This window comes from Antennarius striatus, chromosome 18 (genome assembly GCF_040054535.1).
Source record: "Antennarius striatus isolate MH-2024 chromosome 18, ASM4005453v1, whole genome shotgun sequence".
Taxonomy (NCBI): Eukaryota; Metazoa; Chordata; class Actinopteri; order Lophiiformes; family Antennariidae; genus Antennarius; species Antennarius striatus.
The window spans coordinates 8,681,637-8,753,725 of NC_090793.1; the positions used below are offsets into that span (position 1 = coordinate 8,681,637).

At 42.1% G+C, this 72,089-nt stretch overlaps 3 protein-coding genes across 4 annotated transcripts in view; 2 read left to right on the forward strand and 1 right to left on the reverse strand.

The window, feature by feature from the left end:
* The first annotated feature begins 2,922 nt into the window (after positions 1–2,922).
* LOC137612500 (leucine-rich repeat and immunoglobulin-like domain-containing nogo receptor-interacting protein 3) lies at positions 2,923–36,052 on the forward strand. Its single transcript, XM_068341042.1, has 4 exons — positions 2,923–3,112; positions 31,695–32,304; positions 32,444–33,187; positions 33,604–36,052. Exons 2-4 carry the CDS (start codon positions 31,750–31,752, stop codon positions 34,171–34,173), a joined length of 1,869 nt encoding a protein of 622 aa, XP_068197143.1. The 5' UTR covers positions 2,923–3,112; positions 31,695–31,749; the 3' UTR covers positions 34,174–36,052.
* Positions 36,053–48,967: 12,915 nt separating this feature from the next.
* On the reverse strand, positions 48,968–58,890 carry onecut3b (one cut homeobox 3b). Its single transcript, XM_068341288.1, has 2 exons — positions 57,810–58,890; positions 48,968–49,338 (listed from the first exon to the last, which is right to left on the reverse strand). The coding sequence occupies exons 1-2, from the start codon at positions 58,888–58,890 to the stop codon at positions 48,968–48,970; spliced, it is 1,452 nt and encodes a 483-aa protein (XP_068197389.1).
* Positions 58,891–70,903: 12,013 nt separating this feature from the next.
* Positions 70,904–72,089, forward strand: part of LOC137612187 (solute carrier family 22 member 21-like) — a 13,424-nt gene continuing 12,238 nt past the window's right edge. For both annotated transcript variants that reach the window (XR_011038827.1, XM_068340586.1), the window contains exons 1-2: positions 70,904–71,444; positions 71,598–71,701. Coding sequence is in view for 1 of the 2 variants with exons in the window: in XM_068340586.1 (XP_068196687.1) it covers positions 71,106–71,444; positions 71,598–71,701 (443 nt within the window). In the remaining variant the exon portion in view is untranslated. The remainder of the gene's footprint in view (positions 71,445–71,597; positions 71,702–72,089) is intronic.

Below are 72,089 nucleotides of genomic sequence, written 5' to 3' on the forward strand. Positions count from 1 at the left end.
CTTGCCTATCTATTTTTTTTAGCTGAAATATGAATATTAACTGCAAATATGAATACAGTAGTAAATCTGTGATCTGCTAAAATTTTGGAACGAACATGATATGTATGAATAAAAATTATAAATTATATGTGTCGTCACATTCATAAGAGCAAACGGGAGAGGAGATCGTACATTTTTGTAGCTGTAGTAGATTTCACAGAGGAAAGGTGTATAAGAGATTGACATGATAATATTTAGTGTGTGTGTGTGGGTCAGATTTCCATAGCGGGTGGGGTGGTAAGCACGTGCTGGACTTGGCCTTCACCAAGCTTCATCAGATGCCTGACCCCTAACCTCAGGGTCGCAGGCCAGACTTTTCCTTTCCTGTGATGAGCTGCTAACTGACCTCAGAGGCACTCAGTCAGGCTGGAGGAGCTGTGTGTTTCTGTGTGTGTATGTGTGTGTGTGTGTGTGTGTGTGTGTGTGTGTGTGTGTGTGTGTGTGTGTGTGTGTGTGTGTGTGTGTGTGTGTGTGTGTTTCAACCTCAGCACACTGTGATCTGATTCACCCTGACAAGGCAACAGTACCGAAAAAATAAAATAAAGTCTATTTTTTCTCTCTCTCATTCACTCCCTCTAAGTCAAAAAGGGGGAGGTGATGAAACGAGAATAAACCCACTGGACAATTGACATCCAGGAAGTCATTGGATTGTGATGCCATGGAGTCATTTTTGGAACCTGAGTCCTATTTTTGCATGATTTACAGTGCATACAAGCCTAACTGCAGGTTAAAAGCCTTGACTGAAAACAAACTGCTTGAAAAGTTCTGACAAGATGCAGCAGTTCTTTCTCCTGAGGAGTAATTGTTAGAATCCCACGATTTTATTTGGCTGTTTCATGTGACTAATAATACAACTGTTCTGAGGATATTTCAGTACATCTCAAAAAATGTATCCAATATATAATAGAATACTCCAGCCACTGCAGAAAACATTTTTCCATTTTCCCCAAATTACAAAATCAATAAAAGTGGACACTTTTTTCTAATGAAAACACGCAAGAAACACAGAACTGACTATGAAAAAAATTATGTAAATCATGCCACAGTTTTCAGATATTTTTGACATAAAAGGACAGCAAATTGAAGTGAGATACAGGAACAACCATCAAAGCTGCTCTTGTTAAAATACCTGCCTTTTTTTTTTTTTTTTTTACTACAGGATGATCAAGTCATTCTGTTGCTCCACTGGTCATTTTATTGCTCAAGTCTGAATTAACACATTGCACATGAAGATAATTCCATTTTTAATGAAAATGAAGCAAAACAAATATAAATCCATTTTTGTTTTTCTTTAATTAGCCAAGTCTTTTAAGTTATCCAATACGGGTTCACAATTAAATATCTACAAAGTTCATAACATTTCCATCAGCCTCAGTGTATTGCTATGCACACGTTAATATGAAAACCCAGCTTCCTACCATGCAGCACATGAATGAACTCCAGCTGTGAAATCCTATCCAGATATAGAGTGATGCCGAAGCCCGGGAAGGGAAAAGGATTTTTCAATCATGGTGCCAGTTGTGATTTCTTCCCCGGTAAATGAGTGAGTCAAGATATGCAAATTTAAATTGCCTTTAGTAAACAATGTTTCTACATCATTGGATGGCAGTTTATTTAGTTCTAACTTAATATCTCCCCTAATTTACAGTACTTCTGAGCCCTTTCCTTTTTGAGGATATTCTCTTCACAAAGGTGCTACAGATTATACAAAATGCACCGCTTGTCAACCTTTGTTGTCCTTGCTGCCTGCTGACTCCAGGAGAAATAGAAATGTCAAGGAGAATAGGGTCGATTCTGACCGATTTTTCAGCAGGTTGGGTGTTGGACCCAGGTCAACAAAAACAAACAAGGCAAAATGTTTCAAACAAACTACACAAACTGCTAAAGCAAACTATTAGTGTGTTGCTGATGCATACAGGAGGTTAGGACATTCTCACTGGGAGTATTGCCTCTTTTGCAGATAGTAAACATTCTACTTGCTGAACAACAACATGCTAGCATGCCAATGTGAGTAAAACAAATGCCACAACATAATTAAAAAAACAACAACAACTTTATAGAACTACTCAAATGGAAGTAGATGCCTTTGGTCAAAAATGGCCAGAGAATCATCTTCCCTGGGAAAGTCAGCGGTTTATTTTCACTAAATTTTATTTATTCAAATGCAATCTCAAAATATACACCTTTCCGTCTCTCTTTCTTCCTTTCTTGTTTTTGAATTCCAATAATTCATTGTCCTTTCTTTTAGGCTCAGAATAAAAATATCTCCATCTTCCTCCTGAATCTCTGCTCTCTTGTTTTCCATTCTGCCTGGCTGTTTAGAGAGACTCCCTAAGCCGTATGCCCTGCAGCCCACTGAATTGCAAATTCAAACAGCTGGAGCAGTAGCAGATAGACAGTGACTGAGAGAGGAAAGGGAGGGGAGAGATAAAGGGTGAGGGAGCAGAGAGAGAGAGGGAGAGAGAGAGAGGGAGAGAGAGAGAGAGAGAGGGAGAGAGAGAGAGAGAGAGGGAGAGAGAGAGAGAGAGAGAGAGAGAGAGAGAGAGAGAGAGAGAGAGAGAGAGAGAGAGAAGGGTGAAAAGCATGCCATGCGAGAGAGAGCCACTCATCCTGAAGGACGCAGAGACAGCAGCAACAGCCACAGCGCGCTCCTTCCCCATCCTCCCTCTCCTTTCTCACAATCCCACAGCCTCGTCAGAGGAGATGAAGGGCATCCTGACTCGCTGAGGACCACAGCTCTGAAGGAGAGGGGAATCTCACGAGCCCCTCTCTGGTTAATGCCTGGATAATTTCTTTGGGGGGGTGGGGGGGAGGGCAACAACCAACAAGGAGTGCAAGGAGGTTTGTGCACACAAGCTTTTTTTTGGCGGAGGGAAGGGAAGGAGGGTGAAGAAGAGACACCAGAGGGATGAGAAGCAGATTCGGTACAGCAGGGTGAGACAGAGAGGGACTGTGCCGGCACGTGTGGAGCACTGTCTGCAACTTGTGGACCAAGACAGGACAAAGAAATAGCTTTTCATACGCTCACCATCGGACAGATGAGGAGGCATCAGGGACCACACTTCAGTCCTGGGTATGTCCCCCCATGCATGTACATTTTGTCCTCTGTGATTGTTGTGTTGAAACAAACCCACCACAGAAACACTTGAAAAGCAACAGTGTGTGTTAGCAGATCTGTAGGATTGATGACAACCCTTCCTGACAAGTCTCCCTACTTGCCCTCTTGTACTCGCAGCAGAGAAAAGAGGTCGAGGAGGAAAGATAATGTGTGTCTGAGTCTGTTCATGCTCTCCTACCATCTACATCTGATAACATTACTGTCTACCACCAGCATCATTTCGTAATGGGCTTCGTAAGCTGTCAGAGCAATGCACGTTAATTAACCTTCACTGCTGGAATGTTGTATATCTCATATCCTCAGACAAAATAAACTTCACTTCTGGCTGTCTTCTTACTAATTACATGAAGTTTACATGTGAGTTTTTTGTCTTTCATGCTGTGTGCAGCCATTAGTTGTGCAAATGCGAAAGAATAACTTGCCTGATTGCAAGAGGAAAGACTTTTTTGGGCACTCTACTCTGAGACATCTATAGCTCTGTTTTCCCACTGCCATGAGTTGTAACATGACATCTGTGACCATGTGTTATGTCATGTTGTGGCAGCGCATATGGCCAATGACAGCAGGATTTCAGGAGGTGTATCAGCTGGACATTCATCTTTCTTTCCACCCAGCTACCCTTCTCTCTCTCTCTCTGTCTATCTTCCTCATTTCCCCCTCGTCTTCCTTCTTTCTCTGTTTCCAATTATAAGCTGTCACCTCCCTTTCCACCTGATCCTATCTCTTGTTTCATTCTGTTGCCAAGCAATTACCTTTACCTGACTCTGCGCCCCTCCGGACACCATGGTTGGCTAGTTTCCTGTCTGCCTTTTCAACAATCAAAGTGAGGAATGGATAGAAATTTCATGGACATTTCACTCTGGCTCTCTAAACCAAAGGAAAGAGCAAACCTCAGTGAAGTATGCACACAGCAGTCTCTTCATATTGTTACTGTTGTCATCATAATGTGTTCAAATATATATACATAACAAAAAAAACAATGAAGAAAAAACTTTACCTTGGTAAATTAATTCAATGAATGATTTCTTCATCTTGATAATGATGACAGAGTTGTCGAAAAGTTGGACTGGCCCTCAATACAACTTTTCTTCCTCAGAGCTATCCAGACCCCTGTAGTCCAGGCTTTCCTCTTCCGTTTTAAAAATTTCTTTTAAAGATTCCCAGATTCAACCTACTCTACCTACTCCACTCAACCTACACAGCTTTAATGTTCTTTCTCCTGACAAACAAAATACGAAATACTCCAAGTCTTGCTTCAAAGACCAGCTCAGTCCTTAGGACTCCATCTAATTTGTTTTGCACATACTGTAGTTTGATAACCGCAATAGTACCAAGAGTTAATCTGTCTCCTAAGCAGACCCATTTAGTTCACAAAACATTTAATACAACAATTACAGTTGGAGTCAGCTTTTTTCATCCTTGCTATTTTACATGTGTTTTAATTGTCAGCGTTACCGTTGCGCCCCTTGACCCTGATAAAACTAGCTGTGTCTAAACCAGTAACGTTTGGGTTCCACTCTGGAACCAGCTCCTAATTGGACAGTTTTCAAAGCAGACCCAGGATTACCATGGTGGAAAATGTACATTAGTGGTGGATGTCACGAAAACCTTGACCTTGAAGTCCATCTGTAAACAAAATCTCAGTCTGCTTTGGTTTTGTCCTCCAAAGAACATTTTCTAAACAATGAGTCTGACCAACCTCCATTAAGACCCGCATCCTCAAGAGAACATCCATTTCCACATTGTTAATTTTTTCCTCGTCCTCTCTGACTTAAAATCATGACTGAAAACTATGAAAATAAGAAGACTGTGCAAAAATGTAATTTGTCTTTAAACCACTCGCTGGTGCGCAGAGTTGGTTAAAACAGGAGGTTAAGTCAAGGGGAAAAAGAAGAAGACATGCGAGGGAAGAGAGAGAGCTGGGATGGGCTGTGTGGTGAGGGGATTTGATAAGGAAGGTGACCGGGGGTATGTGGGCGTGTCGAGTTTTTGATCTCAGTGTGTGCATACTTATGTGTGTGTGTGTATGTGAAGATAATGGTTGACCTTGACAAACGCAACAAGGGTTTCAATGGTGTCCTGCGTTGAGGATTGACGAAATTATGTGGCCGACGGGTTATTGTGGAGCTTGTCTTAGCAGGAGCGCAACACCCATAGCTATCTGAAACAGTAACTACAAAGTCTGTACAAATACACCCAGGTTAAATGTGTTTATTTTAAAGTTAAAATATTTCTTGTTTCATCAGAGACTGCTCGAAAACTGATTTTAACAATCTTTCTTCAACTATCATTCAGCTCAAGAACATGAAGCACCAACACCAATAACACCAGCAGAGACACGTACACATGTATGTGCTTCTGCTGGTGTTGTTGTACTTATAGAATAGACCATGATCCCAGTCAATAAAGAACAAGCAGGGCTCCATCTCAAGGTAAATAACCACCAGATGAGAACTCCGACTTCTCTCCGGTCTCAGCCTCACTGCTCCATCATGACCCCTTGACCTTCTATCCAACCTCATCTTTCTCTTGCTGATTCTCTCCCTCTCTCCCTCAGAGCAAATTGTTTTCTTGCACACTTTCTCTGTTTTCTCATTCCATGCTTTCACTTTCCATTTTGCTTATTTTAATTCACTTTCCTGTGGGCATGTTTTCAGATGTGCCACTTTTCCTTGAACTTCTGTTGTTCATTCAGTCTGTCTCCTTCAATTACCCTCTGTCTCTCTATGGTTCTTGACGTGATAATACCCACAGCCATAATGAATTAGAATTTAGCTTTGCTTCATTATTTAGACCAGCATCACTAGAACAATCCCTCAACAACTTGGAGTCAACGTCAATTACCTTTAAATTCAATGAGTCACAGGTCTGTCAAGAGCCTGTGAGGATTTGAGACCTTCAAATCAACATTATTATCAATTTTCTATTCAGAACTTTCGACAAGATTTAGGGGTCATTGACACGACGACCCTTTCACTATAAAAAGGTGAAATTTAAAATTTTTGCCATTCGTTGACACAACAGCAGCATTTTGATGGCCTGAAAACAAACTTTGGAAGAGGACCTCTAGATAGTAAAATTTTGAAAAAACTCTTGTTGCAGCGTAACCAATGTTGTTTTTAGTCATTTCACAATTCATAACCAGAACATTATTTGATTTGAGATCTGCATGATCTGCATTGTTAACAAGATCTAACAGATTGTCCCTCAGGTCATACCCAAAGTCGTTTTGAGCAGTCGTGTTATCCGACAGTCAAGCAGACTGTTGTTATCTGTTTCTGTTTCTACTGTAAATAATTGTGGTTTATAGAGGCTGCAGTCATTCATACCCTGTAGTAATGAAATGATGACCTTCTAATTATAATACCTGACAAAATCAGCATCCAGTTTGAGGACAGCAGCTTGGCTGTTGGATTGGCCTTTGAAGGAACCAATCCCAGAGGTTTAGAGTCAACTGGAGACTGTCATCTTTCACTTAAAAACATCCCCTCTGGACTGGATCAGGTCTTCATTTTAACAAGGTTCTGTTTACCCAAAGTACACTGAAGCATCATGCTGGTGTTTTAGGACTAGCAATCTCTGCAGACTGTTATTTCAGTCTGAATGGAGGTAAACAGACAGCGAAATGTGTTTGCAAATTAACTGGCTTCCTGTGGTTTCAGTTAGCAGGAGCTCCAAGATGTTAAGGGAATTTATAGAGTCACATTAACCATGTTTGTTTGATCAAAGTGAAAAGCACCAACTACGCTCTCTGCAGCTTCTGTGTCAAATCAAAATCACATCTTCTGAACACATTCATCACTTGTTACTGACTGTTTGGGACAAAGCAGTACAAAATAATGACCCTGCTTAGCAGGGAATCAGCTAACATGAACACAAGGTTGACTGTGCGAAGTGAAAACAACTTCAGACATCATGAAAGAAAAATGTCAATCCTTGACCTTGAGTGGGGATTGGGAGACATAGGGGGTGGCGGGTGAGGGGGTCAGGAATCAAATTCTCTAAAATTAAACATGAATGTCTGCCTTGATTACTCATATGTTTCAATTTCTTCCACAGTCATTTTAAATTTTTTAAGAAAACCTAAAAAAAATCTGACTTCCAACCTAACAATGGGCCCTAATTATGAAACTAATCAGAGCTTGAGAGAGAAACCTTTTCATAATGACATTATGTGTGATAATAGACCAGGAAGGTGAATGGTGAGAAAGGTGAGGTAAGTCGAGTCGCTTGTACCTGTAGCACAAGAGGAACTGTGTAGGCAAGTCTGTGTGTGTGTGTGTGTGTGTGTGTGTGTGTGTGTGTGTGTGTGTGTGTGTGTGTGTGTGTGTGTGTGTGTGTGTGTGTGTGTGTGTGTGTGTGTGTGTGTGTGTGTGTGGCAAGCCTCTCATTATGTGCTTGAATTAAAGCTCATGTTTCGCAGTCTTCATTAAATGTTGATGTGGGTCATGAAGTTGGTGCCTTTGCTCCCCTGTGCTTCCCAGACCTCCACTGATGTTAATGCAGAGCAGTCATCAGATTACCCTTCGTGTGTGTGTGTGTTTGTGTGTGTGTGTGTGTGTGTGTGTGTGTGTGTGTGTGTGTGTGTGTGTGTGTGTGTGTGTGTGTGTGTGTGTGTGTGTGTGTGTGTGTGTGTGTGTGTGTGTGTGTGTCCACATGTACTGTTGTTAATTGAATGTTAATGCAGGTTAAACAGTGTCACCTTACGTTTTAATAATGGAACTCTGTTAATGACCACACACAGGATTTTCTACTTTCCCCTCATCTTTTGTCTCCTTATTGCCTTCCTCCTCCACTGAGTGCGTGCTCAGGTGTGCATCATACTGTATGTCTGTGTTGTGTGATGTCATTTGCTGTGTGTGTAAATTTGCTGTTAGTTGTGTCATTAAATGTCTGTCATGATGGACTCTGGTGGGTATGTAATTTCTTGTGTGTGTGTGTGTGTGTGTGTGTGTGTGTGTGTGTGTGTGTGTGTGTGTGTGTGTGTGTGTGTGTGTGTGTGTGTGTGTGTGTGTGTGTGTGTGTGTGTGTGTGTGTGTGTGTGTCTGTGTGTCTGTGTGTCTGTGTGTGTCTGTGGTGGGGGAATGAGTTGGCATGGGGGAGTTATTACCATCTAATGCCATCTGTAAAACAGACCTTTGGGGCAGATGGGGTGCATTTACTCATTAACTTTATCCGCATGACCTCTAGGCAAGAGCAATATCAAAATGTGTGTGTGTGTGTGTGTGTGTGTGCGTGCGTGCGTGTGTGCGTGTGTATGTGTGTGTGTGTGTGTGTGACTCTTTACACACTTCAGGTCAATCAGTCTCACTTGTGTGCTTTGCTTTGCTCCCCTCTTCATCTCTGTTGTCCTTCTCCCTTGTTTCTCATAGATGAATGACTGATCCATAAGGACTCTGTTAATGAATGCTGTATCACTATCGATTTCACCTCTGATCCTTCAGTTTGCTCACACACAATACAAACCAGTTTCTGCAATAAGCGCAGAGGGGCTAACCTGATAGCTATGATAGATTGTGGAGCTGTGGTCCTGCAAATTGGAGTTTAATGATTAAGGTAGCAGCTATTGAACAGTCTGTAACCCCTCCAGAAAATGTGTAACGTTAAAAAGTCATGTTTTTATCAATTTCATTATATAGATATGAGAGATGAGGAAAGTATATTCAGGCGGACAGACTGTCAGCAGTATGTTCCTAAAATAGAGACTTTAAATTTTGAATTAGATCAAAAGGTGGATCTATGATTACTTACTTGCTACTGAACCCTGAGGGAGAGCCATTGTGAAGGAATAAATGTCTTGTTGGAATTTGGTTTAGTGTTTCAATTAATTAAAAGTGACATTAGGCCAAGGTGGGGGTAAGCACCAAGGGTTTTTTTGGAATATATTTAATTTCTACCAATCAAGCACCATAAATTCTTCATAACAGACCTATAATGTGTGACTGAAATCTTGTTTCTTGACCTTATGTTGTGATTTAGATGACAGAGTCGGGATACTGGACTTTTTTGGCTGTCTGGTCATCTTCCATCTCCATAGTCGGGCCGATTAAAGAGGGGCCGCTAACAGGAGATGGACTTTGTTCTATTTAGATTAAAAAGGAGAGCACAAACCATGCAGTCTTCTTCCTCTTCTTTTCCTTTCGGCTTTTCCCTTCAGGGGTCGCCACAGCGAATCAATTGCCTCCGTCTAACCCTGTCTTCTGCATCCTCTTCCCTCACACGAACTAACTTCATGTCCTCTTTCACTACAGCACAAACCATGCAGTACATTAATATAAAGATCAAACAATGTATAGTGGGAATCAGACATAATCCAGCTCAACTACTTTCTTACCAAATGCTGGCTATTGTAAAGGGGCAGATGTCCACAAACAGTACATTTCAAGCGCTGTTAAAATAAAGCATATTTAACCAACCTGCTATAAGCACTAAAATATGTGCTGGCACACCATATTTAAAAGCCCTTTGATGGAAATGCTGTATCAGTCAGTCAGCTTGCTGCTGTTGTGCAACCAAACCAGTGGAATGATTTTGGCCCCAGTTGTGCTATACAAGGCGACGTCATGGTCCTTGAATTATTTCTCTTCATAGCGGTGCTTGAACTACTCTTAGTCTGTACCATCATCTAGGACCAGTTTGTCATGGGGGACCTTGCGAGGAGCATAAAGCCCCCAAAAACGTAGCTCCTACGATCAGTCAGGCACTGAATCTTCCTCATCATGATAAGGTGGCAGTTCAAGGGGGAGGAAATATGAAAAAATATGAACAATCTCTGCAGGATAAATTTGGATTTTCTTACATAAAAAAATGTGAAAATTCAGTTCAATTCAACTTGATCAGATGCTCAGATAAATGATTGTCAGGGTAAATTTTTCATCCGTTTGTGAACTCTAGATCCTCTGCTCACTGGTAAAACATGTTTTGGGTGAAAATAGATGAACAGATTTTCTGTGATGTCCTTCAGCACTGACCCCTTATTCTGCACACACACACACACACACACACACACACACACACACACACACACACACACACACACACACACACACACACACACACACACACACACACACACACACACGCGCACATTCATTTGGCTCTGAGGGAGCACAGTTTCAGACGTTATTTCTGCCTCACTGCTACACAAACAGGCTTGCAAAAGCCTGGGGCTTGTTCACTATTGGTCTGCATGCACACATACCCACACACACGTACGCACACACGCACATACGCACACTTGCGTGTGTCAACCTCCCTTGCAGGACTTCAAGCATGTGGAAGTCACTTGGGGATTCCAGCACATGTGTCACTTTGTCCTTTATATGTGTTATATATAACAAAAGGGCCAATATTTGACTCACGCCGTAAATGTACACAACATCTTGCAGTGCTAAAGGCAAGCAACTCCACAAAATCAAATCAGTCTTCGCTTGATTTCTCCGGTTTGCACAGCGAAAACCACTTAAATCATTTGCCTTCATGTTGGCCGTGTTTCTGAGCAGTTTGAAACTGTTTCGGGGCTTGTTGCCCTTTAGCCAGGCAAGCTTGGGATTTTCTAACATTTAAAAACAGATTCAAAAGCAGAGAGGCTGCATTCATGAAGACCTAAACTGTCTTCTTCTAAAAGGGAAAACAAAAGATGTAGAGGAAGGCTGCTTTCGCAAAGTGCATTAATGCACAAATTAGCTAAGTGTGAATGAACAGACAAGTTTTTCATTAACTCTTATTCTTGCGTGACTGACTTTCTGGAGTTGTGTCCCCTACTCCCATTTGTTTCAGCAGGGCTTTTAAGCGACTCTTAGTTTAGGAAGGACAAAAGCCAGAAGCAAGATGCGTTTTCTTCTTTGTCTTCTTATCTTTCAGAGTGTTTAGTACCTCATTTATGCAAACGAGCACATATTCTCCATTAAAAAAGATGACTCACTTTTAATCTTTTTCTAACGTCTGTTTTTAGAGACTTGTTGAAGATTAGAAGCAGTTTATCAGATAGGTCTTGATTAAAGCTAAGCTCACAAAACAGGGGAATCAGGAAGATTTCACCCGGAGTCATCCCTCAGACAATCAGAGGAGAAATCTGTTCTGGAACTCTGGCCCAGATTATCCGGTATAGTGAGGCATTCACAGATCCAGTCTTACATCTTCTGCAGCTTATGGATGCATCAGATACACCCCGTCAATATTTAAACATGTCTTTGAGGAGTTCAAGTCTTGTTGATTATGTCAGTATACTTCACAGTCGATAACAAAAGACATCCTGTCAACGGTAAACACTTGGCTAGCATGTTAATGTTCACAGATGTTGAACCAACATATACAATCCATTTTGTCGTCTGAACTCTTTTTTTCTAATGTTTTCTTGTTTATCAATTGCAATATGTTCCTATCGCTACAGCAACATCATCAGTCATCAGCGACGAGGCGCTTTCTATCGCTCCCTCTGGCAGGAGAATCTTAATGAATTCCTGTTGCGTGTGATTGAATGTGATACATTATTTCTGAATCTTTGTTCTTTGCATTTTTTTTGTAAATATAAGGGAGAATAATCTGTAGATTCTTGTCATGTGGGTAAAGAAACCTGATTGAGTTGTTTTCACTTCAGAAATTTATTTTGTTATTGCTAAAATGATTTATACAGGCCTAAACAAACTGAAGGAAATGGACTAATTTATAGCTCTATGTAACTGTACTTGCTGGCTGCAAATGCAACAGTGTGTGTAGGGTGCTGTATTCAAAGAATACGTACATACATTAATATGAAGATGACAAATATAAGGCAGCCCTCCAGTTCATAATTTCCTTAAACTTCTTCTACATAAGCATTTGATTTACTCTCCCTGTTGTGTTACTTTAGCCTTCATGCTGTATGTGTGAATTTCTATCAAGTATTTTTTTCTTCTACCACTCACTTCCATATTTATTCCGCAATCTTCTCTTTCCCTTTTTTCCCCGTTTCATTGTTGTTTCACACTTTCTCGTACTCACAACTTGACCTCAGCCCTGTCACTGTCTCTTCATCTCCCCTTCCTCCATTTATTTCTCACTCCTTTTAAACATTTAGTCATGAATTTATTATGTGAGTCAAAATAGAGCAACCACTCTTTGTCCTCTTCCCAGCATGTCATTGGTCTAGAATGAATAATTCACCCGTCATAGTTGGAGTTAAGATCAGGGAAATAAAGTAAATTATTGTGGAGCCATACCATTCAGACTATTTTCAAGCGGTCAGCTGTCAGCACCTTTCCTGCAGCACTCACTCTTCTTCCTCTCTTTTTGTTCCTCTCATTCCTCTCACCAGTTCACTCACTACCCTGCACAACTACGGCACATTTTTCTGTTTTCTTCATCCATGGGAATGGATGCATGCTGCAACGCAGATTAAAGTGAGGTTCACATTTTTTGCATTCATTTGCACCCACAGGGTTTTGGCGTGTTTGCATTTCTTGCATCTCTAATCACCTGTATGTGTAACATGATGAAGCCGTAGGTTGATGTCTCGTCAAATCCCAAAGGCTTGCCAGTAGGTGATTAAGGCTGCTGTTCTGCAGGTTTCTGCTGAATAGCTCTGATGCAGCAGACAGTTTATGTTACAGGCATTGATCTCATTAAGGAGTGCAGGGCAACTTCACTCTCTTTGACCCACATTTGATTCTGGCTAGTTTACATACCAGAATGACCCATAACAAGTTCCACCAGCTCTTTTTTTCCCCCATGTATTTGACACTTTGTTAAATGGAAGTCAAGACGAAGAGGGTAAGCTGATCATACTTTCATATCATATGTCCTGTTTGGGATGCAAAAGGGTGGAGCATCCGACCAGCGGCAGATCTGATAATCTACCAAGGGTGAGACGGATGACACGGAGTGGTGAGCCACCTGCACGTCTGTATATGATCCTCATTTGAGCGAAACACAGACACACATGTTCTGTGTGCACCTCGGGTCAATCATGCGCTTGGAAGTACACACATAGCTTCAGATTCACACTTGAATGATTGTTCTTGGCCACCTGGGGAATCACTGAGACCTTCAGCCGTGACACTCAATGGAAGGGAGAGAGAGAGAAATATGGGTTGGAGGGTGGATGGAGTAAAAATGAGAGGCAGAGTCCTTGAGTTTTAACCTCATGTTCCCTGGAGTTAAACCCCCATCTTCTTTGTGTTTTCACCACTGACTGCTCCAGTATTCTGTCTATGAAGCTCTCTGCCATCACTCGCTTTACAGATAGTTTGGGGAAAAATTTTTTTTTTTGCATTGACAGTAAAACGGTGTCGCTTATCCAGCTTTAGCTCTTCATAATTCCCTCGCGCCAATTCTTCCATTGCAGAGGCTGCACCACTAGATCATCATCACCCTTATTTCCCAGTAATGTGATGTAGAATTCCAACCACATCTTCCCTGTGGTGGCATCTTATTTTATGTTTTTTAAATGGTATGTATGTAGATATAGCACTCACCTCAGTAATACAGATCAGAGAACGACACAGCTATGAGAAGGACAATGCTGATGGAACATTGGAGAGGAATTGTTTTTAAGTCACTCAAACTTTGTGTATAAAGACTGACAACATTACGATGGAAAGGTAAGACTTTAATATAAGATTAGCATAATTTCATTTTTTTGGTGCCAACAGATCATGTTTTCAGTCGGAGGTCAACAGATCCTTGTGTTACCAAGCCATTTTATCCCATTTATGACAAGCTAGTATGGTATGGAAGCTATTGGGGGCCTCCGGCTTAGGTTCCTGCTAGCTGAAAGAGTGAGCATGACCCGACCCCGCCTACCCCAGGCGCCCTTGAGACCGTATGCCTCATTTTCTTTGAGCTGCCTGTTTGAGGCCGGGCTTATGGCCTCCAGCATGATGCCAACCATACACCTAGACAGACACGAAACACAAAGCTACTGCAGGGATGAGGGCAAACATTGTCTGTCCTTTGTAGCACAAAGAGAGGTTTAGTCATTTTAGTCAGCTATTAAATTTCTAGTGGCAGTGGTATGATACTTGACAAGTTTATCTATTTATTTATTTTACCAGTTATTTAAAAAACAACAACTGGTAAATCATTAAAAAAAATATATGAATCATTAAAACAGATGTTTTCAGTCTTGGCAAAGAACTTCACCTCATTCCTCTGAGTTGGTTTCAAGTCTGTTTGGGATCACAAATTTTTCATGTTGTCCTCCATCTCATTCCCTTCCTTTCCTGCTTTCTCACTAATATTGACTCGCCGGTTAAGGAGCAAAATAATGGATAAATTAAAAATTTAGAAAAGGACTGTCTTCAGGTGTCTGTTTTAGACACTCCCTGATCTAAGCAATCCATTTGTTGAGTAAGTTGTTATTATATAGAAATGAGTAGATAAAATAAGTTGCAGACATTCACATGCTAACAGAAGCTGCTGCATTTCTGTGTCTCTTTTCTCACTCCTCCAACATCCCTTATTTGTTCAACCACTTCTATGACCTTGTCAGAAACTTCCTCCCCTGTGATAGCTCGCCTCCTCCTTCTCCTCCTCCATCTCACAATGAGCTGTTTTGTTTTTTGCACCTCTTCGCTCTTAGTGTTTGCAAAGCCTTCACAGTTCTATGTGTGCATACATACATACATCTGTTTGTGTCCGTGTGTGTGTTTTAGGCAGTTTGTATATTCTCCTCTGGGATCTCTGGTGAGAAGACGATCCAGTTAGTTTGATGATCACCTAATGTCCTGTGAAGCATGATTTTTCTTTTTTAGACACACAATGCTGCATGGATCAAACACACACATATGCTTTGGTCTGTTATACAAAACTAAGCTGGATGGTTTAATCGCTGCTTAGAGATCATCACCATTGTTTCCACAGTACAAAGGATTCGACTCTCTCCTCCACATCCGCTCCATCTTTTTTTTCCACATCTTCATGCATGTCACTCTCCATTTCGCTCCTCTCCCCACATCATCCGTTCCCATTTTCCTTCCTTTACCTATTTTCCAGTGCCACTCCCTCCCACCCTTTCTGCCCCTTCATCCCCACATCTGAAAGAGTAGTGAATGCCGCTATTGGTTGTACCAGCAGAATCAGAAAAATGGGCAGCCAATAAGCTTTTGGGCAAACAAGGTCACTATTATCCATGAAGCAGCGCAATTACTCTGCTGTGTACATGCATGCCATTTATGCATCTATAAGGTTCCACTGCTGCGTGGGTGTTCAAACACTTTGATTGAGATGCGTTGGTGATGCATTTCTATTCATTTTATGCTTTTTGACATATTTATGCACTGAATAAGACACCGTCCTAGAACCTGTAATTTAACATTCTATTGCAGGCAGTTTCATTCAAGTCAAAGCTGATGTTCAAAGAAAGACTAGAGAAGGAAAGCTGTCATTTTCTTCCCCTCCCCCTTCTTTCTCCCCCTATCCATCCCCTTTCTCGCTGCTTCTTTGCCACACATGCATTCATATACTTTCCCACCAGTCAGTAATTCAGGCTGCGTTCAGCCATGCGAAGGACACCCGTTGTCTTTTTCTGTGGACAAAGGTAGCCATTACATTCATTAAAATGCCACTTCATATAAACTGAGTATGTTTAAATGATTACATTGCAGCCTTCAGATAGTCTTGCTGTGTGTTACCGTGTCTCCTCTTTGGCATCAGAGCAGAATTCAGACCTAATTCATTTCGTTGGATTTAGTTGTGGGGATGGAGTTGTCCTGTCTCCACCATTACACACACAAAGAGACAGTAACCCTCTTTCTTTTCTCCTTCCCGATCTTGTGTTTCTCATTGATCCTCAATTCTCTGCTGCTCTCCGAGTCCATCATCTTCTCTCCTGGTTTCCAAATCAATCCATTGTTCACACTGCGGTCATATTATTCAGCTCTGCCTACATTTATTTCAACGTCTTTGCTCCAATTTATTTTCACACCACTTCTTCCTTCATTCATTTGTTCTAGCTATGGCACATTGAGAAGGCGTCAGTCGTCTTGGTTCTGAATTCCCTCTTTGCCTTTCCCTTATTTAACATGCTGAAGAAGGGAATTAATTTCTCCTCATCTTGATACCTAAGGGACATAAAAACACCTCCTTACTAACTAACAAACATGCACACACGCACATACACACGCACGCACACACACACACGCATGCACACACGCACGCACGCACACACACACACACACACAGTCTACTAACATTAATACACTTGTTCTAAGCTGCACAGGGTGAAAAAAGCTATGTTACCTTTCAGGTGAGATGTCTCCTGGGAAATGCTTCCTTCACAGATATCACCCAGCCATCATCACAATCTGCGGCTTGTCCATTGGCAAAGACGTGATTTTGCTTCCCAATGACCAACCCTTGAGATTACCTTATATTTTTTTTCCTTAGCTGGAAACTCATTAGCCATGAGAAGGGAAATGACACCAGAATTCAACTCCCTTCAAATTCTGTCTGTAAGCCGTAAACACAACCGTGTTGGATGAGTGTCTCTGACATGTAAAGATAAATCATATAAATATTATCAAATATTGGATACAGCTCGTGGTGGTAAACACATGTGTGAGTCATGAGTCATTTCAATCTTAGCTGGTAATAGGGTCACAGATCCCTGAAGGGCAGGACTAATTCAGGGCTGCTCAGTCACTTGTCATACTGTGTGTCTTTCAAAATGATTGGTGTGTTCGTATCTAAAGGTTTTTGTTTTTTTCATAGAGAGGTCAAATTTGATTAAACGATTTCCTGCTCTTATCGCTCTCTCTCACGCAAACACACACTCTTTCATTTATAATGCAATTTGTGCACTTGATTCTTAATTACATCCCATGATAAACAATTGCCATACTAAATGCTTTTCCTCAATTCACCAATGAAAAGCCATGTAAACACAAGCTTATTTACATGCATGCGCAGGCACAATTTGTGCAGCTTTGTGTAGCTTCAGAAACACACACAGGCTTAATGACTTATAAGTCTGTCTACCAGCTGGCCTGAGCCCAAACCTCTGATCTGGAGAAAACATTCTTTATTGTCCCTGAAAAGACATTATGGTGCGTGTATGCTATGACATTACACATGCCATTGCCAACTCCAATACATCAGTGAAACTTTGACCTGTGTAGTACATCTTACAGCATTAGGAAATGGGCTCTGTAGCTGTGCCAAATATCTCGCTAATGAGGCAAAGTTCCATCCTGAATAAGAGGAGCAGACCTGTAGTGATTCTCCTGTAACTGCTGAATGCAGATGAATAAAAAATGAAGACACTGCACTTTACTTGTAAGCCGTGACAGGGACACATTCCCTTTATCTCACAATATGCAATAAGGTTTTTCTGATTCATGCTTCAGGACGTGCCCTGTAGCTTGTTTAAATCTGTATACATGCTGTGCACGTGCGTCTGTGTGTGTATGCTTCTGTCTTTTCATGTCTTTGTGCTCTGTGTATGTAGCCATGTGTTCAGTTTTAAGCCACAGAAAAGCGGGTCAGAACACTGCAGGGTGTGAGAATCATCAGAATGGCTACCACTAATTAGATATCCCAGGCCTTGCAGTAGAACAACGGGACCCTATTCACCAAATGCTCTTTGCTTTCATTTCGTTCAATTTCTTACTAGATAGATGACCAGAGAAACCATTAACCTCTTCACGATTACTTTCTACTGTCTACTGTCACAGGATGGCAAATATTTATTGAATGAAAATACAGAGTTGCAACTGTAAACAGACATCATCAACAAACCAGCGGGTGTCCACCACGTTCACAGAAATAACAATCTATCATGATTCCCATGAAACTACGTGAAGCCTAGGAACTGTGTTTGTCATATTGCAATCTCATATTGAATATTATGATGATTATTCATTATTTGGTAGTATCACAAACTTGAAACCTAAATTAAATAAATTTAAGAATCTATAATTGATATGACATCATATCCCCATTAAATACAAGCCTAAATAAATACAATCCTAAATAAAACCCTTCCCTGTATTTTCTTACACCGAACAAGCCAACAGTGATGTAACACCACTCGAGCAAGTGATCTCAGAAAGCATGCTGGCATTCACTAAACAAAGCAATCTCAATGCAGTGTTGACATTTTGTTGTATAGTATGTTTTATGTCTGAGCAGTACTGAAAAGCATTTTGTGATCATTTTACTTTCCCATTTCATAACAAACAAACTCGTCTGCTCCAAGACTAGGGAGATCTTTAAAATCTCATCAGCGACAGGGTCCTGGAGAAGAGGTCGGCCCGACGTGGTCAACTCCTGTCTATATTAGTGAACAAAAACATTTCTTATCTAAGGTTGATACTTTTCTAATTTTTACACTTAAATCTTGGACTTTTGTCATTGATAAAATGGGAAAGTTTATAAATGCTACATTCAAACGACGATGGAATTTCATAGGATTCGATCTGATCATACTGATTTATTATGCAAGTGCGTTCCATTTCATGACCTGCTGCCATATTTGGATAGAGTGAGTTATATAGAAACAGAACACAACTTATTCTTTAAAACTGGGCACAAGTCACCTCCTGGAATAATTTCAATTTCAGTTATTTCATTAATAACTATACACTATATTAATTAATTTTGTACACCATTAATAACTATACACAAGAAGGATAAGAACAAACTGTTGTATACAAAAAAAGGATGCTAAAGACTAAAATGTTTCTATATTAAGCTCTAGTTATTCCATCAGGTCCGGTAATAGCAGACTGACAGATGGGAAACATATGGGACACACAACAGGGTTACAGACAAAGTCATAGCTGTTTGTTCTACTTTTGAAAAGAACAAAGAATGTTTGAAGTGATTCATTTGATGCTGCTGCTGTTTTGTTTTTCACTTTAATCCCACTATCCCTCTGTGCATTATTAGTATGACTGCGAAAGTCTTTTCAGTTGTCACGATGCACATCACACAAAGTTTGAAACACCATCACTGTGTCACAGAAGCATCTAGTGCTTCTACCCACTTACGTCTAACAGTCATTGCTATTAAACTATTAGTCTACTGTTCCTACAGGTGGACAGTTTAACAGAGTTTCTGTGTCTCTTGTAGTTTGAGCAGAGCAGAGAAAATAATTACAGCAAATGAAAAACTGATATCGTCCCTGCAGAGGATTGAAATGTGCCCACCCACACACACACACACACACACACACACACACACACACACACACACACACACACACACACACACACACACACACACACACACACGCACACACAGACACAGACGTCCTTGATGTTTGTCATAGGCTGTGGACTACACAGCAATGTTGCTCATCATTAGAGAGAAAAATAACATCAGTACTGAGTGGGCACAAAAATAAGCAAAGTTCAAACTAACAGAAGGCATCAAAGAAACACGGCTACAAAATTTTGCATGTTTATCTTCAGGGACGCATTTGATGCAAAATCTTCCCTGCTGATCGGTACCAGGAACAAGAGAGCACCTTGATTCCAATGGCAGCTTTGGGGTCAAATGAGGACCAACCCACGACACACCGACATTTCTATGTTAATTCAAGCTAATCTTTTCGAGTTTGGAATCCATGACTCATTTCTTTTTTCATGCTAATGAGGTTGTTCACCTGAAACCAGCGTCAAATTGCAGCAAGATAAAAGGTGAATGAATGCACATCTTCCTCAAGCCTGCTTATACAGTGTTAACATTGAAACTCATGGCATGGCCATTTATGGATAAACTTAATATTATATAAGATTAACTGCAGTCAAAATACAAAACGGAAAAAACGGAAAAGAATACCAAGTAATAAAGCCACGGCATATAGCTGCTTCTCCTCCATTCAAGTCTGTTGAAAACGTAAATCTTCTGAAGATTAGACAAAGAAAACTGATAACATGCCCCAACATTGATAAATTCCATGAATATGGACAATTGTTGTCAGGTATCACTAAATGTTATATCTATGGTGACTTGAGGCTAATGTATCGTGGTCTTTGAAAGTTTATAAAAATTAATGTTTAAATAATGACTTTAGGTCAGATATTTAGTGTGTAATAAATGCAATGAAGGATAAAGTTATACATAAAACCTGAAGAATTATTTTGTCTTGTCCCGGTCAAGGTTACATCAAATCACTCCCAACATTGGAGCTATCATCTCCCCACCTATATATTTGAATGAGCTCACTTGAAAGCCTCACGGTGTCACGCTTTAACTTCACCCATTACCGCCCAACCAATCACAACGCATCTGCCAGAAGGGATCACGTGAACAATATGGCGTAAGGCATCGGCCAGCGAGACTTTTTGTTGTGGTTACACCTTTCGTTCACACGACAATGCAGATATCTGGGACGAAAACGCCAGCCAAAATGAAGTTTTGTGAAAACGCCAGGTCTGCGTTGTCATGTGGACTGTGTAACCAAAGCTTCTTCTATCCAAGGGGCGTCTCCCTGCGACGAAAACCGCTGTGACGTTAGTGTGTGTGACCCATGTCTACATGTACATACAGAATGGACGGAGTTAAACTGGCTATTTTCTGATGTATAACAGCTCCATGTTGAAGACGCATTAATAAACATGCTTGACAGTTGGATATTTGTTCATCTGTTTCTTTCTTTATGGGTCATAAAGTTTATATATTTATTTATTTATTTATTGATTCATTCATTCATTCATTCACATTCCGACACTAGTTCTTGGTCAGACCGGGATGCGCTGCCTGCTGGTGGGAGAACTCTGTGATGGGTGCGCTTGGTTTATAATACAAATACATTTGTTTTCATACGTTTGGTATGAAGTCTGATATTATTGTTTTATCGTGGAATTTCCACGGGTTCCCGCTAGTGATATGATATAACATATATTTATATATATATATATACTGTATATGTCCATCCATCCATCCATCTTCCACCGCTTATCCGGAATCGGGTCGCGGGGGCAGCAGCTTCAACAGGGAGCCCCAAACTTCCCTTTCCCGGGCCACATCCACCAGCTCTGACTGGGGGATCCCAAGGCGTTCCCAGGCCAGTGTTGAGATATAATCCCTCCACCTGGTCCTGGGTCTGCCCCGAGGTCTCCTCCCAGCTGGACGTGCCAGAAACACCTCCCTAGGGAGGCGTCCCAGAGGCATCCGCACCAGATGCCCAAACCACCTCAACTGACTCCTTTCCACGCGAAGGAGCAGCGGCTCTACTCTGAGCTCCTCGCGAACAGCAGTGTTTCTCACCTTATCTCTAAGGGAGACACCAGCTATCCGTCTGAGAAAGCCCATTTCAGCCGCTTGTATCCGCGATCTCGCTCTTTCGGTCATGACCCATTGCTCATGACCATAGGTGAGGGTAGGAACGAAGATTGAACGGTAGATGGAGAGCTTTGCCTCTCGGCTTAGCTCCCTCTTTGTGACAACAGTGCGGTAAAGCGACTGCAATACCGCTCCTGCTGCCCCAATTCTCCGTCCAATCTCACGCTCCATTGTTCCCTCACTCGTGAACAGGACCCCAAGATACTTAAACTCCTTCACTTGTGGAAGGACCTCATTCCCCACTTGGAGAAGGCATTCCACCGGTTTCCTGCTGAGGACCATGGCCTCAGATTTGGAGGTGCTAATCCTCATCCCCGCCGCTTCACACTCGGCTGCAAACCGGACCAGTGAGCGCTGCAGGTCACAGGCTGATGACGCAAACAGGACCACATCATCTGCAAAAAGCAGTGATGCAATCCTCAAGCCACCAAACTGTAAAGCCTCCTCACCACGACTACGCCTCGATATCCTGTCCATGAAAATCACAAACAGAATTGGTGATAAAGCGCAGCCCTGGCGAAGGCCAACAGCTACTCGGAACAAGTCCGACTTACTGCCGAGAACCCGAACGCAGCTCTCACTTTGGGCATACAGGGATTGGATGGCCCTGAAAAGAGGCCCCCTCACTCCATACTCCCGCAGTATTTCCCACAGTATATCCCTGGGGACACGATCATATGCCTTCTCCAAGTCCACAAAACACATGTAGACTGGATGGGCATACTCCCAAGCCCCCTCTAGGATCCCTGTGAGAGTAAAAAGCTGGTCCGTTGTTCCACGACCAGGACGGAACCCACATTGTTCCTCCTCAATCTGAGGCTCGACAATCGGCCGGACCCTCCTTTCCAGCACCTTGGAGTAAACTTTCCCAGGGAGGCTGAGGAGTGTGATGCCCCTGTAGTTGGCACACACCCTCTGGTCCCCCTTTTTAAAAAGAGGAACCACCACCCCAGTCTGCCACTCTTTCGGCACTGTCCCAGATTTCCACGCAATGTTAAAGAGGCGTGTCATCCACGACAGCCCCTCAACACCCAGAGCGTTCAGCATTTCCGGGCGAATCTCATCAATACCCGGGGCTTTGCCACCGTGCAGTTGTTTAACTACCTCGGTGACTTCGCCCCGAGAGATTGACTCTGATCCCCCATCATCCTCCAGCTCTGCCTCTGCAACAGAGGACGGGTCAGTTGGGGTAGTTGGATTCAGGAGTTCCTCAAAGTGTTCCTTCCACCGACCGACAACCTCCTCAGTCGAGGTCAACAGTGTCCCATCTTTGCTGTATACAGCTTGGATGGTTCCCCGTTTCCCCCTCCTGAGGTGTCGGACAGTCCTCCAGAACAACTTTGGTGCCGTCCGATAGTCCTTCTCCATGGCCTCTCCGAACTCCTCCCACACCCTCTGTTTTGCCTCCATCACAGCCGAGGCTGCAGTCCTTTTGGCCTGTCGGTACCCTGCAACTGCTTCAGGAGTCCCCAGGGACAACATGCCCCTGAAGGCCTCCTTCTTTAGTCGGACGGCTTCCCTGACCACCGGGGTCCACCACGGTGTTCGAGGGTTACCGCCCCTTGAGGCACCCAAGACCTTGAGACCACAGCTCTCAGCTGCAGCTTCAGCAATGGAAGCTTTGAACATCGACCATTCAGGTTCAATGCCCCCAGCCTCCACAGGGATGCACGAGAAGCTCCTTCGGAGGTGTGAATTGAAGGCCTCACGGACAGAGTCCTCCTCCAGACGTTCCCAGTTCACCCGCACTACTCGTTTGGGCTTACCAGGTCTATCCAAAGGTTTCCTCCGCCAACGGACCCAACTCACCACCAGGTGGTGATCAGTTGACAGCTCTGCCCCTCTCTTCACCCGAGTGTCCAAAACACACGGTCGAAGATCAGATGATACGATCACAAGATCAATCATTGACCTCCGACCCAGGGTGCTCTGGTACCAGGTACACTTATGAGCATCCTTGTGTTCGAACATGGTGTTAGTTATGAACAATCCGTGACTAGCACAGAAGTCCAACAACATAACACCGCTCGGGTTCAGATCAGGGAGGCCATTCCTCCCAATCACGCCCCTCCAAGTGTCTCCATCATTGCCGACGTGTGCGTTGAAGTCCCCCAGGAGAACAATGGAGTCCCCTGCAGGGATCCCTTGAAGGACCCCATTTAGGGACCCCAAGAAGGCCGAATACTCTGAACTGATATTTGGTGCATATGCACAAACAACAGTCAGAGTTTCCCCCCCCACAGCCTTAAGGCGTAGGGAAGCGACCCTCTCATCCACCGGGGTAAACTCCAACACAGCGGCGCTCAGCCGGGGGCTTGTGAGTATCCCCACACCCGCCCTGCGCCTCACGCCTGACGCAACTCCGGAGTAAAACAAGGTCCAACCCCTATCCAGGAGTTTGGATCCAGAACCGAGGCTATGCGTGGAGGTAAGCCCCACCAGATCCAACTGGTAGCGCTCCACCTCCAACACAAGTTCCGGCTCCTTCCCCGCCAGTGAGGTGACATTCCACGTCCCCAAATCCAACTTCTGCCGCCCGGGTCTGGTCCGTCGTGACCCCCTGTCGTCACTGCCACCCATATGGCAGCGCACCCGACCCCATCGGTCTGCCCTGCGGGTGGTGGGTCCACAGGGGTGGGAAGAATCCACGTTGCCTTTTCGGGCTAAGCCCGGCCGGGCCCCGTGGCAGACCCGGCCACCAGGCGCTCGCTGACGGGCCCTCCGTCCAGGCCTGGCTCCAGACGTGGGCCCCGGGCTTCCTCCGGGCAGGGTCACAGTTTTCCCTTTTCCGTTTTTCATGGGATATTTGAACCATTCTTTGTCTGGCCCTTCACCTGAGACCTGTTTGCCTTGGGTGACCCTACCAGGAGTACAAGACTCCCGACAACATAGCTCCCAGGATCCTTAGGGCACACAAACCTCTCCACCACGTTAAGGTGATGGTTCCTTGGACATACTGTATATGTATATAGATGTATATGTGTACACACACACACACACACGTATATATACGTTCTGCATGTCATGTGCATGTCATGTCATCAGTTACGTCTTGTTCAATATTATTAGACCAACTAATTTTTTGAGTGGTGGTGCAGTGTTTTTTGAAGTAACCAGTTATGAAATAATAAACAACACATATCTGTTATTTAGTTCTATTATTTTTTCCTTGCGGGATTTCATCACAGCTTGTTTCTGCTTGTCTTTGTTTTGACATTTGTCTTCTGTGGCCAACAACCATTTTTTTCATGCGCTGTGCATCCTCCGTGGATGTCATCTTTCAATGTGATTTTGGATGACTTTGGAGTTGTAGAACTGAGGCTGGAGTTTGGATTCCCTATCTTGTGCTACTTCTTGTAAAGAAACTCAGTGATGACAGCATGACATTTTATCGTGCTTCTCAGGAAGGATACAGACATGCATCCATGCAGACAAATCGTATGCAACTGTGAAGTATTTTAGGGATCGCCTGGTTCAAGGCAAAACAGTAAAAGAGTAAACCAGAAAAACAGTAGAGTGGGAGGTTGAATCAGTCAGAAAATGTATCTTGTGATTGGTGAAACATCATCCTTGTGAGAGGAAACCGTCATCAGCTAGGGTGAAGACATCCGTGTTTGATTAGGAGTATAGGTCTGATCCTGTTGTTGTGCCACAGACCAAAGTTGTCAGAGTCTAAGAGGACTGAGAATGACAGCAGATATTCATTCATTTATTTTCTTGAAGACAAGACAAAGAGCAATCATCTCGTCTTCAGCCGCTTATCCGGATCCACCTCATGGGTTTACGCTGGAGCCTATCCTAGCTGACAATAGGCTGAGGCCGGGCCAGCAGCAGATATGTTATCTTTTATCCTCACCTTATAGAGAGACACAGACACAGATAGTGAAAGAGAGAGGAAGAAAGAGAAAGAGAATGAGAGAGAGAGAGAGATTTATTCTTTCATAATCTGTAAAACCTTTCATTATAAATTTACAGTCATTATAGTTTCAGTTTTTTTTAATCTTTACAGTTTCTTAATGTTTTTTTAGAATTATAGAATTTCTTCGAAACAGATATTCACATGCTTTTAGTCATAGCTTCAGTAAACTATGATAAACTTAGAGGACAACAACCATATTTGAATCTTAGTATGAATCTTACTATTTAGTGATCAAAAAATTCAAGTTAGTTGGGAGCTACAGGAAGACGATGACCAAAAAATATACAGAGAGCAGAAAAGGTGCAGCAGAGACATTATTGGCTACTTTATAAAACATCCACTATTAATTATTCAAAGAAAGAAAGCAAGGATAAACAACTATTGCAACATACTGTATATGCATGCATATTAAGACTTAGCTTGAAACATAAAATAGCATATAGTATAGTTCCAGGACAGATGCTGCCACACGTCAGCTCAGAACAGACAAGTATTTTAGGGATCATCTAGTTAGTGGCAAAACAGTACAGCAGGAAGCTGCAGGAGTCAGACAGCATCTCTCATTTTTGATGAAACATTGTCCCCTGTATGAGGAGAGAGTCATCAACTGGGTCTCCAAAGGATGATGTGTGTGTGTGTGTGTGTGTGTGTGTGTGTGTGTGTGTGTGTGTGTGTGTGTGTGTGTGTGTGTGTGTGTGTGTGTGTGTGTGTGTGTGTGTGTGTGTGTGTGTGTGTGTGTGTGTGTGTGTGTGTGTTTGGTTAGAAGTGTGTGTGCAGTAATCCTGTAGCTGTGCTTACAGACTCAAGTTGTCAGTGAATTATAACGTGACTGAGAGAGGATGTTTGCTTTCGTTGAGATCTTAGCAATGTCAAAAACAAATGATTTGCTTTGACGGACACCTTGAGTACCGTTCTCATGCTGAAAGAAGTCAGATGAGGTGGTTCAGGCATCGCCTCACATTGCAAGTTTTCTGAGAGTGTCTGAGGAGTCCCTGGGGCAGACCCAGAACTTGCTGGAGGGATTACATATATCATCTGGCCTGGGAAAGCCTCGGGATCCCCAAGGAGCAGCTGGAAGATGTTGCCAGCAAGACAGATGATTGAGATACTCCTCTAAGTCTGCTGCCACGGCAACACTACCTCGAATAAGCAGAGGAAAATGGATGGATGGATGGATGGAGGGACTGATGGATGGATGGATGTGTGTCTCATACACTCATATACAACTATGTAACAGCTTCAGCAGTCAAATCAAAGTCCTCTTATTTGTCTTTAATCAGCTAAAGGTCAAACAGTCAGTCCCAATCAGTTCACACTCGCTGCTTCAGTGACTCACACTTGTTCAACGGTGAGGATGTAGCTATAGTAGGACCTCGTGGCCCAGAGTTCTGTAATGAGTTTCTACATGGAAACTGTAGTTTACTGTCATTATATAACTTGGCAAATATTGACAAATGTTTGTATTCCTTTGATTTTTTTTATTTCTTCTTTTGCTTTATTTTTTTCTTTTTTGTTTTGAGATCTTATTCTGGACATTTTTCACCTCTTCAGTAATAACTTGATTCTTTTGACAAAAACTTTCTTTAAAAGGGAAACAGTTCAACTCAATTTGACTTTCTGGACTTAGAAAAGAAGCCTCATATTGATTTGGTTGAGATTATTATGGCTTCATGAACAGATTTACCACATCTGTCTTCTCTCCTTGGATCTATGCTCCCTCTGCGATGCTGCACAAGACCTGCTAAGCTGCACTTCACACTTGACTAGAGGATTAAAATAGGGTGACTAAGCACAGATTCCACACTGTACTTATAGGCAGATAGAAGTGAAAAGCTCAAACTGTCATGACAAATCAAACTGCACCAATAATATAAAAATGTCATGTTTGGAATACAAAACCTTTCCTCTAACTAAAAGGCTCCTCAATAGAGCTAGTGAAAATTATCGAGGTGCCATTAACATTGATAACATGGTCCCAGTGTGTGTATGACAATATGTTTTCAGCCTGATAGCCATTGTGAACAGAAGCCAATGGACGGAAAAACCACAAAAACAATGATGCACTATCCGGTTTCACAAGTTACTGTCTCTGTTGAGTTCATTACATTCTGCAATGTAGATATGCTGCATCAGTACTGGGATCTTGTTCTGTGCTGTTGATTTTAAAAGGGTACCCAGGAATTAGATTTGTACGGCAGAGCTTTCAGTCATTTTTGCAGGTCTGTGTACATGTCTAGCATTTCCAATACATTGTTTTATGAACAATATTTTTGTAATCATACTGACAGACAGAAAAATAGACCAGAGCTGACAGAGGCAATAACCTGGTAATAACTCCTGGACCAGTCACGCTGAATGAAGAGAGAAAGAGGGAGAGAGAGAGAGAGATATTTCATTTTTTGATTTTTAAAATCACATTTATTGATAAAAGCCAAATTACTAGATAATCACGTTGATGCAAATTCCAAAAGAGAATTTGAAATGTCTGTTGCCATGATTAAGCGCTTTATAAATAAAACTTTATTGATTGATTGAAAAAGGAAGTCACATCTCTAAAACAAACACTGGTAGGATTTTCAACATTACTGTGTGTTTCCTGAACAAAGAAAACATCTAACCTTTTAACATTTATCAAAGTAAAAACAGATGCTCTTGTCTTCATGTCCCCTGCTCCATTCCCATTCAAAGTACTTGAAACACAGGTTTTTAAAAAAAGCAGACTAAATTCACAAATCAACTAATCATTATCCACACTCATGCTACTTTATATTTGTCATTAGTTGCTCCAATCTAAAAACCTCTTTTCTTGTAAAAACTGTTTTTTCAAATAAAAACGGATGGTGTCCAGAAACATGTTGAGGTCAGGAAAGAAATTTTGTACTTCGGCCTTTGAACCTTTTGTGTCTTGCAGGATTTTTTTAAATCTTTTTTGAATCATATTTTTCTGTTATGACAAGAGAGAGAGAGAGAGGGAGAGAAAGAGAGAGAGAGAGAGAGAGAGAGAGAGAGAGAGAGAGAGAGAGAGAGAGAGAGAGAGAGAGAGAGAGAGGGAGAGAGAGAGAGAGAGAGAGAGAGAGAGAGAGAGAGAGAGAGAGAGAGAGAGAGAGAGAGAGAGAGAGAGAGCAGACAAAGCTCAACTATGGAAGGATACATTTGAGGAGATCCTCGCTCTGCTGGGCAAATATAAAAGTTTATGAAGGTTACCAGTCAACATGCATGACCTATTTCCAGTTAGACACAAGAATACTCACCAGACAATCTTATTTTTCCTGCTCATTCTACGTGTTATTTTGGGAGAATCTATTTTGACTATCCTGAATCAGTGTTGAGACGTCTGTCCATGTCACAGTCTTGTACCTCTGCTGATTGATAATGCATGTGAGATCAGAAACGGCTGCTGTTGGCCAACATCTGTTCATTGGGTCAGTGTCTAAAAGTTGGTTATTTTTAGCTCCTGGGCTAATTTTTCACTAATTCTTCTCTCTGTCTTTGCACAGCTGGCCTGGGTGTGCCCTCCTCACACTCCAGATAGACCTGGGATTTGCCACTGCTGTTGCTTTAACATGACAACTGTTAATTCATTTGTTGTTTCACGCAGATTTGAGGACTACAGTACCTAGCTGTGATATAGTCTCCTGATCTTTAAGTAGAACTTTCAGATTCTTAGAGCGTGTAGCATGCTGGACAAAGCAGTAAAAAGTTACAGTATTTTCCCAGAGAGAGTTAAGGTGTGCACTTATTCACTTTCTTATTGTGGGTTCATATGTTTAGTGTGTGTGTGTGTGTGTGTGTGTGTGTGTGTGTGTGTGTGTGTGTGTGTGTGTGTGTGTGTGTGTGTGTGTGTGTGTGTGTGTGTGTGTGTGTGTGTGTGTGTGTGTGTGTGTGTGTGTGTGTGTGTGTGTGTGTGTGTGTGTGTGTGTGTGTTAGAAGAAACCCTATCTGTCCTTGAGGCCACTAGCGAGGACCTCGTGTGTCTCCGAGATGTCAGCTCATTGATTCACGCTGTGACTGCTACTGACCCATAGGATGACTCTCGGAGGGCCTGTGGAGACAGGTTACATCCATCAGACTGCAGAAGAGCCAAACAGATTCTTATGGGCACTCACAACAAGACCAAGACTTTATGCCGGAGGCTCAAGCACAGCAGCACCTTGACCTAAATGCTAATTTCAGCATGTTATATCATCGTGATAAATCTGACATTTTGATCTTACATTTTAGTTCATGCAAATAAAAATTGAAGACAGAATTATTAATGTTGCAGATGTCCACAGAAAGATCAATGAAGAGCCTTCTCTACATACGTTGGGAAAATATTTGGAATATTGAACTGGTGATGGTGAACTCTGCCCCCATTGTAATTGGGGTTCGTAAGTGGGACAATGATGATCGAGTGAGAGCTGTCACTGACTTTACATGATCCATATGTGCAGGTGGCGAGACAGCCCTGCTGGAATTCTTAGCAGACTTCTATTTGAGTTGATATACATCTCTTCTAAATGGAGTGTGTTTGTGGAATAGTTATGACTCACTGCTGGAGCAAGTATAATTGTTTTCTAATTATCATTTGATATTTGAATGTGAATTTGTGACAACTAACAATATGAAATCTTCTTCAGTTCACCACTTCACCATTTGCATCACCAACTTTCCCCATCTCTGAAATATTTGTTAGAATGCGTAACAGTTTAATTTTTTGTGCATAATCTTCACCAAAATTTGTACTACTACATACATTTAGCATGACTGAGGCTTCTTTCAGGTCTTTTTGTGTGTATAAATGAGAGCCCCCTGGTTATATTCTACTGAGATACCAAGATTTGCTGCTCTGCTGTTGTGGTCATAGTGAGTTTTTGCCGCTCGCAGTGCTCTGTTGCTGAGTTGAGAACTGGGTCAATTTGTGCAACAATCTGCACAACGGCTTTTCTATGCCTGTGTTTTTCTTTCCCAGTATGAGGAAAAAATGCACCAGATTTCAACCAGATCCTTCATATGGATGTAAACAAAGTATTTTCCAGGGGTGCCAGAAATTATAGGACTTATCCACCCTGAGGCTCAGTAGATGAGACGTGTAGATGTGTGTGTGTGTGTGTGTGTGTGTGTGTGTGTGTGTGTGTGTGTGTGTGTGTGTGTGTGTGTGTGTGTGTGTTTATAAGTGAAGGTTGTGTGTGATCATGTGTGAGAATATGTAAGTGTGCCTGTGTGCAAAGAAGTGTCTGCCATGATTTTAATTTAGCTTAAATCCCATCAAATCCATTGATGCCAATATGTTGAACCTGTCAGGTATGATTGGGTTTTCAGAGGGTTGTATTCTCTGTCCAACTTGCTAGAAAGAGTCTTGAGGCAAAGCTCAAACTGAAGACAGAACCTCACAACTTTTACCTCTTTTAACTGTGAGACTTGCCCTCTGAGCGCTGCCCATTCAGTTCAAACCATCCCATATATTATTAAAGAGTTTTCCTTGCCTCCCTGAACTGCCAGCATCAGAATGCATTTTAACATGATGCTCCCTGGTGATGCATTCTGATAGAGAGATAGAAAGAGATATATTCTCTCCCATTTCCACTTCATCCGAGTGCAAACAACCAAGGAAGAAGTCAAGAGTTAACATCTGGGGTTCGCAGCTTGATGCGTTTGAGTTAATCAGCATTTTTCTGTTAGATGGACAGAAAGCTGCTCTTTAACTTGTCTCTGAGTTGAAAACAGTGAGTGGGAGAGATGACAGGTTGCCTGAAGGAATTTTAAAGCATGAGTGATTCATCTCATCTTGTGAAAGGAGGACCAAAGCAAATTTTAATTATTACCCAGCAAAAGGACGTGCTCAACAAATTCATACTAGCACATACATGATCTAATTATTGAATTCATAGTGTTTCATCTCACCTCATATCACACGGACAGCAAACATAGCTTCCACGCATTGCCTGACTGTTGAAGAGCTCAGTCTGCGTTTATGCATGGTAATGATAAATTCATCGTGTTTGTCAAAATGGAGCAGGCAATATCGGAGCTGTAAGGAAAGTTGAGGAGATGGAACATGCATGAATTCAACTGAGGAAAAAGGCTCTTTCATTTGGCACATCATTGTCCCAGTTCCTCAACTCAAATCTTAGATGAATTAGTGAAAAGACAAAATGTCTTAAATATTGTTCTCAGATTTATGTTCCTTTAATGAGGTCTCATCAGTTGTATTGTCATATCATGATATGTCTGAAATCTCCATAGCTTTCTGTATAATATCGCTCAAGAAGCATTGATAATATACAGCTCTGCATGTAATTTTTATGAGCTTGGAAAATGATGTCTTTGTTCCGTTGTTTCTTTCTACCTTCTCTGTGTGTTGTCTTGTAGGTATATGGTGCACTGACCCTGCCTGTGACAGGCGAGGAGTCAGAGGACCAGGGCCATGATTGGCTCTCCTGGCCCTGGGGGGCGTGCCTTAGTGCCATGGCCAAGGGTGTGGCGATTGGTCCTTGGTGCTTCTCTGGTTGCCATATTAACTTTGACGCTGCCAAGAAGTAGTCATGCCTGTCCTCCACGATGTGAATGCTCGGCTCAACTGAGGTCAGTGTCGTGTCAGCGGCGGCGGCTCACTAACATCCCTGAGGGCATTCCCACAGAAACAAAACTACTGGACCTCAGCAAGAACCGGCTCCGCTGGGTGCAGACGGGTGACTTGACACCCTACCCACGGCTTGAAGAAGTGGACCTCAGTGAAAATCTTATTTCCACTTTAGAGCCTAATGCCTTCGCCACCCTCCAAAGTCTTAAAGTGCTGAAGTTAAGAGGGAATCAGCTGAAGTTAGTGCCCATGGGGGCTTTTGCAAAGCTAGGGAATCTGACCAGTCTTGATCTTAGTGAGAACAAGATGGTCATTTTACTGGATTACACCTTCCAGGATCTGAGGAGTCTGAAACATTTAGAGGTGGGAGATAATGACTTGGTTTACATATCCCATAAGGTAAGCTCTCTATCGTTGTCTGCATCATTACTAGGTTACAAATTACAACTTAAAGATGAGAATAATTTACATGAATTTTAAAAATCCTCCCTGGAAATTAGATCCCATATGATGACATCTTTGTTTTCCTGATTTCTAGGCATTTTCAGGGCTGCTAGGACTAGAAGACCTCACAATAGAGCGTTGCAACCTGACATCCATCGCTGGGCAGACACTCTCTTACCTCCGCAGCCTGGTCACTCTTCGCCTCCGTCACCTTAGCATTATGGCCCTGGACGACCAAAACTTCCGCAAACTCTCCAATCTGCGGGGTCTAGACATCGATCACTGGCCGTACCTTGAGTATATCTCCCCCCTTAGTTTCCAGGGTTTGGATCTCCATTGGCTCTCAATTACCAATACCAACATCACGTCTGTCCCTTCGGCTTCTTTCAAAAACCTAGTGCACCTCACCCACCTCAACCTGTCCTACAATCCCATCACCAGTCTAGAGCCCTGGGCCTTCAAGGATTTGCTAAGGCTGAAAGAGCTCATAATGGTAAGCACCGGATTGGTGACAGTGGAGCCCCATGCCCTTGGGGGCCTACGACAGATCAGAGTCCTCAACTTCTCCTCAAATGACCTGAAGAGTCTGGAAGAGGGCTCCTTCCACTCTGTTAACAGTCTGGAAACCCTCAGAGTGGATGGGAACCCCCTGATGTGTGACTGCCGTCTTTTGTGGATCCTGCAAAGACGCAAGACCCTCAACTTTGACGGCAGAGTGCCGGTGTGTGCAGGGCCGGTGGAAGTGCAAGGGGTCAGCCTCAGCGCCTTCACCGATTCTGCACTCTTCGATCACTTTACATGCCAGAAGCCTAAGATTCGCAACCGTAAGCTGCAGCAGGTAAGAATGATGACTGCATTTAGGTTTAATACTCACTTTCATTTTATGAAGTTATGTTAATTTCTTCTGCAAAAAGTATTCTGTAATGTCATCAGATTTTGTTTTGCATATACAGTAATCCCTCGTTACTCGCGGTTAATGGTTTCCAGGACCACCTGTGAAAAACAAAATTCCACATTACCTTTTCCCACATTCTTATAGACGGTTTAAAACACTTTTGTATTGTTAGAAAAGTGTTTCTTAAATAATCTGAAGTGAGTCTAGGAACGCAGCGGATGCTGTCAGGTATCACGTGAGTACCTTCGTGAGTACCTTCGTGAGTACCTTCGTGAGTACGTGAGTAAGAGAGAGATTGCTGTAGTCTCATGTACCTTGCATTCATTAACTTTTGGGATCCTCTCCTCCACCTCCCGCAGGTGGTTGCTCGTGAGGGCCAGCAAGTGAGTTTTCTGTGCCGAGCTGATGGTGAACCCATACCTGCTATTATCTGGATATCCCCTCAGCGCAGACGGATCACATCTAAGAGTTCAGGTCGCATTACTGTTCTGCCCAGTGGTACCCTGGAAATCCGCTATGCCCAGCTTACTGATAGTGGAACATACATTTGCATTGCCAGCAACGCTGGAGGCAATGACACCTACTTCGCCACACTCACAGTGCGTGGCCAGCCACTAGATGCTGCCTCAGCCTTCTTTCTCAACCGCTCTCTGTACAGTGGCGACTTCTTCAACGACACAAATTTGAACAGCACACGTGTATTTCTTAAGTTCACCTTGGACCTGACCACCATCTTGGTCTCCACGGCAATGGGTTGCATCACCTTCTTGGGGGTGGTCCTCTTCTGTTTCCTGCTGTTGTTCGTGTGGAGCCGGGGGCGTGGCCAACGCAAGAACAACTTCACAGTGGAGTACTCTTTCCGGAAATCTGAACCCACCACTGGAGGCTCTTCAGGAGGGACCAGGAAGTTCAACATGAAGATGATATGAAACAACGCAGCCAGGGGTCCCTCGGGGGAGGCATGAGCACGTCCCAAAAACGTGTTTGACACACGCAAACACACACAGCCACCAACTCACAAAGAAAGTACCTGTCTATGATTTTATTCAAATTAAGTGTCCACTTCAAACGTGGAGCCATGACACAATTTGTTCTAATTTGAGACAGAAAACAAAATGACCCTAAGTTCTCTCAGTGGTTTTATTCAGCTTGTGGAAAAAAGCATGCTTGAAGAATTGTGTAAGGACCGTCAGTGTTGATAGATTCCAAAGTGCTATTGATTATCCATGCTTGATAAGAATATGTAATACTGATTAATAATTGATTATCAAAGACAGGTTTTGGACATTAGCATGATTATGAAGTTGTCTAACATTAATAGCCCTGTCTTTCAGCTATATTTTTGGAAAATGAGATTTTTTCTTCTCTGTATTCTGTGTAGTCAGAGGTTTAAAAAGAAGTCTAAAAGAGACCCTGCTACCATTTGTGGTTCTGCTCTGGTAAAGTCTTCAATCATGCATGTAGAAACGCAATTGAGAGTTAAGCTGTAAATTCACACCACTGAATAAAACAAAATGTTTTGAAGGACAGTTTATATGTGGACTTATGTACTCTATTTTCTATAGAGTACATAAGAACCAACTTTATCCATTTGACCACAGCTGAACGATGAGAAGGGTTCTAGCATTAACAGTTTCTTATGCCAATTTTTACATGAGCTAAATCTTCAAGGATCTGACAATATCTGACAAGAAGCAATGGATTTGGATCATCCACACAAATGACAAACAAACAAACAAACAAACACAAATTGACTTTTTCTTTGTGAGATTGTACAACGATGTCAGCTGTGTGAGTTTGGGACGAGCACACGGTCCGTGAGCCGCTGTGGCTGCCCATGGCTGGAGCGGTTTGGTTAGGAAGTCAAGCCCTCCAGTCCTGGACCGCCACAACAAAAATTACAACCATCAGAAGAGAGAGTGAAAGGGAACAGAGCTGGAGGCCACAGCAGAGTTGCTGGATGGGAAGAAAAGGAAGAAGGGATGCAACCTCTTCTTCGTCTTCCTCCTACCAAACAGGAGAGACAGCGTAGTGTCAACCTGCTGGCCTCCGCCCTCCATCCCTCCCCTCTGCTGTGTTGGTAGATACCTGATCCTCTCAGTGCTGCCTGGGGGGAGCAGCCTGGAGAGTTGGGTCATACTCAGAGGTAGACAGAGTTCACTGTAACATGAATGGATGAACACACACTCATCACACACTCATGCATAGCACTTTTTCTCAGGAAAAGTGGGTAAGTGTCAGTACACACACACTTACTCCATGAAAATGAAACGTTCTAGCAATACTGTATGTAGAGCCATAAATCCAGATTTATTCTCTAGAAAGAGTCATGTAAATTTGTTTGTGAAGACACAAAATCAATAGTGTAAGTATGTTGTTTTTATATAGTAACAGATAAACAATTCGGTTATATCTTATATAATAATATATTACTGTCATCTTACAACATGTCACAATGACCATCTGCTGTCAATGGACGAGCATTAAGTTGCACCCCAATATAGGAGTCAGCACATAAACCATCGCACACATAACTTTAGCGCACATTCAACATTAACCTCACTAACAGTTGCACACATACAGTATCATTCACACGCACAGCATTCATACATGCATAACTTGAGAAGCAGTTTGATGTTATTGATTCATTGACAGGAACAACAATAGCAGGTACACATAAATAACTACACAAAGTGATCGAGGTGTTACACTGACTGCTCTGTCTGTTTCTGAGACGGTCTGTGTGCGAATGTCTCTGCCCCCCCTAGCCCAGTGCATCCCCCCCTCACCCTGGATATCCCCACACCCCCACTGGGTCCTCCTTTGGGAGGGGTCCTTGGCTGGAGATTGAAAATTAAAATGTATATGAAGTCGTGTTAACCCTACCCACACCATGTGCATAGTATAGTGGAGAGTCGTTACTGTGGTTTTAAAAATGAAAAAAAAAAACCCAACCATGAACTTCATTTGAAGTGTTCTGTTGCTTCTTGTTTGCTTGTCCATTTTAATTTTCACCATTGTCATTCATCCCAGCTCTTTGGCTGGTTATTGTTTAGAATTCTTTGCCCTTCAGGCCGTTCTCTTCTCAACACCTGATAACATTCCCAACCAGGAGGCAGCTCTCACTCACATCTCAGTCAACACCACTGAATAGCAAATTTTGAAGGAAATAATATCCTAACCCAGTTTGAAAGTAAATTGTCATGAAAGAGGTGTGAAACAACACATATCTACTCCAGAAAAATGCCTTTTTAACAAAGTCAAACAATTGGCCTTATCTTGTGTCTAGTAAACAAAAGCAACCTTGAATTTAATTTAATTAAAAAATAAATTTATTTTTATTGAAAAAAACAACCTTATTAATTTTTAATAAATATTTAACATATATGCACAACCTGGTCAAAACTGGTTGCACAAAACAAACTTAACTTCACAGAGATTTGCTCTTCATATTTAGACAAATTATTAGCCATAAAGCTGCATATCTAACAGAACCAACACTCATTCATTAAACTCACTGAAAGTGGAGAGAAAAACAGGAATACCATCAGCTTATTGAACAGCGGATGAAAATATTGTTGAGTCATACTATAAATTGGGAATATAGCAGTTTGTTGAGGGATCTTGTTTCATGTCATTTTTGACATTTCAAAAGAAATTTTAAATTTAATTTTACAACCTGATTCTCAAAATCAGAAATTGGAAACTTTCCACACAAACTGAGAGATTAGTTAGGAAGTAGGGATGATAAAAGATTCAGTTTCCTGTTAATTAAGAACCACATATATTATTCATTACTGCACCTGCATCAATGTATAAAAACTAGTTTATGATTTGGAAATCATTTCCCAAAAGCAAGAGAGAATCTGCAAAATTAATTCTCCAAACTAAATGTTTTTCCTCTTGAGAGGAGTGATGAAACCACATTCTGTGTCATAATAAATAACTGAACAACTGCTTAAGATTCATGAGGTTGAATGAGAACAGATTAATGAATTGACCTGCTTTTCAAGCTGCCTTCAACAGTCAGGCGCCATTTTTGTGTTGAGAACAGGACGTTACCTTCATGGAAATTTCTTCTCCATTAGGTGACCCTTCTGGGGTTTTTTTCCATTCCACTTCTCAATGAAATCTTAGGTTTAGAAGACAGTGAGAATGTCTGTAGTGACTGTCGATGGTGTTATTGTGTAAACATCAATCACAAACCTAAGTATATATGAGGGTGTGTTTCATTTATTGGTCTCTTTCTCCTTGTCTTTAACTTCCTTGTCCCCTCTTAATGTTCCCCGTCTTCTTAACATGTATGTCCCTTAATGTTCCTGTTCACAGTATTAGGCTGGAATATGGTTGTGTGGTAGTAGACACGTATATTGTGTGGTTGCCGAGTCAGTATTATTGTGTTATGATTTGTAGCTCCTCGTGGTGCCATCGAAAATGGAGCATTGATTGGATCAGTGGAGGCAAAAGATGGAAGGGGTGACCCAGATTCCTTTAAAAAAAAAACATTGGTTCCCATTTCACACCCTACTCATTCCTGAAGAACCATTTCTGGAACTTTCCTGCTCCGCACTGTGCCACTTGGGGACCTTTCTCTGGACATGAAAAGACATTGACTGTACTGTATGTATTTTCTCGGATGATATATTGTCATGCCTACAAATGTATAAAAGGGGGATAAGTTGCACTGATACAAGTAGGTATGAACCTATGCTAACGTTCCACTAACCGTGATGCACTGACACATTTCACAAGGAATAGCATTCAAGCAGTCGTTTTACATGTTGGTCAGGGTTGATATAAAACCTTAAAGCCTCACAAGTCCGTGAAAACTGGTGGAACAAATCAAATTTAAAGCCAAGTGCTCTTTGGAAAAAAAAGAACTTGTGCTCCGAGTTGATTTTTAATCAAACATTTTAAAGACTGTTAAATATTTTAGAATACATATTTATCATTAACAAGATCACCACAGGTCAAACCAACCCTATCAGCTTTATAGAGTTGTCCTAAAGGTGTACTGAGGTGCCCAATGTGTTATTGCACAACTTCACCCCGGATGTAACAGCAAACAAGGCTGCTGCATGAGAGCATCTCTCTGCTACAGGGCTCGAAATTAACTTTTTTTCTTGGTAGCACTGGTGCTCCCAAATTTAGAAGTTAGTAGCACCAGCAAAGACTTTAGGAGCACCTACCCAAAAGCAAGGCCATCTCCGTTCCGCGCGCCTCTCTCCCAGGAGACCAACCACAGTTGCGCTCTCATTGTTTCCTGGCAGGACCACAGGAGCGCGGTTTCACAAAAAGAGGCGCACCACATTTTTTCCCCTAGTCGCCCTGGTGCTCCCAAATATATATAATAGTCGCGCTGATAAAAATTTGGGCGCATATGCGACCAAAATGGGCGCAATTTTGAGCCCTGCTGCTAGCTGTAATGAAATATTTGTGCAACCCTGTCAGCAGAGAAACAGGATCAAAAGGTGTCACTGTCACTGGGCATTTCACCAACAAATCTTGCTTGGAAGCCAAGTGCTGATTTTTCAGAGATTTTTAATTTAGTGTCAGCCCTGATTCACAGATACTTATAAGGTGTTATCATATTATGTGAATGTTATCCTACTCTGTATTTATATGCATCCATTTTTAATCATGGCCCTGCAATGCCCTGGGGACGTGTTCAGGGTGTACCCCACCTCTCGCCCATACCCAGCAGAGATAGGCTCCAGCATAACTTGTGAATCACAAGACGGATAAGCAGCTGAAAACAAGACAATTATGGTCGCCTTGTCTTCAAGGAGATGAATGAATGAATTGCTTTAGTCATCATAGATAATGTTTATTATCAAGAATGCCGTTGACCAAAAGTGTCTGGTCTGATGAAGACTAGGAGCACATCCAGACAACCATTATCTAAATGCTCTCATTTGGTTTTTACTCCAGTTCATTGATTGAAAACTGATGTGAACATCAGGACCACTGTGGGCCTCCTCCAGAGTTTCCTCTTGCTTCACCCTGAACTCAACATCCTTCAGGTTCTATGGCACACATCCACAAAGTTGAGATTAGTCATGATCGTTAACTTTCCCTGAGTCAATTTGCAGAATGTTCAGCCCAACAGAAGTGGGTGCATTCCATTACGAAAAGGACCTCCTTGCCTCTAAGGACCGCCACCCTGCTAGACCTTTGCTAAGCTACATTTTTGGTTCATCAGACCGTCATGAAAGGAATCAACTCAACAGCAGACAAGCAAGAAAAAAAGTATCCCGTTATAATCATTGCTGTGCAAACCCTGGAGGTAGAACTCGTTCCTCTTGGGGATTGTAGTTCTTGAGCACTAACTCTAGAAATCTGGGTCATACTAAAAGAACAAAGATATGTGGAAGAACATCAATATAGATGAATTATGAACTGAAAAACCCAAATCCCACTTAGACAAAGCAAGGAGACATGTTGGACTACAGCACAGGACTCAGCCTGTGTCTAGTGAGGTGTTTGATGCAGGTTTTCATGCAACCCATTGCCTAAATCTGGCTGACTCAATATTTTTACCACTGGATTTGAACTTGGTTCATCTCATCTACAGCGATGCTTGACAAAGTAGGCCGAGGATCACACTCCCACCCTCTGTTTGTCCTTGCCTGAGGTTGGTGTTCTGCAGTCTCAACATCCCATTTAAACAGCAGCAGTAACCTCAACGTTTGGATGCCTTCCACTGACGAATTCTCAAAAGATGCAGACCAAAATATCCCAAACACTGAGACACTGGAATAATGGCTTCAACACTAGACAAACCTGAATTCTTTATCTGTCATTATTCTGCTTCTTGATTTAAATTGGCTTTGCTTTCAGTCTCACCCATAGGGGGGCAATTCTGCAGTCTTGTTTTCTGTCACGTCTGATTCTTAGAATTCCCACCTCCACCAGTGCAGCTCAGTTTGCCCTTAATGTCATTGCTTATAAAGGTAAGAGTCCCATTTATTGGTGGACTTTCATAATCGGATTCTCCTACCATAAAAATCAACTCACAGAATTTGGAATCACATTGGCATCATTATTAGTATAAGTTTGATACTTATACTTAATTTTTTTCCAATTATGTATTTTTTTACTCACAAGTGCTGTTGGCATTTATCCTTATGTTAAAATCATAATCTTGACCTTGCCCTTACCCTTGAATGAAAAGAATTCTTCAAAAAACAAGGTGATTATCTGGATCACCGCCAAAATCTAATTTCCCCTTGGAACACATAATGTATTGCTCAAAGAAATTTCATCAAGATTTGGTCATAACCTTTATAGTCATCCTACTGACAGCCAGACAAACAAACCAAAGCCTTAAAACTAATTTCCTCCTAAGCTGAGGTTAACAAATACATCTACACCTCCATGTCCTGCAGCTGCTGAGGTGAATTATCACATTTGAGAGAAACAATAACGGGTTGACAGAGAAGCGAGCTGATGCTTGATTTATCAGATCCATTTCCATAAATCACAATAATACTCCAATTATTTTGATTTTGTACACATGTATTAGTTAGCATTACTACATGCACTGGCTTTTCCTAATTGAATTTAGTGATAGCAAAGCAAAGCAGTCATTCTTTAATGATACTCAATGGTTATGATGCTCATCATTTTTTAAGGAAATAAAATAGGCAGCTGCTTTTATCTTAACCTTGACCAAATAACTGCAAGTGCCCCCTTTTTTGTATGACAATATTGCCCCCATGTGGTCATTATGAGTAACAGCAACAAATAAGTTGTGAGAACATTAAAAAATATATATCACAGGTTTGTTTCTCGTGTAGAGAGAAAATTGACTGTTAGCTTCACAGGTCAGTACTACACTGATTTTCCTATAGCCATAAAGTAACCTCTTATCACTTATATGAGCGATCTCCTTGCCATCAAAATGAAAATGTCTCTGTCCTGATTGGCTGAGACTCTTGTCTGGAAGTCAAATACTTTCTAATGCCCACCCTGAACCCCGGTCTCACTCCCATCATACTCACATAGTATCAGACTATTATTATCACTTCTCTGTATATGAATGAGAACTGATCCACAAATGATTGGTTCCTCTTGAGAGAAAAAATTCTTTCTTGTGGTCTTAGCAGGTTTAATCTATGCATGCCTTTTGTATACAGTGATTGGTCTTGCCAAACTCTCACCAACACATGTGTAGAGAGCTACAGGTGCCATTATTGCTGGCCATGGGACTGGTTAAAATAAAGCTACAGTAAGAGAAGCTTGACCAACGACGCATCTCAGTCTGGTACAAATCTAAACCAGGTGTATGGAAATCACCTGCTAGCATATTGATGAATTAATAAATGGAGCGTGCATCTCATACAGGAAGTATGTGTTTACTCAGAATGATTGTTCTCTTACACGTATCTATCTATACACACAGGATTTGCTCACATGTGTAAGGTGTAGATAAAATTATCGATCTGCCAAGCAGGATGGTGGGATTGATCAATGCTGTGTGAGGATTGGATAATTAATGGTATACTTTCATTGATCTATCTTGAACCTTGTCACTCTCCCACAATCCCTGCAGAGTTGGAGGAGGAGGCATAAGGAGCTCTCCCAGACCTGACTGGCACTCATTCCTAGGTTTCCACATGATCTTTTTAGATGATTTATGTTTTAAGAACGAGATGGTGCCAGGTTTCTGCCTTTTTCCAGGTCTGAGCTCAGGCGATGCTCTCTTACCTCTCCCACTCTGCAGAGGAGTTTGTGAGTGCAGCTCTGTATTTGTTGGAAGCCTCTAATGTAATGTTAAAGTATACGTACTGCATATCTAATATTTGACGAAACATTTTCTCTTTCCTCTTCTTTCTCTCTCTTTTCTCTCTGTCTCTATCAACCTGGCACCGACCTCGTTAAAACATTTCAGATTTTTTTTTTAATCGATCGCTCTTTGCACTAATGAATAGTTGCTCCTCGCTGACACGGCCGTCACTTGACTTCTGAAACCTAGGAATGAGTGCTGAGGGCTTCAATAAATGCAGAGCTGATAAAAAGACAGATTGCTCAGTTTGTGAGACGTAATGATGAGATCTGATCAATCATTACCCCACATGACTGGTTCATCATAGACGCTGTTATCTAGACTAAAAAAAAAAAAATCAAACAGAAAATGTTGATTTTTGCACCAATATTTGTGGATCCTTGGGTGTGAAGAACAGAAACTGTACATATTATACTTATTAGCTTAGCCATATCATGTCATCTAATCTGTAGACCTCTTTGCCATGTCTGACAGAGGACAATGACTGGTGACTTGTATATAGTGTAGGTATAGTAATATAGAATTTAACTACTGCTCGTTTCTCAAGGGATCACCTGTGTTTTGCTCAGTCCCATGGCTGCTTGGTCTCAAAGGGAAGGATGAGACTATAATTTACTTGTCTATATAACACATAAGAGTTCTTTTTTTATTTCAATATATGTTTTATATACGGTCTGTCTTGTAAATGAACTCTTTTTCGTCATAAAAGCTTCATGTGACTGTGCCAGAAGTGTCCTGTGTCTCTTTTTGTTTCCTGTTTCAACTGATGAAAAAAACAAAAAAATGTCAGACAAAAAATGAATTACAATTACAACACATTTATCATGTAACACATACACTGTAAATTTTACAGTGTATGTGAAATGTTTTATAGTGTAAAACATTTACATTACAGTGTAAAACATTTCAGAAGTTAAGCTCGACTTGCAAACTTAAATTCCTCCGCTTGCATGAAAATGTGAATTAACTCAACATGAACATTTACTTTAACTCTAAAATTAAAGTTCCAAAAGCTACAATCTACTGGTTTTCTCAATACTGAATTTAAACTTTGGAGGGTTAATTAACTTTTACTTTGTTTTTGGGGGCAACATGATAATGAAAGTTAAAACAGTCCATTATTTGACAATTTTAATTTCAAAATGATTTCCTAGTCAAATTTTTAGTCAAACACTTAATGAGTTCAAAGCCAACTACTGAATATTGTGAAGATTCTTCGCTGGATTCCAGACCTGTGTGTGATGTGGTGTTGACACACACACACATATGCATGCACACACAGACGCACACACACACACACACACACACACCTTTCTGCAATCCAAATACATGCACTAAAGATGACCGATTGACTCTATGTTGCCCATAAGAGTGAATGCGAACATGAACAGTTACATACCTCTGTCTGCGTCAAACTGGAGGCCTGCCCTCAGTGGGGTACGGCCCCAAGTGGCTGTACCCCACTGGGAGTCTGTCCTGGCTGCACCCCATCAGCAAAAACAGCAGGAATAGATCATCTCCAACTGCATGGTTGGATAAGTCTATTTCAAAGTAGAAGGTGTGAAAAAAAGACGTAATGACAGCTGTCTTTATTGTTCTCTGACCACAAAACAGAACCCTCATCCGCTAAAAAAGCTGGAATGCTAGACGCCCTTTTTCTGGACTAGTAGAGATAATAGTTGCCATGACAACATCATCTTTACTTGATCAAAATTATTCTACTTTATGACTCTGATGAAAATATAAATGTATCCTTAACAATGGAACTATAAATACAATTTAGTTTCTTTGTGGGTTATCATTAACTGCTAGGGGTTAGGGAGAGTGTTAGGGTATGGGTATGGGTAATATGAGTATGTATGAGTATGGGTAGTGTGGGTATGGGTAGTGTGGGTATGGGTAGTGTGGGTATGGGTAGTGTGGGTATGGTTAGAAGAAGGATTAGGATTTGAATTTTGCTTATGTTACGATTACGGTTAGGCAATAATTAGGGGTAGATTAATCACTGCAGACTTTTACACTGTAACAAACAAGTACTGACCCCCCAACCTGAATGGATTGGAATCACCCACGCCAACCACCCATAGCCAATCACAACGAAAAACGGCATGGGGTGTGCGGAGGAACTACTGCTCGCCACAAAACCTCTGAAACACCTCCTTGTACTTCCATTTTCCACCACTAGATGGCAACTGAGAATCAAACGAAGAGACCGCACAGAAAAAGAAGCCAGTCAGCCAATTGCTAGTTCCTTTATTTGATTTCATCAAAACACACAATTTACCCATACTGGTTCCCACTAGCTGTGTTTTTTGTTCCAGTTATTACTTGTGTCCCCCCCCCCTCACAGGCTGAAAGCAGACAGACATGACTGACAGAGTCACTGTTGTTGATGAGAAGAAAGGCTCTCTGGGTAATGACTACAGTGGGAGTGTGCGTGTGCGTGCGTGTTTGCGTGTGTGTGGGTGTGTGTGTGTGTGAACAGGCATTTTATCAACATCTTCGATTTGATGTCCACTAAACTGGGAGGGTACTGGTTGCCTCTGCCCCCACCATAAAGGTCACACTGCAGGGGTGAAAGGTGATTACACACACACATGTACTAACCTCTCTGAGAGCCGTTCTTCCCTCCCATCTCTCCTGTCCAGTCAGTTTCTCTGCCCTCCTCCATCACTGTCTTTCTCTCTCCCCCCTTCTCTCCACGTCTCTGCTCTATTTGAAATTGATTGTCTTCTACCATCACAAAGACACTTGGTTCTGATTGATTGATTGGTAAGGGAAGAGGGAGAGAACATCGACACTGGGGCCTCTAGAGCTCTGGTGTCTGTCTGAAGGATAAAGCAAATGATACCATTTTGATGCACTGGAAGAAATCCTACGTTAGCTCCCTGCCCGTCTGTTGTTTTGTGCTTCAACCAGCGCGTAAAGCAGACGAACAAACAAGTAGGTGGAATTTAGATTAAAAACTGATGGACTGAAATACAAAAACACAACAGAGAGTCAGACTCACACCTGTGGGATGAAACAAAGAGCAGACACAGTGTGGATACTATTTCAACACAAGGGGAAAGGTTGCAGCAGGAGGACAACCACAGCGGTGAAGCTCATTCACGTACAAATACATATAGTTTATACAAAGACACAAACAAGACAGAAATATAAAAGAAATATAAAAATGAAAGTGAATATCAGTTGGATGGAAACCAAAGTCCGGTTGTTCCCCTGTTTCTCCCCCTCTCCTCCACCTGTAGAGGTACATTTCATCCTGCAGTTTATATACAATTATATAATAATCATGCATAAAAGAATTGCTCATCCCAACCCTAATGACAGAGGTGCTTTGGTTGGTTTTTTTTTTTTTAATGTGGGAATCGCTTTAACACACAGAGGAGACAATCAAACACAAAATAGGCCAAAAAGAGACAACAAAAAAAATTAGTATCCTTTTATGTATCATTTTGCCTTCATCTTAAATTAGTTTGTTTCCCTTTCTATGTCTTTCTTTTAATTCAAAATCATTTGCTCCTGATTTGGGTCTCTCTTCACATTCTTCTCTACTGGATCATTATCCCCTTCGACTTGTTTCTGACTCTTCCTGACAATCATTCTTTCAGCTCCAAAGAAGGATAACGTACAAACTTACAAACGATACATTAATCAACTGAACAGATGTCAAACTATGAGACAGCTTATATCACACATGTTCATAAAAGATGTAAAAAAAATGGAACAATCTTTTTGCTGCGACTTTAATGTCACTCAATGCTAAACATTGTCGTTATTGTGTCACTACATGAACCTTTACAAGAAAGATTTGAGGTATATCAGGACGACTCCTTTACACATGCCTGACTCACTGTGATGCTACCCTGGACGAAGGGACCAGCAAAGAGGGTTTGGATGGGCGGGGGCCAACATCGTGTGTCTCATCATTTCTGCTCTAATTGACCATTGGCTGGTTTTTGCACTGGTTAGATTTAGGTGCCAACCAATGAGGAAGCGGGATCAAAGGGTTTTGTAAACAGTCAGATACACACACACACCTACACTCAGATTACAAATTACACAAAAATATCTCTGGTGGGAGTGTGTGTGTATGTGTGTGTCAAGGAGAGAATCATGTAAAAAAATGGCGGCGTAAACAATTTTTGGGAGTTTTTTTTCAACGTGTTTTGTTTGTTTTCATGAGGACCCTTTTTGCGTTGCCCCCCCCTTCACCCAGTGTGTGCCCCCCTTCACTCTAATCGAGTGTATGTGTGTGTGTATGTGTGTGTGTGTGTGTGTGTGTGTGTGTGTGTGTGTGTGTGTGTGTGTGTGTGTGTGTGTGTGTGTGTGTGTGTGTGTGTGTGTGTGTGTGTGTGTGTGTGTGTGTGTGTGTACAGAATAGCCCAACTCCCTGTTTGAAGGATAAAGGCACTCAACTCTTCCCACATTACGAACACCTCTGTGTGTTTCCCGTGCAGCTCAACTGCTGTGTGTGTGTGCGTGTGTGTGTGTGTGTGTGTGTGTGTGTGTGTGTGTGTGTGTGTGTGTGTGTGTGTGTGTGTGTGTGTGTGTGTGTGTGTGTGTGTGTGTGTGTGTGTACACGTCCCAGATCCGGTGTGTCAGCAGCAGGTTTGAAGTATCTTTGGTATTGATGACCGTCACAGTCCACTCTGTTCTGTGAGGTAGCCACACTCGTACGATAGCTTCCTTCCTTCCTTCCTTTCTTCTTTCCTTCCATCCTTCCTTTTTTCCTTCCTTCCTTCCTACCTATCATCCATCCTTCTGTCCTTTCTTCCGTCCTTCCTTCTTTCCTGCTTCCCTCCCTCTCTCCCTTTCTCCCTCCCTCTCTCCGTTCCTTCCTTCCTTCCTTTTTTCTTATTTTCCTTCATTAATTCCTTCCTTCCTTCCTTGCTAGCTTCCTTCCTTCCTTCCCTCCTTTCTTACTTGCTTCATTCAAGCATCTCCACTGGACCCCTTCAGCTGGATTCCAGACAACCTTCCAGCCTGGAATCTGTTATAGTGCATTATGTAACAACCAGATCCCAAACTATTGGATGCTTCTTAATTTTCAATCTGAAGATGGGCGTCTGATGCTCTCCCCTCCCTTCAGTCTCTTGCCTGCGTCTCTTCTCTAATATGATTATCTCCCGCTAGAAGATGCTGCACAAGTGGCTTTGTAAACCCCCCCCCCAAAAAAATAAAAAATAAAAAACCTAAAATAAAGCCCAACTATAAATGATACAAAGATCTGATGATAACTAAAAAAAGAGAAACACCATCAGCGGAAGAATGTAGTGACAGTCCAGTTCAAAGGGCTCAAAGTTCAGAGGTCAAGGAAGAAGGTCCATTTATTCCATCACACGGGTGTTCACATGTATGCACAGTTCAGCGCTCCAACCCTTCCGGTCTGTGCATAGGATCAGTCTACGACATGTTGAGTCTCCTTTTTTCATCTTGAAGTTTTTACACTTTGTTGACAAGGTGCTTCTTTACATATTGTCTCAGCACAACATAGCACAATAGTCATAAGAGAGAAACCATGTGTCTATGGTACTAATTATTACCCGCATCAATAGTTAAGGGGGGGGGGGGGTTAAGGGATGACACAGCAGGGGGAGTAGCAAGAGAGTAGATAAATAGAGAAAAGATAAGACAGGGACACAGACAGAAAGAGAGATTAAATGAAAGATTATTTACAGTCATTTCCATTTGGTTTCCCGACGATGTCGTCACCGTTGCTCTGAGGTATGGGGTAGGCAATGTGCCCTCGTAGTGCTCGCAGTCTGGGTGGTTGTGGTGACACCGGCCAGACAAAGTGGAATGTGTGGCAACAGAGCAGACTGCACCTGTTCTCTGATTATCATAAAGAGGTAAACATCATTGGCACTCAGGATCCTAATATATTGTGACATTTGACCTCTACATTTGGCCACTAGAACAGAGCAGCCCCCCCCCACCTCACCACCACCACCACCTCTGGATCCCCACTCTCTACACTGGGTCACAACATTTTTATTTTTTTTTTTAATGGGGAGTGTCATCCCTGTTTTGATTGTTTTTCCTTTTGTAACCTGAAATTAACCTCTCAAGTTGCTACACATTCTACGATCATGTCACCGTACAAATGAGAGTCCTAAGAAACAGACATTCAAATGTGTATCAAGAGTCACGTGACCGTTTTATCCGCTTGTTCAATCGATTGCAGGACAACACACCTGCTTATCAGACGTCTGTCATCTGTATCCCAGCATACCTCTTACAGTTCAGGCTACTATGTGCTGCAGCAGAAACGTGGACAGCAGGTGGCGCTGTGAAACAAAAATGGACCGGGTTGAATCACTGCAGAGGAATTACGCGCCCCCGAAACGCACGCACGCACGGCGTGCGCAACCTCACGCACATGCACACGCATAGAGTGACACAGAGGAGGCTGGTGGTTAGCGGATAAGAGGACCTGATCAGAGCTTTTCACAGACACTTGACGCACAAACAGACCTTCTTCAGTGACTGGCTTTGATTGCTGCGCAGCAGATACACAAACTGTCTGATGTCCGAGAATTTGTGAAGTCCACCTATTATAAATCTAGTTTTTCCCACTCACGAGTTATTCTTTGGTATGTTTAAATCCTAACAAAACGGAAAAACAGGTGGATAGGTCTTTGGTTGGTGGCGCAACGCGTGATTGTTTGAGGGCAATTGTTTCATAAAGCTATTTGATCTTTGGTTTAAAGAGTCACATTTCAACAGCCCCGAGGAGTAACATTCAGAATATAAGATAAGATTAGATCTGATTCATCTGCCCATGTCATCAGCATTTGAGCAGATGAATCAGATGAATGATCTACAGCGATTCGCCCCCCCTTGGCTCTGCAGGATTCAGAGCTTTTGGTGATACACGTCTCCCCCCTCCACCCTCCGTGCGTCTGTTCAACACATCCGTCCCGCCACAGTCAGGCCTTGGAGAAAGTGGCTGCAGATGAGGTACCGGCTTGGATCGGTGAGGCGTTGTTGTTGTTGTTGTTGTTGTTGTTGTTTCCGTGAGGAGTGTGCAGGTGGCCGTGGCCGTGCACGCCGTGATTGTGCTCCTCTGCTTCCCAGCGACCCGTGCAGCGGCGGCGAGAGTTCATGAAGAAGTTGGAGACGGTGGAGAGCTCCAGGCCGAGCTGCTGGGAGATGGTGACCTGCATCTCCTTGGAGGGGCGGCGGTTCTCTCGGAAGATCGCTACCAAGGTGCGACGCTGCAGGTCAGTGAAGACCAGTCGTTGCTTCTTGGGCACCTGGTTGCGCTCCCGTCCTCGATCCTCCTCCTTACGTTTACAGGCTGAAGAAAGGAGGAAGGGACGAAGGATGGAGAGGACACAAGCAAGAGATGAGTTTAAAAGACGTTCAAGGTTTCTTCATTTAAGTTAAGAATTTGGTATGAATTGATATATATTTTGAACATATTATGCAAGGGTTGGTGCTTAATGATGACATGAACACTGAAGATTAACAAATGATTTAAATCAGAGAATAAATGGATAAAACAGAGCAATGCATATGTTTGTGCGCATGCACGAATGTGTGTGTGTGTGTGTGTGTGTGTGTGTGTGTGTGTGTGTGTGTGTGTGTGTGTTTTCACGAGACAACATATTGATATAAGGTGAATGTGACACGCAGAAATAAACAAATATGACCTGTTTTAGATTTAACTAATATGCAGTAATGTATATACTTAAGAGATAACAAAGCAGAAAATAAAGCAGAAGGCTGGCACCGAGGTGTGAAGTTTTTGTTAAATTATTTTATTATTTGAAATTATTTTAAATTTAAAATTTACCCGTGGCTATGTGTTCACGGCACTATTCTAAAAGGAGAATTGTCGCGTAATCCGATGCATTCATACTAGCAGGCATTTAGTGGAATCATCATTATATTGCCCTTTGCAAGTTCTTTAAAATGTGGAATATATCAAATAATTGCTATTTTCCAGAATGTACTAAATTTTTTTGGAAAATTTTTAACCATACGGACAGTTTTTGTTCATTTATTTCTGTATTAAAATTCTTTGGAAAGATTTTAACCATAGGGGGAGTTTTTGTTCATGTATTTCATCAGTTTCATGACATCTGAAACTGAAATTTGACATCATAAATGCAAGAGGCGGACTTTTTACATCTCATCCTGCTGGTGTGTTCAAGAACCCTCTCACATTTCAAGCCTATATATACGAGAAGCAGGTAAACTATCAATATAACTAATAATGTTAGTTATAATCTGTCGAGTATAAATTAGCCGTCCTTGACTGCTAAAAATGACTTGGGGCCCTGCAGTCGAGGTGAAACAATAACACAACCGAACAGCGTTAATTGTTTAGTTGGATAGATTCCTCATTTCAAGAAAAGTTTCAAATATCCACAACTTTCAAAGTGAAGTGAAGTGAGACCAGAGGCTTCCTGGAAAATAGGAAATCAATCCGAAATGGTCCATCAGTACTGTAGTTTGTTCAGTTTGTGGAAAATGGACTAAATCACGCTCAATCACCAGTAGGGTACTTTGACCAGTTTATTATTCGACATCAACTGACTTGATTTCCGTCTAATTAGTATTCTCTCCAAAGAATTGCGGTTCTAAATTCTTCTCTGCGGGTCTGTGTGGAAGTGGAGAAGCGGGACGTGAAACGCGGACAGAAAAGGCGGCGCGCCGTGGCTGGCTGCGCCGCCGGCGCTCGGCTCACACTGTGGACGCCGAAGGGAGTCTGTTCTGTTCTGCTGCCCTAAAAAGCTGCAATGATCGATTTTCCGCGGTTTTCTCCCGAACACGTGGTCCAGTAATCAGGGCTCCCTTCCCCACCCGATCGATCTCCATCGATTCGCGAGACCGAGGTGTGTGTGTGTGTGTGTGTGTGTGTGTGTGTGTGTGTGTGTGTGTGCGCGCGCGCTTTCGTGTGTGTTTTTACGTGCGCACTGGCTCGCGCTGGGGAGTAAAGTGTAGCTCGGGAGCGCGCCTTTTTTTTTCCTGTTATTGTGACAGACAGCTGGGGAAGAAATTGTTAATCTGGGGACGGACAGAGACAATGAAACTGAGAGAGCATCAGTCACCCGGGTTGAAGAATGTCTCCATTAATGTCGCTAATAATTTAATATTTTTTGCATTTGCGCGTAACGTGTTCTTTTGGCGTGCGGGGAAATAAAGAGAGGAACTCTTGAAGGGTTTGTACACTCTTACTGTATATGGGTGAGGAAGGTGGGAGGGGGGAGACAATGAGGGGAGGATAAAAATGGCTGAAATGCGTAGAGGTGGTGTATGCAAATGATTGATGACTTTACAGCAGGTTTAGACAACAGCAGTAAACAGATTTGACTGTGAATGGGGTGGGGGGTGGGGGTGGGGGGGATCGATATGAATGTGCACATGTGTATGCATGCCTGTGTGTGAGCCTGTTCCAATCGCCATTGTTCATGTTTTGTTACTGCAAGCAAAGCATAATTAATAAACAAGTTATTTTTCCTCCGCGTAATGCCCCCTGCACAAACACACCCTCCACCTCTCGGACTGTTTTCCTCTTGTTGTTTTTTTTCTCAATTGTTTTAATTTGCCCTCAGATTGATAGCCCCCATATTGATTGATCCCCACTTCAGAACCATTTCATGGAACGTTTATTCAATTGGTTCAGGCCCAGCCATGCCAGAATCTCCTCGCGGCTCTCTAAGTGCTGTCTCAAACTAAACTCAATACTCCCTAATGTAATGACTGAATGCAAGTGCTAATATAGTGATAATTTAATATGTAATGCCTCTTTTCGTACAACAGGAGCTACCAGATATTTTACAATGCCAACACCACTCCGGTTCTCCTCCGTCAGCTCTGATGCAAGTCCCGGGGCCCGCAGAGCGAAGAGCCAGCACAAGGACCAGGCCTGGTCAATACATATTTCAGCAATCAATAGATAGCCCTACATTTCAAATGAGCCCCTCCTGAACGACCCACCTCCCATCACAGCAATGAATAGGACCACAGGGAAGGTAAAGAGGGAGCTGCTCATTAAAGCAGCCTCTCTGAAGACGAGAACCACGCCGTTGGAGGCTATATTTAGTTGACTCATTACCAAATGGGCTTTTTGTGAAGAGACAAGCGGGGACGCTCAGGGGTCTCAAGTGGCCCTCGCTCACGTTGCCTCTTTATGTGTTCAGGAGTCAGAGCCGCATCCGGTATATTCCTTAATCTCAGCTCCTCTGTGATCCAGAGATTAACTCTCCTATAGATGAGCAGCGCGTTTCAGTGGAGTCTCCTGTTCGGGCCTGCGCTAAGAGCAGCTCGGCTTTTTATCACTTAAGTGGCTGCTGTTCCTGATTCACTCCACTTTGATTGTCTATAAAACTGAGCACTTATACACGAGGAAGAGAATGGATGAAGATGGGTGGTGGCTGACTGTAGTCTCTCACATTAAAGAGCATTGTTAACCTGGAACTCTCAAAGCCAAGCCGACTGACAGACACCACTTGGATCGGTATTTATAAGGGTTATATAGGAATGGTCATTACTTTTCTTGGGAGGAAAAGTATTTATTATTAGAAAAAAATTAATTTCTTTCATTTGAAGCAAAACGAAAACTTTTTTTTTAAAAAGATGGATTTTATATTTTAAAAATGCGTCTCTTATGTGCTTACATTTTTATTTCTGACTTTATGTGCGCAAGTCTTACATTTCCCCCTTTTATAAGTTACATATCGACCCGTGACTGGTGAACACATCATTCTGTGCAGCTACACACATTTCAGAGGGAAGGATGGCTTTAAATTTCCTCCTTAATCACTGAATAATAAACACGTGCTCTGCGTGTTAAAGGGCAAATTAGACAGAGGGGATTTTTTTTTTGTCTGATGATTCCTGAACTTTGAGATGCTCAATCTGCAAAGAGGAATTATAATAAATATGTCAAATGGCAGCGATGTCACACTTCAATAAAACAGAGATGAGTTCAATTAAAATGTCATCTCTCAGCGGGTAATATGATTATAATCCTCAAGAGGCAACAACACAATAATTATCTCATTTATAATATTATTTATAGCATTGGTTTCTCTTTGTGTGTGTGTGTGTGTGTGTGTGTGTGTGTGTGTGTGTGTGTGTGTGTGTGTGTGTGTGTGTGTGTGTGTGTGTGTGTGTGTGTGTGTGTGTGTGTGTGTGTGTGTGTGTGTGTGTGTGTGTGTGTGTGTGTGTGTGTGGGTGCAGATGGGGCATGAGGGGCAGACGGTGAACTAACCGCACCGTGCTGCTGTTAGTCGACGGCTGGACGGACGGATGAGATCGGGCTTTGTGTCCGGTCAGACGGGCTCTCTCCCGCCCTGGACGGACTACTGCAGGCGAGAAACAGTTTGGCGTCAATCACTCTCTGTCACACCTCCCAGATGTACGCTTATTGATTGTATTGATCATGTTATATAGGCCTATTCATTGCTGGGGAGTAAAATGACCACCAAACCCCACCCGCCCCAAACACACAGCAAGCGGTGAAACCAAAACCGTTCCTTCATCCTAAACAAAAAACAAAAAAAAAACGTAGTGATGATTGTTTGATTTGGAAGCTCTGGTGTTGGTCGGTGTAAATCCACTCCTGTCCTGTGGAGACCGCAGATCGGCAGATTAACAGCCAATCAGATATTGGCTTCTGGTCCATAAACAGTATATGCGCTACTTTTAAATGTTTCCTCTCACTAAATTACACTCCATAAAAACTCCAAACACGACGCAGCTCAGCTACATCCACACTGGATTTCGCTGCTGTGGATATTGAGCTGAGAGGAAACGCAAAATGGAAAAGTTATGGAGCCAAAATATTATTAAGCGATAAAACATCTACAATAAATGGGCCGATATAAGAATGATTATTCATTCGAGTCCCCGATTAGTATTTTGTTTTATTTTAATTGGATTTGCATTCTAAGTGACGCCTTAAAACATGAACATTTTTACAGAATAAATTGATTTTATTTTTTTTAGGTATGAAGATTCAGCTGTGGTGGAATTTACTTGACAGGTAGCTTTCTTAATATTAGGACGTAGCGTTGCTTCTACTGCAAGCCACACCGTATCAAGACGAAAAGTCTAAAGTGTGAAAATTTGCTTTTATGGGCAGCAAAGGGAAATTCAAAAGTTGCAATTTTACTCTGCCTAACTTCACTTTAATATGCTCATTTTATTGCTTTAACACTGCTGTGCGACCCTTCAGCATCAGAGGGGCCTTTTCCAAACTGACAGGGGAAAAACACTAAAGCTTTGCAGGACTAATGAAGGCCTAACTCCATATTAGTAATGTGGAAGCTCAATTCAACAACAATTTTAATGTTTACATCTTTGTTTGAACATTTTTAAATTCATATCATTTTAACTCATGCTCTTCTTAGAATCTATTTTTGAACTCTACTTTACATCCTGGATAACATCTAATTTTCTTGTTTGGCCAAGTTAAAGTAATGAGGTATGACTGAGACACCTTGACGACCATGATTCCAAGTGTGATTTAAATATTGCTTTTCTAATGTTTCTAATAAAATGCTTGTCAGTTTTGAGCCAGGAACGGCTGTGCAAAACATCACAGAGAGAGCAGAAATGAAATAATGGAGGAGAAGCGAAGGATGTGCGTTGCTGCTGCTGGTACGGGGCCAGAAGAGAGAGAACAGAAGAGGAAGGGGAAGGCAGGGAGTGAGGGGTGGGGTTGGGGGTGGGGGGGTGGGGGGTGGAGTGAGAGAGCCGAAGAGAGCAGAGGAGAGGAAATCAATACCGATTCAGGGTGAGTCAGATAAGCCTGAACAATGTATAGTGCAGACACACTCTATAACCCAGTCACACACACATACACGCATGTGAAAACACACGCAGTCATGCAACAAACATACACACACACGCATACACACACACACACACACACACTTGCTTGCTCCATAAAGGCAAATTACAAACCCCATAAAGCATCTCAACCTTTAAAATCAAATGACATCACAACCTTGGATTGCTTCGAGGATTCGCTGACAGGGGCAGAAAGCGCTCATTACTACGTCTCGATAGGCAGATGCATGCCCTGATGCTCTTTGTCTACAGGAAGATGCTGGCAGGCTCTGGTTTCATCAGCGTGCAGCGGCAGCACAGCCGAGGCTTCTCTCCCAGCCTTCTGAGTCTTATCTGATCGGAGTTTTCAGCTCGTGGATCCTTGTCAGTGTCAGATTTGTGCTGTTGATATTTCACAGGATGTCTGGGAGTGTAAACAGCGTTTCTTAAAAACCACGAACACACCCTCTGGCATAAAGACCATAAGAGGAGTGTGTGGTCCTCAACTGTTAACCACAGATTTGACTTTGCTTACCAAAAAGATGCTGTTACAGACACAAACACCTCCACTCTCCAGCCTTCTTTCCTCCCCTCCATCTCCCTTATACTTATCAATTATTAAGGTGGGTATTGATCCTTTCACTACCCTGTCTCTATCTGCCTGTTCACACAAAGCCCAAACCTGCCCACCCTCACTCAATCAATGGCATCCCCCGAGCTACTCCACCTCCATTTCTGCTAACAGTTTCTGCTTTCCTTTAAAGCCCAACCAACTGACTTTATAGACATAAGTCTGGTTCATTTGGCTCCTTTGATGATGAACCGAAAACTGAGATTAATCTTTCATGGCCCGGTCAAGTTATGATTGGAATTAAGAGAGCAGAGAGGGCGAGGAATGGCCTCATGAAGCAGCTCACGTTCATCCTGTCCTCGCCCTGCGGTCAGTCAGGGGCCATTTTTTTAGTTTGTTTTGTTCCTTGGCACCAACTTCCTGGAGCCAAACAACCTGCCTGCCTGTTGCCAGGTTAACCAGTAAAAGATCAGTGATATTATGCTTCAGAGAGGGAGAAAGGGAGAGAAATAGAGAGGGAGAGCTCCAGGGAGTGGGAGAGAAGGGGGTTGGGTAGGGGAAACAGCCTTATTGATCTCCAATGTGCAAAGCCAGGCAAACACTGAAAGGACAGAGCTACACTATTAATGACACTCACAGTCTCAGCTACTAATCCTCATCTATCTATCTATCTATCTATCTATCTATCTATCTATCTATCTATCTATCTATCTATCTATCTATCTATCTATCTATCTATCTATCTATCTATCTATCTATCTATCTATCTATCTATCTATCTATCTATCTATCTATCTATATATCTATCTATCCATCCATCCATCCATCTCATGTGCTTTTCTGACTCAAAAAGACATTGTTTATTTGTATTTGTTTGTTTGTCTGTAAACAGGACCAATCAAACATCATTGTGATCCAGATTATTTTTCAGGATACTTTTTCAGTGATGGATCGGTGTTCCTGACCACCTGGATAATGTCTAATGCTTGACCAAACAACATCCTCATGAAATGTAACACACCTACAGTCTGATGTGGATCCATGTAATATTCTGGACTGATAACTAATAACAATATAGACTGAACTTGGATCAGCCACGTTTCAGATTTTGGTCTTGAAAACAGCTACCACGAGTGAAACAATTAATTCTAGAACTGCTACGAAATTCATAAAGACAATAATATGATTCTAAATTCTAGGGGCAGGATTTCAAACCTATAGGAGTTTTATTATGAGGGTCAAACTCTGGGATCGTCGCTGAAGCTGATGAGACATGATGGAGGAACTAGTTTGTGCTCTCTGAGGACTGTGTCGTATTTAATTTACTTTCTTTGTATCCTGGTTCTTGATGATCATGTGTCGATCAATTTTTATTCAAAAAGGTTGATTCAGTTTAAAGTTGTGTTGAATTGAATCTTACAGTGTGAGATAGTAGATTTTCAGTAGTAGTATTCATTCCTTTAAATATTTTTAGCCTTGTGATTATATATTGAATTATGTCCTGGGTTAGTGAATGTAATGTGTGTCACAGGTCCGAAGGTAAAGTCAGTGAGTGTTTGGCGGTTTTTGCGTCATGATGAAAGTCACATTTTTTCGTCTTTCCTGCATCACAGCAGCGATCCAGCCAGCCTATGATCTAAATTTAGGGCTTTTGGTACAGAGTGTTAAATGCAAAGCTGGAAAGACTGTGTGGTTATTGCGCCTTTCACCTCCGATACGAGTATTGATCCGTGTGCCACATTTAAAAGGGAGAGTGGGAACTGGTGTATTGATCAGGCAGTCTGGGGTCACCCCGCTTCTCTCGCACAAGTTGGCCCAGAGTATCCCCACCAGCAGCGATGCGTGTGTGTGTGTGTGTGTGTGTGTGTGTGTGTGTGTGTGTGTGTTTGTGTGTGTGTGTGTGTGTGTGTGTGTGTGTGTGTGTGTGTGTGTGTGTGTGTGTGTGTGTGTGTGTGTGTGTGTGTGTGTGTGTGTGTGTGTGTGTGTGTGTGTGTGTGTGTGTGTGTGTGTGTGTGTGCAGCTGGCACAGAGAAAAGGGCAAGAAGGGGTTTTTTTTTTCAAAGTTTATCTTGAATCAATAGCTATTTGCTGCTTGTCCATAAAAATATAGACTATGAATTTAGTCTATATAAGCCTGATTACACGTTCAAAGCACTCATTAACACTTCTAAAGTCACTACTGGAAGTTTTGAATAAAATAAATTAACTCAGGGTTTAGGAAATAATACATGACGCGTCGAAGCCGCCGCGTCGGGTTTGACCAATGGAACTGCCCTTGGTGCTGAATCGGTCAGGCCTATACACGCTCAGTGTTGTTGGTAAAAACAGAGAAAGTAATGGTGGAATGTGGCCGAGCCGCTACTTCACATTGATTAGTCTGAGTGTGAAATAAGACTTAGGGGACAGAATCTTACCGGCCAGTCGGAGCGCGGACATCCGTTGAAACTCAGGCTCCTGCAGCCACTTCCACATCCTCCTGAAGGTCTCCCGGCCTGACTTGAGCTTACTCCAGGGTTTCGGGTTCCGTAGCAGATCAGAGAGGGTTCCCTGCGACCGACTCAAGATCCTCTGGGCGAATATGGCCTGTGGGATGGAGTACCGCTTCAGCTCGGCCGTTATCCGCTGAGCCACCTCCTTGGTGTTGATTTCCTCCGCCTGGATGCCCGACCCCGTTACTCCCTGGCCCGCTCCATGGCCGTGTCTTTCCCGATCCCCCAACATTACCGCTCCGTTCGCTTGGGGGTGGAGGTGACTGTGTGGGTGGTGGTGCATGCCGTTAAGGTTGGAGATCATACCGTGGCTGTGGCTGCCTAAACTTCTGGCCAGGTGTTCCTGGTCGCTTCGGGACAGCATGGACGCGTGGGACTCAAAGCCTGACACCGGAGAGAGCATCTTCGCGTCGGTGGAGAGGTGCGCGCTCGGACCGTAGGCTGAAAGTGGCTGCTGTGAGTTGTGCAAAGAGCCCAGTCCGCTGGATAACGGGGAGAGCGAGCCGTGACCCATACCGGACACCGACATTTCTTTGGGATAGTGACTGTACAGGTTACCCATGGAGGCGAGCCCGCGGTGGTCGTCTCGCATCAGCGTGAAGCTGCCGCTGACGTTCCCGGCAGAGAGTCGCTGGTGCGCGCCAGGATGATGGTGTGAGTGCGGATGGTGAAACTTTTCCGAGACGTTGGATATCGGAGGTAGATGCTGCAGAGGAGTCAGGGTGGTGTAACTGTTGCTAAGACTCATCCCGGTCTCGCACATGCTTATAGACTGATGTAGGTGTCCGGAGAGCGCAGACGGATCTGCCCGATAATCCCCGCCAGGGCCCTCCAGAAGCGAGGCCATACCGGAAACCATGGCCGATCGCGAGCCTGGACCATGTGAGACCACATTCCGGGGAGTAGAGGTGGGGGACGGTGATGGTCGAGCGTGCGGTGAGCTCATCAGGTCCCCCGCCTGGGAGTGCGAAGACACGCTGTGAAGGTTCTCCATGGTGAGCTCCATAGCTGGACGGATATACGTTCCTCTGTCCCACCCTCCCCACCCGCTCCCCCTGCCTTGTCGCTCCGGTCTCTCACTCACACTCAGGGAAGCGCGCTCTCTCTTACCCCCGATCCCTCCTGGAGCAATAAAATGAGCAACCGTTTGAAAACCAATCCATGGATTCCAATCCCGCGATCTATCCAGTTGCGGTACAGATCGGTTCTGATGTTCTGGAGGAGGCAACGGAACCGAGCGTCTCCGCGGCGTCGTGGCGCTTTCAGCATTGATGTGGACGGGAGCTCTCCAGGGTTAAATCTCATCTCTGGTCCAGCAGCGCTTCCACTAAGAGGAGCCTGAGCCACGTGTCAGAGCGCAGGGAGCGCGCCTCCGTGGATTTAAAATGTGGGGCGGGGGGTACGAGCAGTTTTCATAATAGTCTACCTCACTGCTGTGGTGATGAAACCACAATGCATCACAGCGGTTATTGCGAGCTTTTATAGAATCCCGTATATCATTTCAGGTGATGTTAAAACGTTGCATGGTGTCTTTTATGTGGGGATGTACGCGCCTGGAGTCGAGGTGCACCCGTCCACGCGTGGCAAGATGACAAGTGATGGTCTGATAGGTGGTATCTAAAATAAAATAGAATTTTCTGAAAACTGGAGTTGCTTACAAATAAAGTTTGCTTTCCCACGGACTGTATGGTTTTGCATTTATGCGCTTAGTGATAAACCTGATCGAAGTATTGACTGACAGAGATTAATGACGTTGCGCGGGCACCGCTTAAGTGGGGTTGGGGAGTGGGTGACGGAGGTCACCATGTAAGTTAGGATCCCTTTTCAGAGCAGAGCAGCCCCCCCCCCCCTGGGTTGTTTTTTGTGAAGTTCGTCAAGTCTGGAAGGGAAGTTCAACACGATTCTGTTGTTTACAGACCAACAAATTTTTTCCCTGGCGCACTTAGTTGTCCAGAGGAGATTCGAGACCGAACGGAACAATGCATGTTACACCAATGGGGGCCGGGTGTGAAATTTAAAAAAAAATAAAAAAAATTTTAATTAATTTCCCTTCTACTTTGGGGGTCACTGAAGGAGACCAGCGTAAAATATTTCAAATATTTAATCAACATTATATTCACTTTTGTTTAATGATATAGGTTTAATGATATATTTTATTTATGTTAAAGTAATTTTGTATTTATTTGGCAGACAGTCAAGCGTCTGATCGCCATGATCAGAAACTCTCTGAAATATCTGAACGGCTGGTCAGCGGAAGGATGGATCGGGCTCGGTGCCGGAGATTGATGCGCGTTTCATCTGCTTTTTCAACAGCGACTGATATGCAGATGCCCTCTTTTGTGTGTGTGTGTGTGTGTGTGTGTGTGTGTGTGTGTGTGTGTGTGTGTGTGTGTGTGTGTGTGTGTGTGTGTGAGCGCGCGATCAGCAGAAACTTTAGAAGTTTTAAAATATGGATTGATAATTTGTCGTGTTGTTATAATCTGTTTTTTTTAATGTTATTGTGACTGAATTAATCCAGTAATGAAAGGCAGAAAATAAGAACCGAGCAATAGAAATAATTTCATATACGATATACAGAATAAAACAGCTGAATGTGTTTAAAACTCTATTAAACTCTAACGGAAGAAGATCTTAACATGAATTCAACGTGAACGTGATCAGAGTGAATAAAGGAAACTCACCAGGGTTTAAACAAAAACTATTTATTACCTATTAATAATTCTGAATTTATTGTATACGGGCCTGATTTTCCCCGGGTAGTTTAAATTATATTTTAATATTATAGGCTTCTCAGTTTTTAGGAATTCACACAACTGAGAGGAAGCTCGTTCGGAATCAGCTTTTTTATTGAGTAATTACTGTTTAACACCGAGGCCCCGTGAATTGTGAATGATTCCAGTGTAGGCTCTCAGTTATCCAGGTCATGGCTATCCAAATTATTATTTTGGTGTTTCCTCTGTCAGCAATAACAGAGAACATCACATCGGTTCATAACCCGCTCCCTGCTTAGTGTTATTTCCGTATAGTGTCATAAACCCGGTGGTTTAACTGTTTTCAGAAATTGATCGCCACATTCGATATATTGATCATCGATCACTTCATGCTCACTCGGCCGCTGTTTGCTAAACACAGATGCATTTGTATGGGATCATTTCAGCGGCTATTTGACCTGAAGTCCGTGAATGACGGAGACCAAGAATGTGTTGAAAAATGAAATGTCAGCTATATTGTTTTATTATCTAGAGAGCGCAGATAATAAATTAATAACTACCATAGCTTTTGTTCACGTTCACGAAATTTCGATTAATATAAAATAACTTATCAATTAATACTTTTATGCCAAATAGATAAAATACTTTATATTTCGAAGACTTTTTTTCCACAGTTGAAACTCAATGTTATTAACTTTTATTCTATAATCTCTCTGTATCAAGTTTGTCTTGACACGCACAAGTGTAAACCTTGAAATGTAGTAGGACATGTGTGTACATGTCCTACTTAATCCTTGATTTATTTATTTGCATGCTTATATCCCCTGAAAAATAATCACTGTACATCTTCCTTATATCTCTCAAATGTTTTTAGGGGGGTTTGTTCAGTGTTTCTTTCTTTCTTTCTATTTTCTTTTTTTTTTACATACGGTGTTAATCTATGATGCTTCCAGGGAAAAAGACCGAGCTGTTGCAGAAAGGAAAAGAAGAAGAGAATTACAATAAAATGATACATAAAAAATAAAACAATTAAAATACATATATATGGAAATCCGTTTGTTAAACATTTATGATGTTTGTTTTCTTTTTTTGTCACAGATTTTAGTGGTTTTGTGACTTTTATCTAACAGGTGGATCGGAATACATGTTTAAAAAAGACAAAAATGCTGATTTTTTGTGTGTGTGAGATGACCCAGTTTTTTTTCCGTGTTTTTAAAAAAAGTCATATTCTGTCAGGAACACTGGAAAAATAATATGCATTATTCTTTACATCAACATTTTATGTGACTAATAAGATGATATCAAAGGGATGATATATTTCAAAATTGTCATTTTCAGTGAAACATTTTTCACGATCAGGTGTTTTATGTTTTGTTTTTTATTTATAGTACATTTAGAGTCGTATTCATTTTATATTATGTCATTTTGTCTCACATCTTTTATAAATACAGTATTTTCAAACATGTGAGATTATGTTATGGGAATATGGGAAGAAATACAATATATAATATAAATTTAAATGCAAATTAAAGGCATGAAACAAATGAAAAAGAGTTAAAGAAAAATCTAAGCAATCTTCATTTATTTGTGTATGTTATGTAAGTTACTACAGAATTTGAAAGCAGCGTCTAGTGTTGAGCCTTTACATTTCTTTTGTCTGAATTTTCACCACATCGCTTCTGTTGCGGTCATAGTTTTATTGAGTTATTTCTGGGTGGAGCTGGAGTGTGCGTCTGCAAAATCTTAGCTTTGTTCAAGAAATGAAATAACCCTCATTAAGATTTTGTGACTATAAAAGACCATACAAATATCTGTAATTCTGACAGTTTCGGTAATTATAAAATAATAATAAAAATGCTCATAGCACATCGATTAATAATAAAGATTTTTATATGTTTTTTCAGCTTTGACTATCTCTAACTGTTAAGATGTGGTTCAAAAATATTAATATTTTAACATTTTAATTTACTTGCTGCACTGCCACAATACTGAAATACTGTACCAACAAAGATATTCTCATTGATCATGGCTCACCTACAACTGGTCAGTAACAAACCTGTGCAGTTTATACAAAGGTAGCATCAAGAACCTTACAGAGATGCTGCCTCATATGTGTCTGTGTCATTTCAACACATAATAACAGTGACATTTATCACGGCGCTTTATCAACTGAAAATGTACAGGAGTCCAACTTCTCCAGCATCTCTCTTCGCACAGGCACCGGTTGCTAAGAAACAGAAGGAGAGATGTATTGAGACGGAATAGTCAATCAATTCTCCTGTGAGGTGTGTGTGTGTGTGTGTGTGTGTGTGTGAGTGTGTGTTTGTCTGTATTGCACAGCCATATTGTTTCTGTAGCTGAGTCTAAACAAAGTCTGAAAGATGCTGTTTTCAAAGGAAGTTAGATAATTTGACAATTTAAAAACTCGTGTTTTTTCTTAAGCAACATCTTCTCGGAAAGTTAAGCATGAGTTGTGGATCACAAAATGCATGTTTTTAATTTTTTTTTTTAAATTCAACTTTTAACATTGAGAACAACATTATGTTAAACTGTTGTACATCCAGGTCATGAATCGCTTTCCTTCAGGCAGCATCTTGCAACCCGTCACTCAATTCCAGTTTGAGGCGCATCGGAGGAAGTCTTATCTTCACCAGACAGAAGCAAAAGCAACAGATTATAGTCATGTAGAGCAGCTTGAGACTTTGTGTTCTGCGTAACCAAAAGGGACAACATTGGACATCGTTTGCTCGCGACCTGGATGTTGTTGATCTGTTGTTGAGCAGAGTTGCTCCCTCATTAGAGTGCAAACTTGTTGTTGAAATGTTAAGTACTTCAAAAGTTGATTTGAAAATATATTTTTTTTTAAAAATCAGATCTTTTTTTAAAAACATCTATGCCATGTTTTTTCTCATCCAAATCAGGGGTCAAAGGATCAAAAATGCACTGTGATGCACAGAAGGAAATAACCCCTGAGAAAAATAAGGAATGTTTGGAAATTTAGATTAACTTGACTTAAAAAGAAAAAGCTGTCTGTAATCATAGTGGGAAGGCCAGATGAAAGATCATGGCATCTCTTTTTTCCACCTGGAATATTTGATTGTTCTGAAAGCTCTCAGCTCAAAAATGTACCTCAGCAAAAAGGTGTTCAAGACACAAATAGAAATGTACTTTAAACCCTCCTCTCTGTCTTTCCCCCAGGTCTCCAGGAGGCAGGGAAATATGCAGGTTTCATACAGGACATTGATTTTGCCCTCGGACAAAGAGAGAGAGAGAGTGAGAGAGTGAGAGAGAGAGAGAGAGAGAGAGAGAGAGAGAGAGAGAGAGAGAGAGAGAGAGAGAGAGAGAGAGAGAGAGAGAGAGAGAGAGAGAGAGAGAGAGAGAGAGAGAGAGAGGGGGGGGGGGGGGGGCAGAGGCAGGGGGTTGGGAAAAGATGAAGCGTGAGGGATGATAGACAGATGAAGTACGTTGGCCAAAGCGCTAAATTTCTTGCTTTATCTGATGCACAGATGCTGTATAGATTCTGTTCGGTGATCATAGGCCACTGGGAGGGAGATACAAACGTTAGAAACGAATGTTGGGTTCAATTGAAGGTTGTCTGTGTGTGTTTACTTCAGAAGGGAAAACACTGATCAAGTTATTCAAGCTTCAAATAGATGCTGTTTGCTCTGCGAACAAATGTGACCAGAGGTGAAAACAGAGCAACAGGACAGAAGAAGAGGAGAGAGGAGGAATGAGAGAGAAAGAGTTGGGCTGGTGTTAAGGTGATTAGTCTGGTGGGTTGGCGATAGAGAGAGTTGATCGATAACCCATCGATCTCCCATTGCGAGTGTCAGGGGGGTAGTGGGAAAGAGAAGGAGGGTGAGAGAAAGGATAGGGAGGGAGTCGGTCCTGGCTTGACTTTTAAAAATCCTTTACTCTGCAGATGACAAATAACCCATTAGATTGCAGGAGAGCTGGAAAGTCTGGAATCACACACACACACACACACACACACACACACACACACACACACACACACACACACACACACACACACACACACACACACACACACACACACACACACACACACACACCTCTACAAGCATACTTGTGCAATTTCTGAATCTTGTAAATATTTTTCACTTTCAAATAAGTGTGGTAAAGGCGATTTTTCAACCAGTGCTGCATGGAAAAGAAAAATCATTTCTGTAAGTAGTGTGGAGGAACTATCGAGCTCAATGCAGTGAAGTTGCTTAGCAGACCATTACCTCAAAAGAATTCCTCTAGGCCGAAATATTCATTGAAGCAAGTCTAACTCAATAGCTACTCACCCTGAAGTATTTTAAAATGTTCAGCAATACGTATTAGAAGCAGGTGACGCGTTTGAAAGCAAAGAAAAATGAGAAAAAACCAAACGCACTATGTTTTTTGTGATTTTTTGGGGGGGGTTCTCCAAAAAAGACAAACGAGTTGCACCCAACATCCAATATTGTGTGTTTGGAATATTAAGTATCAGTGTATCATAGCTTATATATTATCAGTAAAATGATGTAAGATCTTGGAGATAATGAGATGATGACAAACATGACCATTAAACATCCGGTCCCCACGGCTTCTTCACAGACAACGGTGGTTATTAGAGACTGAAAAATTAACTCTGGGAGAAAACGCTTAAAAGAAACAAGGACCACACTGAGCCAGTAAAATCATTTAGCAAAGAAAAATGAACCTGGCTGTTTATATGGTTGCTCAGTTCTGAGTTAGAAAATCTTTGCATTTATTTAGTTTTTGATTTCTTTCCAGAATGGATTTGTTGATTTAATTTTTATCGTAAGGATATTTGTCACTTTATAGTATGTAAGCATTTGATTCAAGTCCGATCAAGCAGGTCTAGATCCAAAAATACCCCTATGGAAAAATAATGTCCTGGAGCGAGAAAAAATGTTCGGAGTAGACTACGACTCTACGTTGAAAATCATCAGATTTGACCTACCTGGGTGATGAATAGAAAAAAATGAGAGTCAGGAAGAGAGACGTGGACATGTAAAGTAATAACAATTAATACGTTTTCATCATAAAAATATTGCGAAAAGCATTGCTAATAACTACCATCAACATCATCACCATCATCATCATTATACCATCAACATCATCACCAACGGGACCACAGCAGTAGATTCAGGGTAACATTTGACATGAGGAAGAAGAAGTCTATTTAGTAACCGAATTAATGAGACATTAATGTGTAGAGAAGTAGAGATAGAGCGAGAGAAAGAGAGAAGGTTATTGCATCCGATCCAAGTCCAGCAGTCGGAACCAAAAGACTCGTCAGGAGTTAATCTCAGCCACTCTTGAATACAAGCATTGTCACAAAAAAGAAATACCTCGTAGAGATGCTCCTCTCAATATGCTACGAGCTTCTTCACACCTGTTTTGCTGACTAATTCGTTCAAACTGCAAAAGATTGAAAAAACGTTTCCTGTGTGTGTGTGTGTGTGTGTGTGTGTGTGTGTGTGTGTGTGTGTGTGTGTGTGTGTGTGTGTGTGTGTGTGTATGTATGTGTGTGTATATATATATATATATAAAATCTTAGTTACTATATATATATAAAATCTTAGTTACTGTGCAATTAGTGGCAATGTAGTTACTTATTCCTGATGGATGCCTTTCATTTTTATTTGAATTGATAACAATTTCTTTCTACTTCTTCTTCTCCGTTTTCTTGTGTGTCACCAGTCAAGGGGGTCAGTGTTACAAGGTTTGTTACTCCCAGGTGTATAATCTGGAGATTTCAGGGTCAGAATTGAGGGGTGAAGGGTCACGTGGTGCTTTAACACACCACAGAGCCCAAAGGACGGATATCATATAATGGAGGAGAGGATCGTTATTGAACAGGTTATCATTTTTACTATCAGTTTTGACATAATTTGACGCGTTTCCTACTATGAATAGCCCCTGTGCTGTCTTTACAGAGGCTGGGGAGGTTTAGAGGTGAGTGATGAATTCTTACTTTTCACGGAGTGTCATCAGTACAGATCCTCCTGGCTTCAGGACTCATTCAAACAAATGGAGAATGCTTCTGACTCACAGTGAAGGCCTATGTATAAAAGTGGTGAGCGGTTAAAACACAAACCTCTCTGTTCAGTCCTCTCTTTCACACCCATGCTTGGTTGTGCCATCCCTCATTCTGCTTCCAATGTCCTCTGCTTTCTCCTCCTCCACCAACATGGCTCTCTCCTTCTTATGTCCTTGTCTCCGGAGTGTGCCACTACTCCCCCACCCATGCCTCCCCTCTACCTGCTCAGAGAGCCCATCCCCCAGTGTCCCCACTGCCATGCAGTCTCTCAAATGAATGTAGAGATATTGACAAGTGATGGGCCTGGGAGGCATAGATCACGAGGGGGAGAGGAGAAAACGGATGAAGGGTCTCCGTATCATCTATCCTCCAGCAGCTTACTGAGCTACTAATCTGTTCCTGCCCAGCAAATACCTACCAAATTTGTATCTCAAAATATCTCCATCATTTTAATCACTTTCTCCACGACACAGGATGCGGACAATTGCGGATATTTTCACCTTGAAACTTCACAAACACATAACTTCAAAAAAATATGTATGCTCTTGAAATTTAATGTCCTTTACCAGCCTGCAAAACAAAACTCTGTCCTGCTTCATTCTGTGTAAACTGCAGAAGACGCTGCTAACAATGTACAGAAGGCCAGTTGGTCAATACACCAATTACATAGATGAGGGTACGGTAAGGGCAAATGATAGCCAATCAGTGAAGTGCTTTTACTGTCTTCCAGCAAGAGCTGACCCTTTGGCCTCACTTGGTGACCCTCAGGCCAAAGGCCACCTCTCCTGGGGTCACAGGGCACTGGTGTTCCGCTGGTCGGAGAGGCGTTGCTGTGGTAACAGCACTGACCAAAGAGAAAGGAAGTGTGGCGTTCAGGAAGACACGTATCACTGTGGATATGCCAAGCAGTTACGCGATCTTACTCGACTTGTGTAGCTGCTTTCAGAAGAAGCCCATGAACATGTGAGGGTGTTGCACCTGCAACCAGATTCTGGAGTCACGTCTACATGATTTTACTCAAAAATAATGCAAGTCAGTTATTTTCTCAAACTGTTTAGCAAATCAAGCTGACTTTTGAAAATGACTTTTGAAAATGATCTTTTTGAAAGTCACCTTTTGACTCTTTTGATTGAATGTAAGTTAAATTTACATGTACTGAACTGACGTATATTTCCAGCACCATTTCCAAAAAAGTAGGGATGCTGTAAGAACTAAATAAAAAGAAAATATTTCAGTTGTAGAAATTCATATGATTAAAATAGTAAATATTAAATAATAATAAATTATATTCTATACTCCTCTTTAATAACACAAAATGAAGCGTCATTTCATGGCGGACACGTCCTGGGTAACAGCGCTGATTCCGTAACAGCCGTGTTGCGCCATCTTGTGGTGATTTTATATGCATCTCTCAATTTCTTTGCGCTTGCGTCTGTTTCATGTCTTCAGTAATTAATTGTCCCACATGTTTTCCTGTGTTTTTTGGTTGGGTTGTTTGCGTGACTTAGGCTGGGTAGAGCTGAGGTTTCATTGAGCTTTCATAACGGATTTTGTCCAAATCATCAGAGGCGTTGGAGATCAACTCCCTCAGGAAGATTTTTTTGTTGGAAAAGAAAGTGTTGATGATCAAGAGTGATCAGACTGATTAACACGCCTGACCAAATTTTGACTCTCAGTGGTGGGGGTCGCCAAAGAGGATGAATCACCCTCATCTAATGTAGCCATTAACGACTCTACTAAATCCATAGCTTCACCCAGTTTACGAGCCTGTGCGCGCGTAATGGCGCACACAGAAAACACATTTGGCACAGACACCTCAGAAGGGACAGAACCAAGGCAACAGTGAAGAGAGATTAGCAACATCCTCGGGCAGAGGAAACACATTTCCTCCGGCCAGATCGTTGCCCCAAATGAACGAAACGCCACTTATCGGTGGACGTGGGACCACGGCAACTTTTACGCGTCCCGACACGACCGGTGAATGCAAATGGATCATGTGGAATGGTGCGTTAAGCTCGCTCATTTTAATTCCCCACACCAACAAATCGGAAAAAACACGAAGTTTCATCTGAGAGTGGCAGTACGTCAGCCAGCATGAGTGAATGAAACGAGACAGTGTCCCGCAGAATAGTCACCTGCGCGTTATCAGCTTCTTTCCCAGTTAACGAAACAAACCCCCGAGTCACAAAAGGTTTAAAACGGGGATTGACGTCAGCGATGACTTCCGATTTTGGTAAATACTGTACTCGGGAGGTCGGCACCGAAATAACACTTTCGAATTCATGTTACGCCCAGTCTAAGAGGGCCTGAGCCATAACATGAACAGGCCCCATCTTCCCCACAGACGATTAGTTGAAATATATAACAAAAATCAGGTTTTTATTTACAATAGCAAAGTATATATCAAATAATACTGTATGTCAAGCTCGCTTCAGGTTGGACTAAGGCCAAAATAACCAAATGATCCTATCTGCAAAATAATAATAGTTAACCTAACAGAAAAACAAATGACAGGATATACCCTTCCTAACTAAATTAAACAGGAGAAAAGTGTTACAAAATAAATCGGCAGTCAAACCCTATACTTCTCAAACAAAATTAAGCAGTTCGTACAAAATACCATGTGGCTGGTTGGAAACTGGAGAAGACGGGGATCCGCTGTCTGCTGCCCTGCTGTCCATGAACGACGGCCATCTTGGGTCTTATATACCAGGTGAGGCCTGTCCACATCTCCCTTATTTGTTGTGGCCTATGAACCAGGCATACAGGTATCTATCTATCTATCTATCTATCTATCTATCTATCTATCTATCTATCTATCTATCTATCTATCTATCTATCTATCTATCTATCTATCTATCTATCTATCTATCTATCTATCTATCTATCTATCTATCTATCTATCTATCTATCTATCTATCTCCATCCATCCATCATTACTACTGTGTATCTACATACTTACAAGTAACCTGTTATACACCTTCCTATCTGTCAACACCCTGTATGGTTGAAGCTGGCTTGAACCAGTCTCGTTTGGTTTTTGTAGACTGAACACTGTAGCCTCAGACATAAGGAAGTTTTCATTTAGTCTGAACTTATCCTTGATAGTTCAGGTATCTATCTATGATGATTGACACCCATCTATGAGAAGTCTTTGGGAGTGGCTTTGATTGAGACGTGGGTGCAGTATGTCTTTTGAGAACATCAGGTTGTGTTACCACATGGCAACACATACAGACATGAACAGACTTGAATTGACAGATGCATTCAGAATATTGTATATTTAGTTCAGTGCATGTTTCTTTGCCCTACGTTTCTGAAAGGTGTCAAAAATATTATGGGTCGTATACCATATTGGATGTCGTAACACTTGTACCATGGATTGGGTATGACTTTATTTTAAAGTCTACAGTGAAATTGTAATTGGTAAATCATCACAAAGGTACTGTACCTTGAACCATGTTGAAAAATCATGTATTTAGTTTTCTGAAAACCACCGGGTCATTTCTTTAATAGAATTTCCTATACATGTAAGTCTGGCAATGTACCATCTGTTGCTGCTTCATTGTGAATATTATGAAGTGTTTTTGAGACTGCGATGACTACATAGTCATCACCTTCAGTAATGCTCCAAACTTTATGAAGCTTGGTAGACAATTCAGTTAATACTTTTGATGCTATATGATGCTATTGAAGCAAATTCAGAAATTCATTCTTCTGATAATCTGTGGTGTCTGTACATATCCCAACCACCTCTGTATGGCAAAAGCCAGTTCAAAGGTTTTTGTGACATCCAGTCACATCAATAAAGTGTTCAAACCAGTTCAACACGTTTTCATTGGACTCCTGCCTAATCCTTCACTGTTGATCTAGTCCCCGTCCACACCATGCCGGAACTTTTTGAAAACGCGGTGTCTGAACGGTGTGGCGTGGACGCTGTATCCGCAACTGTTTATTTCCGGGGGGCGTGTCCCTGCGACAACAAAAACACACAACACGCTCTGACGTCATGCATGTGTCCCGTGTCTACACGCACAAACGGAGCTAAAACCGGCCACTTTCTGACGTATAACAGCTCCACGTCGAAGATGCGTTGATAAACACGCTTTGCACTCAAATATTTGTTCGTCTGTTTCTTTTATCTTTATTTTTGTTTCATAAAATTTATATATGTTTTTTTAATTTTTTATTCATTCATTCACGTATCTCGCCCAAGACGCCGACGCCAGTTCTGGGTCGGACCGGGATGCGCTTGATCCTCTCTCCTGTATTTTTCGGAGTTGTTCCTGCTTATACACGTGTTGATCAATGATGTGGATACGTGTGGACGCAGATCGTTTTTGAAAACGCTGTCGTGTGGACGCGATTTGTTTTCTATGCGTTGTGGGAAAAAAAGTTGCGTTTTCAAAAAGTTCCGGCACCGTGTGAACCGGGGCCTTAGTTTTAGACAGAATGGCGACTGCAAAAACAGAGGACTTTGAAGACTGTACAGCTTTTCTAGGCTATTTTGGCTTTTTTCAAATTTTAATTATTGTTATGCTTAGTGTAACTGGAATTCCAACTGGGTATATGCCAATGCTCGTGGTTTTTGTTTCGGATACACCAGAACATCACTGCAAAGAATGGATCAACTCCACTCACAACAGCAGCAGCATCGGACCAGACAGCTGTTCACGATACAAAGGGGACGACAGCTGGAAGGAGACGGAGGAACTCAGCAACGACACAGAGCAGTGTCTGGATGGATGGGTCTACAGCACCGACAGATACACCTCTACTATCGTTTCAGAGGTAACTTCATTCAGCTGGTATTTTACATCACTGTGTTCTGACTGAGACTCTCCCTTTCATTACTTTGTCATGATTTCATTTAGATTTCTCTGTCATTTTTCTCAGTGTTGTCTCACTGTAATCTAAACATATCTTCCCTCCTGTTACTTACAGTGGGATCTAGTGTGTGAAAATGCATGGAAGGTCCCTTTTTCCACTTCCTTATATTTTGTCGGAGTCTTGATTGGATGCTTAATTTGTGGTCACCTCTCAGACAGGTAATTACAGTTTATTCAACGACAGCTTTATTCTAACCAGAATCTTCCCTATTCATACACAAAACTAGCTGATAAGGCACTTGGTCATCATCATGACCTGCCACCATTCACACACATCATCACATCACTCACACACCGATCCAGACTGCATTATGTTTGAAATAAGGCAGACATCATTATAGCAACTATCGCCAACACTTGAGCGTGCACATGTGAATTCTCTTGAAGCAATGCAGTCTATGTTATCTTTTCTAACGGGTGTTAAATCCATGACCAATTTATGTAGTTTGTTGGGTAAATCTGCAGCAAAGCATCATGGGACTCAGTAATAGGGTTAGGACATTTTTTAACCCCCTGAGTTTGAATACGTTTTCAATCCGCATAAAAT

What these genes read in the sequence shown, in the direction of transcription:
- LOC137612500 (XM_068341042.1), top strand. Translation starts at nt 31,750, where the DNA reads ATGATTGGCTCTCCTGGCCCTGGGGGGCGTGCCTTAGTGCCATGGCCA. An exon ending in TGGTTTACATATCCCATAAG is followed by an intron (nt 32,305 to 32,443) that starts GTAAGCTCTCTA and finishes CCTGATTTCTAG; the next exon opens with GCATTTTCAGGGCTGCTAGG. An exon ending in GCAACCGTAAGCTGCAGCAG is followed by an intron (nt 33,188 to 33,603) that starts GTAAGAATGATG and finishes CACCTCCCGCAG; the next exon opens with GTGGTTGCTCGTGAGGGCCA.
- onecut3b (XM_068341288.1), bottom strand. Translation starts at nt 58,890, where the DNA reads ATGGAGCTCACCATGGAGAACCTTCACAGCGTGTCTTCGCACTCCCAG. An exon ending in GTCCGCGCTCCGACTGGCCG is followed by an intron (nt 49,339 to 57,809) that starts GTAAGATTCTGT and finishes TCCTTTCTTCAG; the next exon opens with CCTGTAAACGTAAGGAGGAG.